Raw genomic sequence first — 72,089 nt, 5'->3', positions numbered from 1 at the left:
GTCATCATCTTTTACAGAAAAGAATGACACAAACAAACGTTTAATACACGTTTTCAAACTGGAGTAAAAATCACGTAGATTTTAATATCCAACAAAACGCCACGAAGGCTTAACTCTCCAAAACGGGAGTACACAAACCACAAAGGTTTTAGTTTGCAGAATAATAAGAATAACACAAGTACAGAAATAAATATTAAATTCCTTAAGATTGTTATTCCCGGTCAATATTGCTGTATTTGTAAATATTGATTCTGCAAAATATAAGTTAACGTAATAAAACAATAATAATAAATTCGAGCCCACTGAATTCACAGTGTTTCCTTAAGGAATTTAATCCCCTCCTAGTACCCAAGGTAATGGATTATTTCCTCCCAGGATAGAACGAATAACACACTGGTGTAGCGGTACTTCAAACCCCAGTGTTTCGGCGAACACAAAGTTCGGTAGCAAATCACACTTACAGTTGCTTTGTTTGAAGTTAAAAACAATGCAGAACGAAGGAGTATATACTCAGAAAAACGTATGGAAGTTCTGAGAGGAAGGAGTGCAATGTATAGCCAATTTGTTGAGCGAATTGTATGTTGAGTTGAGTATATTTCTTCAACATTTGCTGCTCATATATATAGCAGCCAAGAAGGAGTGCAAGACCAAACGTCCACCCTTCATGGTGGAGCAAGCATTACATGTTTGTGGAGCAAGCACTTCATGTTTGTGGAGCAAGCACTTCATGGTGGGAAGACCATTATCCGGCTGCCAAATTATCAATACACGGATTGGAAAATATCCGTTTACAAATACGGATAATCTTACGTTAATATTTACTATTAACAAATAAATTTGATCCAAAAAATTAATCAATCAATCGATCATTTGACCAATCCAAATCCAAATCCAAATCCGAATCCGAATCCGAAGCCGAAGCCGAAGCCGTAGCCGTAGCCGAAGCCGAGCCGAGCGAGCGACGATGACGACGGCGCGAGGCTTGCTTTCTTCTTAACTCTTTAAGAGCTACAAGAAGAGCAATTATATATATACCCACCAAAAATGTCTTCCACTTCCAATATGGGACAATGTCTCATTGTTAAGAGGGAAACTTAAAATTTTACTCAAAATTTCATTTTCCCTCCATTTCCCATTCACCCTCATTTTAAGAATATTACATCTTAAAATCAAACCTCAACAATCCCCCACATGAATGGGGAATGGCTATATCACGGAAGTATGCATGAAAAAACTGTGTGATTTACAAGAAAGGATTAATTGCATCTGGATAAGTAGGTTTCCCTTTGAACTTTCCGTAGTAAACTTATGTCGGATATACTCGGTCAATCGGTAGATTTGATATCTTTGAACCGTCGATCTTTGGTGTATACCTAGACAACCATAAGTCACACAATCAACCCTTAACCGTCTTTGGTTCTCATTGTTGTGTTCGTTTCAGCCATGAACACCGCCTGGTTTCATAAGTGCGTAGAGAACTGGCCTTACAAAGTTCTCCTTGAAGCGGCTCACACTTCACACTTAAATAGGTGATTCCTAAACGTGTCATCCTGTAGATACACTATTTGATATACCCCGTATCAAATTTAGAAATCATTAAAAAGCCTTAATGCTTTATCCTTGGTACTGAACATTGTCTCATCACGAGAATGGACTAAAATTTTATTTGACAATGTTGAACCGTCATTAATGACTTTGTTTGATCTCTTTGAACCTAGATCTTGGGATCTCCAGTCTTCTAGGTAGAGTTACCGCCACAATGACTTGTTCTCGGCCATAGCCCCATTCCCCTTGATGATTTCTCAACTACCTCTCTAGTTAGGCCTTTTGTAAGTGGATCCGACACATTATCACTTGACTTTACATAGTCAATTGTGATAATTCCTCTAGAGAGTAATTGCCTAACGGTTTTATGTCTTCGTCGTATATGACGAGATTTACCGTTATACATGACGCTCCCAGCCCTTCCAATTGCCGCTTGACTATCACAATGTATGCATATTGGTGCCAACGGTTTGGGCCAAAATGGAATGTCTTCCAAGAAATTCCGGAGCCATTCAGCTTCTTCACCGGCTTTATCTAAGGCTATGAATTCAGCCTCCATTGTAGAGCGGGCAATACATGTTTGTTTGGACGACTTCCAAGATACCGCTCCTCCACCAATAGTGAATACATATCCACTCGTGGACTTAGAATCAGTTGAACCGGTGATCCAATTTGCATCATAGTATCCCTCAATCACCGCAGGGAAATTACTGTAGTGCAATTCAAAGTTCTGGGTATGTTCTAAATATCCCAAAACTCGTTTCATTGCCATCCAATGAGATTGGCCTGGATTGCTCGTATATCGACTCAGTTTACTTATAGCACAAGCTATGTCTGGTCGTGTACAATTCATGATATACATTAAGCATCCCAATACACGAGCATAATTCAATTGTGATATGCTTTGGCCTTTGTTCTTTGCTAATGCAAGATTCACGTCAATTGGAGTCTTTGCAACTTTAAAGCCCAAGTGCTTGAATTTTTCAAGTACTGTCTTAATATAATGAGATTGTGACAATGCCAGACCTTGAGGAGTCTTATTGATCTTAATTCCCAGAATTAAATCAGCAACTCCCAAGTCTTTCATATCAAACTTGCTATTGAGCATACGCTTAGTAGCATTTATGTTGGCAATGTCATTACTCATTATCAACATATCATCCACATATAGGCAAACAATGACTATGTGATTTGGAACATTTTTAATGTACACGCATTTATCACATTCATTTATCTTAAAACCATTTGACAACATTGTTTGGTCAAATTTCGCATGCCATTGTTTGGGTGCTTGTTTTAGTCCGTAAAGAGACTTAACAAGTCTACATACCTTCTTTTCTTTACCTGGAACCACAAACCCTTCAGGTTGTTCCATGTAAATTTCTTCCTCCAACTCTCCATTTAAGAAGGCCGTCTTAACATCCATTTGATGAATTTCAAGACCATACACTGCAGCTAATGCTACTAACATCCGTATGGACGTAATTCTTGTAACTGGAGAGTATGTATCAAAGTAGTCTAGACCTTCTCGTTGTCTATACCCTTTGACTACGAGCCTTGCCTTGAATTTATCAATAGTGCCATCATCTTTGATTTTTCTCTTAAAAATCCATTTAGAACCCAAAGGTTTATTTCCAGGAGGAAGATCAACCAATTCCCATGTATGGTTGTTCAATATGGATTCTATTTCACTATTGACTGCCTCTTTCCAAAACAATGATTCCGAAGAAGTCATAGCTTCTTTAAATGTTTGAGGCTCATTCTCCAATAAGAAAGTCACAAAATCTGGTCCAAATGAAGTAGACGTTCTTTGACGTTTACTACGTCTTGGATTCTCCTGATTACATGTACTTTCTTTTGTTTCTTCCCGAGGTCGTTTAGATCCTTCACCAAACGACTCATATTCCTTTTTATACGGATATATATTTTCAAAAAACTCAGCATTATCTGATTCTATAACCGTATTATTATGAATGTCGGGATTTTCTGATTTATGAACCAGAAATCGATATGCTTTACTATTTGTCGCATATCCTATGAAAACACAATCAACGGTTTTCGGTCCTATCTTTACCCTTTTGGGTTTAGGAACTTGCACTTTTGCCAAACACCCCCACACTTTAAAATAATTCAAGTTGGGCTTCCTTCCTTTCCATTGTTCATAAGGAATGGATTGTGTTTTGCTATGGGGCACTCGATTTAATATTCGATTAGCTGTAAGAATGGCTTCCCCCCACAAGTTCTGTGGCAAACCAGAACTTATCAACAACGCATTCATCATCTCCTTTAATGTGCGATTCTTTCTTTCCGCAATCCCATTAGATTGGGGCGTGTAAGGGGCTGTTGTTTGATGAATAATTCCATATTCTAAACATATTTCTTCAAAAGGAGATTCATATTCACCACCCCTATCACTTCTTATCATTTTTACTTTCTTGTTAAGTTGCGTTTCAACTTCATTTTTGTATTGCCTGAATGCGTCTATTGCTTCATCTTTACTATTCAGTAAGTAAACATAGCAATATCGAGTACCATCGTCAATAAAAGTTATGAAATACTTCTTTCCACCGCGAGATGGTATTGACTTCATGTCACAAATATCTGTGTGAATTAAGTCTAAAGGATTTGAATTCCTTTCAACTGACTTATAAGGATGTTTAACATACTTAGATTCCACACATGTTTGACATTTTGATTTTTCGCATTCAAACTTGGGCAGTACTTCCAAGTTAATCATTTTCCGCAAGGTTTTATAATTGACATGACCTAAACGTACATGCCATAAATCATTTGACTCAAGTAAGTAAGAAGAAGCTGAAATATTATTATTATTTTCAACAACCATTACATTTAGGTTGAAAAGGCCCTCGGTGAGGTAACCTTTTCCCACAAATATTTCATTCTTACTAATTACAACCTTGTTGGATACAAAAACGCACTTAAAACCGTGCTTAACAAGAAGTCCAGTAGAGACTAAATTCTTTCTCATTTCGGGAACATGAAGGACATTGTTCAAAGTCATGACCTTGCCAGAAGTCATTTTTAGAAATACCTTCCCATATCCTTCAACTTTTGCTGTTGAAGCATTTCCCATATAAACTGTCTCTCCGGGTTCAGCAAGAGCATAGGTAGCAAAAGCCTCTCTAACTGCACAAACATGGCGAGTGGCTCCTGAATCAAACCACCACAGTTTAGGATTTCCCACCAAGTTACATTCAGAGAGCATGGCACACAAGTTATCAACATCATCATGGTTTACTACCATGTTTGCTTGACCCCTTTTCTTGTCTTTCTTCGGAGCACGACACTCCGTAGATTTGTGTCCGGTTTTTCCACAGTTGTAGCAGTTTCCACTGAACCGCTTCTTACTTGGGTTGTATTTCGGACCAGAAGCCTTCTTCCTCTTTTTGTTAGCTTCAACAATATTTGCTCCCATTATTGTTGAATTTCCACGGCCTCTCCTTTCAGCAGCTTTATTGTCCTCTTCGATTCTCAACCGAACAATGAGATCTTCAAGGGACATTTCCTTTCGTTTGTGTTTCAAATAATTTTTGAAGTCCTTCCACAACGGAGGCAACTTCTCAATCATTGCTGCTACTTGGAATGCTTCGTTGATTACAAGACCTTCAGCAAGTAGATCATGAATAATCACTTGCAATTCCTGGACTTGAGTAATAACAGACTTGCTATCTATCATTTTGTAGTCCAGAAATTTTGCGGCAACGAATTTCTTCATCCCGGCATCTTCAGTCTTATATTTCTTTTCAAGCGCATTCCACAATTCTTTGGATGTCTCCATGCTACTGTATACATTATACAGATTATCATCCAGTCCGCTAAGAATATAATTCTTGCATAAAAAATCAGAATGCTTCCACGCTTCAATCACGAGAAAGCGTTCATTATCTGGAGTTTTATCCGGCAGATCAGGAACATCTTCCTTGATGAACTTCTGTAGACATAACGTAGTTAAGTAGAAGAACATCTTCTGCTGCCAGCGTTTGAAATCAATCCCGAAAAATTTTCCGGGTTTTTCTGCCGGTGCCAACGCCGGTGTTCGGCTTGTCGTTGCGTTGGCAGTCGCCATCGGAACAGCTTGGTTTTCGTTTTCAGTCATCATCTTTTACAGAAAAGAATGACACAAACAAACGTTTAATACACGTTTTCAAACTGGAGTAAAAATCACGTAGATTTTAATATCCAACAAAACGCCACGAAGGCTTAACTCTCCAAAACGGGAGTACACAAAACACAAAGGTTTTAGTTTGCAGAATAATAAGAATAACACAAGTACAGAAATAAATATTAAATTCCTTAAGATTGTTATTCCCGGTCAATATTGCTGTATTTGTAAATATTAATTCTGCAAAATATAAGTTAACGTAATGAAACAATAATAATAAATTCGAGCCCACTGAATTCACAGTGTTTCCTTAAGGAATTTAATCCCCTCCTAGTACCCAAGGTAATGGATTATTTCCTCCCAGGATAGAACGAATAACACACTGGTGTAGCGGTACTTCAAACCCCAGTGTTTCGGCGAACACAAAGTTCGGTAGCAAATCACACTTACAGTTGCTTTGTTTGAAGTTAAAAACAATGCAGAACGAAGGAGTATATACTCAGAAAAACGTATGGAAGTTCTGAGAGGAAGGAGTGCAATGTATAGCCAATTTGTTGAGCGAATTGTATGTTGAGTTGAGTATATTTCTTCAACATTTGCTGCTCATATATATAGCAGCCAAGAAGGAGTGCAAGACCAAACGTCCACCCTTCATGGTGGAGCAAGCATTACATGTTTGTGGAGCAAGCACTTCATGGTGGGAAGACCATTATCCGGCTGCCAAATTATCAATACACGGATTGGAAAATATCCGTTTACAAATACGGATAATCTTACGTTAATATTTACTATTAACAAATAAATTTGGTCCAAAAAATCAATCAATCAATCAATCAATCGATCATTTGACCAAATCCAAATCCAAATCCAAATCCAAATCCCGAATCCCGAATCCCGAATCCCGAATCCGAATCCGAAGCCGAAGCCGAAGCCGAAGCCGAAGCCGTAGCCGTAGCCGTAGCCGTAGCCGAAGCCGAGCCGAGCGAGCGACGACGACGGCGCGAGGCTTGCTTTCTTCTTAACTCTTTAAGAGCTACAAGAAGAGCAATTATATATATACCCACCAAAAATGTCTTCCACTTCCAATATGGGACAATGTCTCATTGTTAAGAGGGAAAACTTAAAATTTTACTCAAAATTTCATTTTTCCTCCATTTCCTATTCACCCTCATTTTAAGAATATTACATCTTAAAATCAAACCTCAACATCAACGCCCAAGTATTGTGGCGGGATGATTGAGATTTTTCCAGCCTTATTAGATGCACTATGTTCGAATTTCGAAATGAAAAAAATTCTTGATAAGAGCGCTTTTTTCAATGCATGGGCACTACCGATGCAAATGTGAATTAGTCCGATCGACAAATTTCGATTACTAAATGAATTTAAAAAAGGGTTTGTGGTTGGATAGGGGTTGGTCGAGGGGCGTACACAAAAAATTTTGTAAGTGGTGTCGAAATTTATAAAAGAACAAGAATAATAAATTTAATTATTATATTTTTAGACAAGAAATAGTTTTAGTATTGGTTTTATTGAGTCTGAAGTAGAAATGATCATGACTTCAATTCTATTTCATTATAATTTTTATCCACAGAGGTTCTCTTAAATATTTGCAAAAAAATGTGCTAGTTGAGGTATGAACCTTTGACCTCTTGGAGCAAAATCAGGTACAAAACCAATGAACCAAGAAACAATTTATGTTAAGTAGTGTCATTTTTTTTCTTCTAATTATCCCTTTCCTTAGAGTATTAATATATATATATATATATATATATATATATATATATATATATATATATATTTTTAGTAAGCGATGTGCGTGACACCATTTCGATAAGCGTGCATCCGCCTCTGGGTTGGTCAACCATCGTTCAACATGTCTGAATGATCTTGCATTTTAAAAAATTACGTATTATATTTGGAGATTAGGGAAGGAAAATGGAAAGAGAAAAAATGTGAAAATTAACTCCACACATTTGTTATGTTAGAAAATACAATCGGTACCACTAAATTATAAGCCTTAGTTAAGAAATCTTACTTGACCGCAAATTTTAAAATCGTTATCCCATGCCTAACATTTTTGTTAGTTTTGAGTTCCACGGTACAATGAGTAATTAGTACGTAGCATAGTTATTTCAATACATTTTTTCTAACATAATCTTTTCTTTAAAAGGCAAAACAGCTTATAAGTAGTACACTAAGTACATTTATACTAATGAGACAGAATACTTTCAAATTTGTCTTGTAGATCATTCAGTCCTTTTGTTTTGATAAAAGGTGAGTACTTAGTTAAAATATTTTCAGTGGGTTGTTTATATCTTTGTGCATATGGACGAAAAAATTATGATATTTGAATGCTCGAAATAGGTTGCAGATCTAGCCAGACTCCACTTGCACTTTTAGCCACAATTTAGAGGGATGTTTACACAAATAGCGATTAAACTCACTATTTACTTTTCCTAGCCGGTATACAAAAATTTTACACATCGAATCGGTCATTTTTTGCCTCCTTTCTTCACTATATATTTTATATATAGCTCGAAGGGATGGTCATTATGTTCTTTTTTGTCTATCTTTATAATACCCGGTCTCGGAGAGGGGCATATTTGAATAATTTGAATACTGGGGGAGGGGGAATAGTATTTTGTATGAATAGTATAACGAATGGTAAAATTGATCCTTTTCTCATAGTAAAAGAGCATATTTAACCCTTTTAGTTTAAGTGGTTAAATGTGCTGCTATTTAAATTAAGTATAAAATGCATAATCCATGAGAAAACGCATTTTAGGCGAGGGCAGAGCTAGGTGGACGGAAGGAGGTTCAGCCGAACTCTCTTTGCCAAAAATTACGCTGTCAATATTTTTTTCATGTACAATATTAGATGTTAAAACCCCTTAGCTTTTTCACGTGCTTATTTTTTATTTTTTGAATCCCCTCGGTGAAAAAATCCTACTTCAGCCAATGATTTTAGAATCAATTTGCTCCCTGCTTACTCAATCATTGTCATCCTGTATACCAAGCAATTCATCTAAGGCATAAAAAATTGAAACAGTGCAAAAACTTCAAGCTGTTTACCACATTATATACAACTGAATGACTGTTGGAATTTTGGATACATAAGGATTCGTTCTTTTTATGTACAAAGAAAGGGAAAAAGGAAAGTTTCAGGTATAGGAAAAGAAAATCTAGAAAATGACTAGGCAAGAAATAGTTGATTGAACATAGAATGTTGTAAGCACGTCGCCTCTCCATTCGAACTGTTCAATATAGACATAGAAAACAATGGTTGGCCACTGGGAAAATTGGCCCTGGAAACTGTTTCAGAAGTCGTAATCTATGTCCGATGCATTCTGAGAATCAGAACGTCGGATTAGATGTCCTTGCTCGTCGTATAGGTCAAGGTTTTCACAAGGGGCAGGGAAGACAGTACCTATAACACGACCTTGAACATAAGCACACTGGAATATGTGCTTCTTCTTGTATGTTATCCCAATCGACATATCTCTGAACGTAACGTTTTTCACTGGAATTTCTGAATTTCCATGGATACGAACAGGCACACGAACTCCCTCACCGTGTATTGACTCGTAGCTTATGTCCTCTAGTACTGGTACAGCTTTGGGATCAAACTCCCCATCAGGATGTTCATTGTAATCTGTTTTGATGACAATCCCCACCCTAACATTTTCAAATGTCAAATTCCTGTATGCTATGTGTCGTACGTATCCTCCTCTACCAGCTGCTGTTTTGATGCGAACAGCACGCCTTGAGTTCCAGACATGGACGTTTTCCACAGTGACATTTGATACCCCACCGGACATCTCACTTCCTATCGATATGCCCGCACTGCCACATATTGTTCAACCGGAGTGAGTGATAACGTAAATGGTGCAATTGTTGTCAGAAACATCCGCACCATGAAAAAAAATATAAGTGCACAAGCCTATATGGAGACCTCACCTGACCATTGAACGAACTACAAGATTTCGGATGACTATATTTTTTGAAGGCCGTCCATACGAAATTCCATACTGATCCCAACCACTCTTTATTGCAATGCCATCATCACCAACACTGATGTAACAGTTCTCAATCAACATATCTTCACATGAATCTGTTCACGCCACACTAAAATATCAAGAGCTTACACTGAGAAAGAGGGGAATAAGTAAACAATAAAGAAGTGCATATAGTGTATCAAAGTCTTTTAGAATAATATCAATTGAAAAAACAGGTTAAACAAAACTAGCTTCAGATATTTTAGCTTGGTTATTATTGATTTGATTAACTAATCAGAAAGTTCCACAAGAAATCAATAAGATTTAGTCTAAAATATAATTATTCACAGCTGACCCCACTTATAACGCTGACTGATCCTTAACCTCAGTTATAGAAGTGGTTACTAGCTCAAGGTTTTCTATTCACCTGGATCTATGCCATCAGTATTTGGAGCATGAAAGATGGGTGCCAGAATTGTGACATTCTTGATTGTTACATTCTTGCAGTCGTATGGATGGAGCGTCCAAAATGGAGAATCGCGTAATGTTATATTAGAGATCACTATGTCACTAGACCACATAATCTGGACCAGCGGCCCTCTGGTGTTGTTAAGAAGCCTTTGCTTGTACTTCTTCCACCATGTTTGACCTTGCCCGTTAATGGTACCATTATGCCCTGTTACCAAGAATACATACACATAATCAGATCAATTTGGTTCGCTTCATACTTCTGAAAACATTTCAGAATAATTCACTCTTCAAAAATCTGTAAGTGCACGCAGTGAGTAAAGTACATGTATCATCATATCTTATTTCACTGCTGGAACCCGTTTCATTCCAATACTCAGCAGTGGACTTAGTCACTAGCAATAATAATGATGACAGTATAACAAATATTAAAATAGAAATACATCACTATGTTCAACAACTTGAAACTATAGGAACTTTGCGTTGCAAGGTGGCTGTTTTGGGTTAAGTTACAGAGTCAGTATGATAGTTACAAACATTCAGAAACAAGTCCCAAACCTGTGATTACAACATCTCTGAGATTTTGGCCATGGATTAAACTTCCATAGCGTGGTCCAATATGCTCCCGCCCATATCCATATGAAGGCAAGGGAGGCATGAGAGGCCAGTACTTCTCATCCTGTTAAGCAACAGAGATACAAAGAGAAATACAGAAATATCATAAGTTCAGCAATTTAAATAAAAATAAAATTAGATATATGAAAAAGTTATCAGGCTATTTTTACTCATCTAATAAATGAAACTAATTGTAAAAGAACAGAAAATGCCACCATGTAGTTGCAATTCATCCATTAGGACTTGAATCCCTTTGTTTAACTTTGCATAGCCATTAATCTGAGAAACTTCTCATGGATTATACTTTCCAAGAAAGCAGATATTACCCAGGTATGGACAAAATAAAAAGCTGGACATGTAATTTGGGATAGAGAAAGTAGGTATATCACTTCTAGAGAGGAAACGAAAGCCAGCAGTCCACACTGAACTAAGCAGGCTTAGCACATTTTTTAACATAGAATTCTCCCTACAAAACATTGTTAAGATTGCACCAATAAATAGATAGGATTAAGTAAAATAGTGGGCCAAACCAATGTGTTTCTAGCACATCTCTTGGTTAGTATGTATACAACAGTGTTGAAGAAACAATATGATCTGTCACCTTAGGTTGCAAGTACCTCATTCAGTTTTCCTACAACAAACTAAGGGTACTGATCCATAAACTCATTCCATAACCGTGTATTGAGTTGACATAAACAGGCCGGATTTACCCAAAGGCATTAGCCATGGCGTTAAAAAGGCAAATAGCTGCCTGCCTTTTAATAGTCTTTAAACTGATGCTATCTTTCCCTCGTAAAATAGATGTATCTAAGGATCTCCGCTGTACTAAAAATAATCAAGGTCGAGATAGACAAACTTATAGGAAGGTCAATGAGGCAGAAAAACAATTTTGCAGGGGCTAAGGCCAATTTGTCTTTAAGATGTTTTGGAATCTTGTGCAGTTGTCTCTGTTTTCTTTTGTGTTTGTTTTTTAAAACAATAATAGAAAAAGATACACTCACAATAATCCCAATATCCAAATAATCGCGAATAAACAAAAAAAGAACAAGAACTAAACAAAAATAAACTGTTAAAGTGATCAGGGAACTTGACTCAATAGTGAGTTTAGTTGGAAAAAGTACATTCTGCTATAACATTGACACATAATGTCAAGCCTAAGGGCACATACTTGAGAAGCTATCTGCCTAACAACCTGATGCATGCCTTACCTCGATGATATATTGATATGAAAAACACCTTTCATCACCAACTACAATTTCCAATTAGTTCAAAAATTAAACCTCCTTCAGAACCCTCCCCTCCTTACCAACAGGAGTTGAATATTTTCAGCAGCAATAACTGGAGGGGCCCGAGGAAATGAATAGAGGCGGCGCGGCACACGCATGCATCAACTAGAAATTGACGTTATCAAATCCTTTTAATTTAGACTTAGCAACGAAAAGACCACACCATATACCACCGATGAGTCAAAATACATACTCACCGTAGGCAAAAGCTGCAACTAAACTCGATTCCTTTGATCGCTTAATCCACTTATTTTGGAAACAGTCACAAGTAGTTAACAAAAGCTTAGCTTGATAGCAAGATCAAGTGATCTAGGACTCGAGCAAGAATGAGGAGAGCATGTACACATAGTCATTGCTATCAATCTCTAACTCGAAGCTTTAGCCGTTACATTAGTTCATCTCTTTAAAAACAACTACAAGATTGAATGTTTCTCCTCATTCTTGCCCTGTCCCATTATATGTCAACCCATTTGATTCGATTAATTTGAGTTGTGCTGAAAATGTTCAAATAATACCCTTTCTATTCTAATTTACATTGTCCTTTCTGTCTGAAGGTGACTCAATATGCTTGACACCATTCAGTGATAATATAATTTTGTACAACTTTCACAAGATGCAAGGATCAAAATCATTTAACTAAACAAATTTAAGCTTTATTGTGATGTTTTCCCTGTTAAATGAACTTTCAACAATTGTGTTTATTTTTTGCCACTACTAACTGTGTAATATACAATCCAAATGATCATCTTAAACTCCAGCATAGTTAAACTTCAGCATAGTCAAGTGGTGTCTCATAAAATGGGACACAGAGAGCAGTTGAAAAGGTAGTAGGTTAGGTAAGAAAACACCATATCATAATTTAAAATTGATTTATCAAATGAATTTAAATACTTGAAAATTCGGAATTTGTATAAAATAATGATATTACTAGTCTAGAGGCAAACAAAATTAGGTGATTTCTTCCTATTTATCTAAACTATAATGGTAGAGTTACATGGTATATGTATTGGTGGGAGGATACAGGTACCCAGTAGAATAGCCTAGGTGTCAAGCTGACTAGGCACCACTAATAATACAAATAAAAAAAAATTAAAATAGAGGATGTATTAAGATTTTCCTATTTAGAGAATAGTTCCTTTTTAAGGAAAGTAACAGGATAGAGAGTACTTCCAAGCGATATTCCCTACTCTTCTTTAAATTTAAACCAATTGTAAGACTTTTCATTAGTCACCTTCTTCCTTTCAAGTATGTAATCGGTTATGGGTAATTTAGAAATACAGGTTTGCTAAGGATTATGGGTTTTTGGACATCTTTTACAATAAATAAAAGAGTCTGCAGCTTTATTTTCCATTTGCATTTTCTTTATGAAAAAAATTAAAATCCATTTGCATTTGGTTTTGATCACTGAACTTCAGATTTGCTGATATTAGCCCCAATCTAGAGTTTAACCTTTGACCCGTCTAAGCTTCAACAGCATCTCAAGTATGTTATCTTCCTTTGTTCTTAAGCTAGTAGTTTTAGTTAGAGACAAAGAAACATGAATTTGTGACTGTAAGAGTTACCTATCAACCACAACAAGGACTGAAAATGAATTGGAAACAGAATAGAATCAAAAGTTGAAGAATATAAATACAAACGTAGGATGTACATAGCAATGAATGTGGAAAGCATACCACAACTAGAAACTCTTTTGGTAACCGAGAAATCACCGAGGGCCAGCTGGCGCCCCCACAATTAGAAACTAGAGTTCCTATCAAGCATCATAAATGTTCTAATTCAATGTAATCAGCAAACAATGTTTTACATGTGTTTGGTTGATGTCGTTAGAGAAGGAGTCCGCACACAAATCCACTAAGAATAGCTTTATCCTAATTTTCCATCTACACCTCAAAACAAAAAAACTGCACTAATCCTCACCATCTTTTGTCAACCGAGAAATCGCAGAGCACCAATGGGCCACGGCCCATGGTTTGGAACTTGGCGGATGATGGGCCCGCCCCTCTACCCTTCTCCACTTAAATATTCTGTCTAAGGCATGATTCAAACCTGTGACGTGCCTAACCCACACATCTTACAAATTATGATACACATTCACTATATATATCATACACAGTTATACAATGTCATCTCTCAGTTCTCAACAACCCCATAATACAAATCATGTGTAGCAAGCTAGTCTATCACTATAAGCAAAACTTCAGAGAGGAAATTATAAACAATCAGCAGCCAAATGAGAGTGAAGTAATAATACAAGAAAAAGTAAATAAAAAAGCTAACTTTTACAGTTCAGTATGCAAAGTTCAAACTTTTTAACATTAACAGATCAAGAATAATACTTACATCAATACCCAATATAACAGCACCTTCAGCAAGGAAGAGAGTCATATGACTGGTTAAATTAAACGGCGCCGTTAACCAATAGCCAGGTGGCACATTAAGCTGCCCACCACCTTTCTTACCAAGTTTAGAAATAGCCAAGACTGCCCTCTCAAACGCTGCCGTATTTAATGTAACGCCGTCACCAACCCCACCAAAGTCCGTTAAGTTAAACGCCACCGGCCGGAGCTTAGGCATCTGCCGTACCGGAAAATCCCGCCGGAAAAACAAGAGTCCGGTAGTAACATCCCTTTGCCAATATAAAACAGAAAATATAAAGGCGATCCAAAGAGCAGTGAAAAGGGTTTTTTGGTTGGAGAATAGTGGAGGGATCAATCGACGTGGGTGGTGGAATTGAGTCCACCGCCATGAAGACGACGGCGTTAGCGTTAGAGTCTCCACCATTATTGAATATTTAAGTTAGAAATGGGAGTAATGTTGTGTGCATGAAAATATAGTAGTACACACAATAATGCTAACTGAAATATCAGAAAAAAAGGAAAGGATTTGGAAGGTGAAGTGCAGTGGTCAGAATCAGTGAGATGGTTAGGTAGATTGTGATGAAGTGGATTCAAAGGAAGAACAATGTTTTAAGATACAAAGAAGGCGGCTTTTAATTTCATTTCATTTAGTTTGATGAAACAGTTGGTGTCATGTTCATTTTGGTGCTCCTTGCCTTATCTACTGCCATGTGGCTTTACACTTGCCCTAGTATTATAATTTAAATAACTTGTGTGTTCCAAATTATAGTTCTTTTAAGTTACTAAGTTATCAATTAAGGAAGATCTCCAATATAGGACTAAAGAGAAAGCCAACAAAGGATCTTTTATGTATAATCATGCATAATCTCGAATGATATCATTTGTCTTTGGACTCAAAGGCCAATCTCTGTTCGCCCGAGGAAACCGTTGCACGCCTTCGTTACCTTTTGGAGGCCTACATCCCATAGAAACAATCTCCTAAGACTGTTCCTTGGCCCGTAAATCTTGACATAACGTTAGAATTCTAGCCCCTCCAGAATGGTATCTCACTAATGGCTCAGACCCCCCTCCCCCCCCAAGAAGGATGCCTTCTTCGCCTTCCATATAAACTGCACAAGAAAGCTCATAATTTGTATATATTCAGTAGATTTTTTAAGAAAAGAATAGAGTTTGAACAAAAAATTATTGGGTTCGATGAAACCTTAGCCGGCTCCGGCCTTAGTTAAAAAAGAATTTCACATTAGTAAATTTAAATTGTTTAATACGTCAACTGTCTTATTTTAAGATTACTAATTTCATTTATTATGGATAATTTTATATAATTACTTTTTAAGTGACATGATAGTGTGTATAGATGTTAAATTCATAATCATGTCTGTTGGAGTAAATCTTTATATTTATTTATTATTAGACTGTAATAAGTATTTCATTGTTCTTATGGAGTAAATTATGAATCCATGGTAAATATGTGTCAACTAGCATGTGGAACTACACAATGGAACTAGGGATGACAAAAGTGACGGGGCGGGGCGGTTGCGGGGACAAACACGCATAAATCCGCAAAAATTTCAACTCGTCCCGCCCCACGTAGCATAATTTGTTGTTTCCATTATGGAACATAATCTATTTAATGACATTAGACATGTTATGTTCAAATTAATATTAATTAACTCAAAGATGTGTTCTAACTAACAACCGATCTAACATAAATAAATACAGAACGAATATTTTTCTTTATTATTCCTTTTCATTTTGTTTTCCAAAGGGGAAGTTTCTAACTTTAATGTTGGTTTCTCATTTGACTTAAATATATAGAACTAAATGAGCCAAGGCTATTGTAACGTGTAAGGAAGCTTTATATATTAGTAGAAAAGCATGGTTAATCTACCAACAAATTAAGGTTGTCTAAAACTGAATTTAATATCCAGTATTAAGTATGGATCTCAAATTATAAATTAAGCTGTCGATTTCGTAACAGGATGCATCTTAGCGTGAATAAAACTTAAATTTCGGTAAGCAATAATGAATAATAAGAATTAAAATAGTTGAACTAGTCAATTGACATGTACTTGCAATATAATACAAGGTTGTTGAACAAGTTTATTTATGGCGTTGTTAGAATCAAGTTAGTAGTTAATTAGTGCCGATCGCAGTGGCGAAGCCACGTGGTCACAAGGGTGGTCAATTGACCATCTTTAGTCAAAAATTTACATTGTATATATAGGTAAAATATTACGTTTTAGAGGTATATAATATATATTGAATACCCTTTAATTTGTCGGAAAATTTTTTTACTTCTTTCAAATTTGAACACTCTTGACAAAATTCCTAATTTCGTCACTGGCTGATCGCGACTTATTTTGTTAATCGGGAGTGTTTGCATTCTAAATCCAGAAGAATTAACCTAAATAGCCGTCCACCCAACCACTTAAACTTAAAATAGCCGATGAATGTATAATATAGAAATAATTCATGAATAATATGTATATAACTATGTATAATCCATGTACATTGGATAGGAAAAATAAATAGTAATATAGTTGGCTATTCGTGTAAAAATCGCTTGTTTATAGATGTTAATTGGGGTTTTGGCATGGTATGATAAAGTACTCACATAATTAACCGAAAAAAGCCCCACTTATAAATCTTGGCACAAAGTAGCCAATAAATGTATATCAAAATAAAAATGTGTATATCAAAATGTATATTAAAATTTTATTTTCATTCTTTGTTTATCTAAAATATAAAATTATAAATATAGTTATTTAAAATTTATTGTTGTCTCTATATCAATGTATATATATCACATAAAAATAATTATATTATTTATATGTCGCGGTGTATAACACATCAATATGTGTATACCAAAATGGATATCACAAGTTTGTTTTCATTCCTTGTGTATATCAAGAATTTATTTTCCTTCTTTGTATATCAAAATTGGCACGACCCAAACTTATGGGCCGCGACGGGCACCCGATACCTTACTCAACCGAGTACCAATATAGCATATCATTCTTATCGTACTTTCATTGGCAAATGGGCCAAACGTGCCATCATGGGCTAATCCGAATGAACATGGGGGAGTACTCCATATAAGACGACCCAACCTGATATAAAAACTTACACATGTGACATACGGGCCTATAAGGCCAATATGATCATTTGTAAACTCAAAACATAGGCCGACAAGGTCATACAAGTATCTGTATACATCACATCTGTCTACAAGCCTCTAAGAGTACATAAGTATCATAAAGGTCGGGACTGAGACCCGCCATACCAATCAATACATGTCCTAATTATACTGACCAAATAAGCAACTCTGGAGCAAATGGAGCGCACCAACATCTTCCGCTGAGCTGATAGCCTACTTGGAGGACTCTCGACCTATCTATCGGGACCTGCGGGCATGAAACGCAGCGTCCCCAGGCAAAGGGACGTCAGTACAAATAATGTACCGAGTATGTAAGGAATGAAAATCAGTAAACAATAAACATTAGAGAAACATGGAGTAAAAGACTCAACGTGTATATCTGAATATCCCTGTGAATCATTTAAAATTATAATGTCATGCATATGCGTATAAATGTCATACCATGCATGGGTATATACGTTCATAATATCATCAAGCCTCTGAGGGCATCCCATCATATCATCTCGGCCACTATGGGCAAATCATCAACGTATACCAGCTGATCAGGTGGTGGTGCGTATATAACGCCGTAACCTTTTCCTATACCCCATATACATATATATACATATATACGCGTATATAACGCCATCTGGTCATGGGTCAATGTAAATGAATGCAATGCATGAGAATTACGTCAATAAAATCTTTCGGAGTGTCATTAGACCATTATGCCTTTGATTAATATCATAAAATAAACTTTATCAACTTACGTATTTTCTAAGGCCCATGAACAGATGATAGAATAATATTACACATGGAGAATCAAGAACATAAGCATCTCTAGTATTTCTATAAATAGAGTCATTTATGAAATTGTGCATTTGCTCGTTTCGTTTCTGTCGTATAGATCATGCCAAAAGAAAGAAGGGACAACCTTAACATACCTAAGCCGATTCTCTTGACGATCCCTCTAACACACGTCTTTTGTGATAAAACACTTAACGACGGATCGAAGTAGGGAAAAATTTGTATGATATTCTTGAGAACGATTGCACCGTACTCCTTAAAATTGCAAAATCCCATGCTATATAATATAAAATGGTCTTCGTATGAAATGTTTTGAAATACTCACATTGCCATTGCAATTCATGGACCTTGCTGAAGCTTGTTCTTAAGAGATAAGCAATTCAATTGTGAATTAGAAAGGTTATTTAACCTTTAGGTGGGCCCCACATGATAAGATGACTAATCCATATAATTCTCTAAAGGTGCCACATTACTTTATGACTTAAGAGTCATATTTAACCAAGTTTCTTGGCTGCCACGTTGGGGCCCTTAAACTTTATCCAAAGACTTTAATTTCTTAGTTAATTATCCCATCAAAATCATTAAGTAACCTAATTATCCACATAATTAAAAATTATCTCAAATTATTTAAAATACTATTTACTTTTAGCACACCTTATATGTCACGACCCAATTTCACATATAGGTCATGATGGCGCCTAACACTACAGCTAGGCAAGCCAACTAATAAGTCAAACATACATTGGTTAAACTTTTATTCCAAGAAGATAATAAAATACTAATTTCTACCAATGTGTGTGCCAAGACCCGATGTCACAAGTGCATGAGCATCTAGTAGATTATACAAAACTCCAAATACTGTCTGAAATGAAATAGACAGAATATAAATATCAAAAGAGACACTGGTAGCTGCAGAACGGCGCAGAAAGGCAGCTCACCACTATGCCTCAGGATGATGTGGGTATGTGATGATAGATCCTCCACCAGTACCTGTCTCAGATCCTGCACAAAAAGTGCAGCAAGTGTAGTATGAGTACGTAAACAACGTGTACCCAGTAAGTATCAAGCCTAATCTCGAAGTGGTAGAGACGAGATGGCCGACCTTGACACTCACTATAAGTCAATAATAATTAAAATAAAAGTAGGATATTTAAATCAGCATGATTTACAGAATTTACAATAATTTATTTAATCAGCGAAAATAATCAAATTCCTTCAAATGTATCAATTCTCAATATATTAAGTAAATTCCTTCAATTCAAATAAATTTCAATTTATCAATTAAATCTCATTTACAGGAGTAACAATTAATTCCTTAACAAGCAAGAATAATAATTTATTAAATTCCAAAGATTTTCCAATTTACTAATTAGCTTCACAAGCTGAAATAAATTATTAAAGCATCGTGTAATTATTATTATTAAGCACGATTTATGTCGAGGACATACGACCCGATCCAGAGTGTCGTGTACACTGCCGAGGGACGTGCGGCACGATCCATAGATGCATCTATCCTGCCGAGGCGTTCGGCCCGCTCCACAAGAAAGGAGGACATTTTTCTTATGTGCCTCCGGAAGGAGAGTATATTCATTATAAGATGAATTTGGGAGGAGTACAATTTCTTTTAACAATTAATAGATTTAAACAGACAATCAAGCCTATGAGATTTCCATCATTTAATATCTTTATCTAACAATTCACAATATATTCATATAGATATCAATTAATATAAATAATTCAAAGAATACAATTTACACAAGTAAGGCATGCTTTGAGTCCTAAACTACCCGAACTTTAGCATTAATATTAGCTACGCACGGACTCTCGCCACTTCGTGCCTACGTAGCCCCCCCCACAATTAGCAATAATTATTTAATTTTAATCACCTATGAGGTAATTTCCCCCTCACAAGATTAGACAAGAGACTTACCTCGTCTTGCTCTAATTTAATCCACAATTTTGCCTTTTCCACGATTATCCAACTCTGTCTGGCTCGAATCTAGCCAAAATAATTCGATACAATCACTAAAAATTATAGGAAATAAAATCTATAAGAAAATACTACATTTTTAATAAAAATCCCGAAATTAATTAAACATTCGCCAGCGGGGCCCACATCTCGGAATACGGCGAAAGTTATGAAATCTGACAACCCATTCAATTACGAGTCCAACCATACCAGTTTTACTCAATTCCGAATCGATACCGAAATCTCAAAATTTCGTTTCTCCCTAATTAAATTGTGAAAAACAATGATACACTTGTATATGTAGACCAAATCCGAGTTAGAATCACTTAACCCAATGTTTTTCCCTTGAAAATCTGCCAAAAGTCGTCTCTGCTCAAGCTTAAGTTCGTCAAAAATGGCAAATGGGACGAATGCCCTCTTTTTATAAAACTGCCCAGCAGCCTTCGGAACTGGTCCTCGAACTGGGCCTCGATCGCGGCATCGAGCATATGCCTTCCATCAGGGCATCGAGCTTGGGTCTCGATCCTAGCCCTCGAGCCATACCTTCGATCATGCCCTCGAGCCTTGTCTTCGATCGCGACTTCGATCACAAGCTTGAGCCTGGACCTCGGTCATGGCCTCGATCAGGGTATCGAGGTTGGGCCTTCGATCATAGCCTCAATCATGGCATCAAGCTTGAGCCTTCGATTGTGACCCTCGATCTTGGGTCTCGATCCTGGCCCTCGAGCCTTGCCTTCGATCATGGCCCTCGAGTTGGACCTTCGATCATGGCTTCAATACACTAGCTCGAGCCTGTACCTCTTCAACCCTGGGCTCGATATCTGGCTCAATATCTGGGCTCGATATCTGGGCTCGATCACAGCCCAGAATGTCCAACAGAAGAGGAAAAATTGCAGCAGCTTTTTAACTCAAATTTTTGATCCGTTAACCATCTGAAACTCACCCAAGGCCCTCGGGACCTCAACCAAATATACCAACAAGTCCTAAAACATCATACGAACTTAGTCGAACCTCTAAATCACATCAAACAACGCTAAAACCATGAATCATACCCCAATTCAAGCTTAATGAAATTTAGAATTTTCAACTTCTACATTCAATGTCGGAACCCATCAAATCAATTCCGATTGACCTCAAATTTTACACACAAGTCATAAATTACATAATGGAACTATAAAAATTTTTGGAACTGGATTCCGACTCCGGTATCAAAAAGTCAACTCCCCGGTCAAACTTTCAAACTTTAAATTCCTATTTTAGCCATTTCAAGCCTAATTTCACTATGGACTTCCAAATAAAATTCCGATCACGCTCCTAAGTTCAAAATCACCATACGGAGCTGTTGGAATCATCAAAATTTTATTCCGAGGTCGTTTTCTCAAAATGTTGACCGAAGTCAAACTTAGCACTTTAAGGCCAACTTAAGGAACCAAGTGTTCCGGTTTCACCTCAAACACTTTCAAATCCCGAACCAACCATCCCCGCAAGTCATAAATCATTACAAGTACCTACGGAAAGTTTTATTTTAGGGAATGGGATTCTAAAAGTTAAAATGACCGGTTGGGTCATTATATTCTCCACCTCTTAAATAAATGTTCGTCCTCGAACGGGTTTAGAATTATACCTGAAGTGCTGAATAAGTCTGGATATCTGCTCCGCATGTTTTTCTCGGTCTCCCAAGTCGCTTCTTCGACTGGTTGGCCTCTCCACTGGACTTTTACTGCAGAAATCCTCTTGGATCTCAACTGGCGAACCTGTTTATCAACAATGGCAATTGGCTCCTCTTCATAACCCAAGCTATTATCTAACTGAACTGTGCTGAAGTCTAACACATGTGATAGGTCGGCATGATACTTCCGGAGCATAGATACGTGAAAAATCGGATGAACTCCTGATAGGCTGGGAGGCAAGGCAAGCTCATAAGCAACCTCCCCAACCCGTTTCAACACCTCAAATGGGCCTATAAATCTTGGGCTCAACTTGCCCTTCTTCCCGAATCTCATAACTCCCTTCATTGGCGAAACCTTCAAGAGAACTTTTTCACCTACCATAAATGATATATCACACGCTTTCTGATCCGCGTAACTCTTTTCTCTAGACTGTGCAGTACGAAGTCGCTCCTGAATCAACTTTACCTTTTCCAAGGCATCCATTACCAAATCAATACCATATAACTTAGCCTCACCTGGATCAATCCATCCGATAGGTGAACGACATCGCCGACCATATAAAGCCTCAAATGGAGCCATCTCGATGCTGGATTGGTAATTGTTATTATAAGCAAACTCGGCCAAAGGCAGGAAATGATCCCACTGATCTCCAAAGTCAATCACACATGCCCTGAGCATATCCTCCAAAATCTGAATTGTCCTCTCTGACTGTCCATCGGTCTGCGGATGAAAGGCTGTGCTGAGCTTTACATGGGTCCCCAACTCACTCTGTACTGCTCTCCAGAAATGTGAAGTAAACTGAGGGCCTCTATCTGATATGATGGAAATTGGCACACCGTGCAACCGAACTATCTCCTGAATATAAATCTGGGCCAACCTCTCTGAAGTATACGTAGTCACAACAGGAATAAAATGTGCCGACTTGGTCAACCTGTCAACAATCACCCAAACTGCATCAAACTTCCTCAAGGTCCGCGGCAACCCAACTACAAAATCCATAGTAATTCGTTCCCATTTCCACTCTGGTATGGTCATCTGCTGGAGTAGGCCACCTGGCCTCTGGTGCTCATATTTAACTTGCTGGCAATTTAGACACCGAGCTACATACTCAACTATGTCCTTTTTCATTCGTCGCCACCAATAATATTGCCTCAAGTCACGATACATCTTAGTAGCACCTGGATGAATAGAATATCGAGAACTGTGTGCCTCTTCCAGGATCTTTTTCCTCAGCCCATCCACATTAGGAATACATAGACGATCCTGGAGTCGCAGAACATCATCCGCTTTAATAGTAACTTCCTTGGTATCACATCGTAGTACCATTTCACGAAGAACCATTAGGTGTGGGTCATTACACTAGCGAGCCTTGATCTGCTCCAATAGTGAAGATTGGGCCACAACACATGCAAGAACTCGGCTGGGCTCTGAAATGTCCAGCCTCACAAGTCTGTTAGCCAAGGACTGAATATCTGAGGCTAATGGCCTTTCCTCTGCTGAAATGAAAGCCAAACTACCCATACTCTCCGCCTTTCTGCTCAAGGCACCTGCAACCACATTTGCTTTGCCCGGATGATACAAGATAGTAATATCATAATCTTTTAGTAACTCCAGCCATCTGCGCTGTCTCAAATTTAGGTCCCTCTGCTTGAACAAATGCTGCAAACTGCGATGATCAGTGTAAACTTCACAAGACACCCCATAAAGATAATGCCTCCAAATCTTAAGAGCGTGAACAATCGCAGCTAACTCCAAATCATGTACCGGATAATTCTTTTCGTGGGGCTTCAGCTGACGTGAAGCATATGCAATAACTTGCCCTTCCTGCATCAATACACAACCCAAGCCAACGCGCGAAGCGTCATAATACACTGTATACATCCCCGAACCGGAAGGCAACACTAACACTGGTGCTGTAGTCAATGATGTCTTGAGCTTCTGAAAGCTTACCTCACAATCATCGGACCATCGGAATGGAGCACCCTTCTGGGTTAATTTGGTCAAAAGTGCTGCAATAGATGAAAAAAACCTTCCATGAACCGACGATAATAACCTGCCAAACCCAGAAAACTCCTGATCTCAGTCGCCGAAGTGGGACGATGCCAATTCTGAACTGCCTCAATCTTTTTGGGATCAACTTTAATACCTTCGCCCGATACAATATGTCCCAAAAATGCTACAGACTCAAGCCAGAACTCACATTTAGAGAACTTAGCATATAGCTTTTGTTCCCGCAATGTCTGAAGCACTAATCTCATATGTTGCTCATGTTCCTCCTTACTGCGCGAATAGATTAATATGTCATCAATAAAGACAATGACAAACAAATCAATATATGGCATGAATACCCTGTTCATCAGATCCATAAACGCTGCCGGGCATTAGTTAAACCAAAAGACATTACCAGAAACTCATAATGACCATATCTAGTACGGAAAGCAGTCTTCGGAACATCCGAATCCCGAATCTTCAACTGATGGTACCACGACCTCAAGTCGATCTTAGAGAATACCCTAGCACCCTGCAACTGGTCAAATAGATCATCAATACGCGGAAACGGGTACTTGTTCTTAATAGTGACTTTGTTCAATTCGCGATAATCAATACACATCCGCATTGTTCCATCCTTCTTTTTCACAAATAATATTGGTGCACCCCAAGGTGATACATTCGGTCTGACAAAACCCTTGGCTAGTAAATCTTCAAGCTGTTCTTTCAATTCTTTCAATTCTTTCGGAGCCATGCGATATGGTGGGATAGATATAGGCTGGGTATCTGAAGCCAAGTCAATACAGAAATCAATATCACGATCAGGTGGCATACCTGGAAGATCTGACGAGAATACATCGGGGAACTCCCGAACTACAGGCACTGAATCAATAGCAGGAGTCTCTGCAGTAGTATCCCGAACATAGGCTAGATAAGCCAAACAACCCTTCTCAACCATGTGTTGAGCCTTTATAAAAGAAATAACTCGATTAAATGAATTAACAGGCGAACCCTTCCACTCTAGCTTAGGCAATGCTGGAATAGCCAAGGTAACAATCTTGGCATGACAATCTAGAATAACATGATATGGAGATAACCAGTCCATACCCAGAATAATTTCAAAATCGGTCATCTCAAGCAATAGGAGATCTGCTCTACTTTCATAACCACAGAATGTAATAATACATGACTGGTAGATCCGGTTCACGACAACAGAATCACCCACAGGAGTGGACACATAAACAGGAGTACTCAAGGACTTACGAGAAACACCCAGGAATGGAGCAAATAGAGATGACACATATGAATACGTAGATCCTGGATCGAATAATACTGAGGTATCTTTGCCACAAACAGGAATAATACCTGTAATCACGGCATCTGAGGCCTCTACATCTGGTCTAGCCGGAAAAGCATAGAACCGAGCTGGAGCGCCAACTGTCTGGCCTCCGCCTGGCTGACCTCCACCTCTAGGACGGCCCCTACCCACCTGTCCTCCGCCTCTGGGTGGTCGGACTACTGGTGGAGCAACTGGTCCGGTAAGTATAGGCTGCTGACCCTGTTGTACTGGTCTACCTCGAAGCCTGGGGCAAAACCTCCGCATGTGACTGGGATCCCCGCACTCGTAACAACTCTTCGGTGCGATGGGCTGCTGACTAAGTGTTTGGCCCTAGAGACCTGAATACCCACTGGGAGGACCCTGAATAACTGGTGGGCGGTAAGAACTCTCTGGGATAACACTGAGATAAGGTCGCACTGGAGCACCTCGAGGAGGTGGTGGTGCTGGATATGGGGGTCTGCTGGACTGTCCTCTCACGAACTGACCTCTGCCCCCGGACGGAGCACCTCTGAACTCTCCAGAGTACCTGAACCGCTTATCTCTCATAATCTGCTCTCGGCTCCGCTGACGTACACCCTCAATCCTCCGGGCTATCTCCACAACTCGCTCATAAGAAGTACCCATCTCAACCTCTCGAGCCATAGTAGCCTGAATACCAGTATGTAAACCGGCTACAAACCTTCGCACTCTCTCCGCCTCAGTAGGGAGTACATTAGTGCATGGCGAGATAATTCAAAAAACCTCGCCTCATAATCGGTCACTGACATCTGACCCTGCTGGAGCTGCTCAAACTGAAACCGCAACTCTTCCCTCTGGGAGGGTGGAATATACCTGTCCAAGAAGATACAGGTGAACCTGTCCCAAGTCATGGGAGGAGAATCTGCTGGTCTGCCAAGAGCATAAGACTTCCACCATCTATGGGCTCTACCCTCTAGCTGAAAAGTAGCGAAATCAACCCCATGGGATTCCAATATCCTTATGCTGTACAGTCTATCCTTGCAACGATCAATAAAATCCTGTGGATGCTCATGTCGCTCACCCTCGAAGACAGGAGGATGTAGTCTAGTCCATCTGTCCAATAGTTTCTGAGGATCGGCGGCTACAGCTGGCCTGGGCTCAGGTGTAGCTGCTGCCACTGGCTGGACTCCACCCACGAGTAGTGCACCCTGGGTCTGATATACAGCAGCTGTCTGTCCATGAGCCTGCGCGGTAGGGGTCTGTGCTCCCCCGCCCGCCTGAGATGTAGCTGGGTCTGCCGGAAATAAACCGGCCTGAGTCATATTGTCCATGGATCGCAGCATACGACCCATGACATCCTAAAATCCAGGTGCAGATGTGAAGTCCACCAGAGCTGGCTCTGCCACAGGCACCTCACCCTGCTCCTCAATAATGGGATTCTCTGCTGGATCCACTGGAGGCATAACCGGAATAGTCCTGGGACGTCCTCGCCCTCTACTACGGGCTGGAGCCCTCTCTCGGCCTCTGCCTCGGCCTCTAGCAACTGGGGGAGTAGCTCTTCCCTGGTCTGGAATCTCATTAGAGCGTGTTCTCACCATATGTGAGAGAATAAGAGAAGGATATTTAGTACTATATCAATTGCACGATGGAATACGAAGAAAGGTAGTATCCTAACACCATATAGCCTCTCGAAGATAAGTACAGACGTCTCCGTACCGATCCGCAAGACTCTATTAGGTCTACTCATAACTTGTGAGACCTACGTGAACCTATGGCTCTGATACCATGTTATCACGACCCAATTTTACCTATAGGTCGTGATGGCGCCCAACACTACAGCTAGGCAAGCCAACTAATAAGTCAAACATATATTGGTTAAACTTTTACTCCAAGAAGATAATAAAATACCAATTTCTACCAATGTGTGTGCCAAGACCCGGTGTCACAAGTGCATGAGCATCTAGTAGATTATACAAAACTCCAAATACTGTCTGAAATGAAATAGACAGAATATAAATATCAGAAGAGACACTGGTAGCTGCAGAACGGCGCAGAAAGGCAGCTCACCACTATGCCTCGAGATGACGTGGGTATGTGATAATATGTCCTCCACCAGTACCTGTCTCAGATCCTGCACAAAAAGTGCAGCAAGTGTAGTATGAGTACGTAAACAACGTGTACCCAGTAAGTATCAAGCCTAATCTCGAAGTGGTAGAGACGAGATGGCCGACCTTGACACTCACTATAAGTCAATAATAATTAAAATAAAACTAGGATATTTAAATCAGCATGATTTATAGAATTTACAATAATTTATTTAATCAGCAAAAATAATCAAATTCCTTCAAATGTATCAATTCTCAATATATTAAGTAAATTCCTTCAATTCAAATAAATTTCAATTTATCAATTAAATCTCATTTACAGGAGTAACAATTAATTCCTTAACAAGCAAGAATAATAATTCATTAAATTCCAAAGATTTTTCCAATTTACTAATTAGCTTCACAAGCTGAAATAAATTATTAAAGCATCGTGTAATTATTATTATTATTAAGCACGATTTATGTCGAGGACATACGACCCGATCCAGAGTGTCGTGTACACTGCCGAGGGACGTGCGGCACGATCCATAGATGCATCTATCCTGCCGAGGCGTTCGGCCCGCTCCACAAGAAAGGAGGACATTTTTCTTATGTGCCTCCGGAAGGAGAGTATATTCATTATAAGATGAATTTGGGAGGAGTACAATTTCTTTTAACAATTAATAGATTTAAACAGACAATCAAGCCTATGAGATTTCCATCATTTAATATCTTTATCTAACAATTCACAATATATTCATATAGATATCAATTAATATAAATAATTCAAAGAATACAATTTACACAAGTAAGGCATGCTTTGAGTCCTAAACTACCCGAACTTTAGCATTAATATTAGCTACGCACGGACTCTCGCCACTTCGTGCCTACGTAGCCCCCCCCACAATTAGCAACAATTATTTAATTTTAATCACCTATGAGGTAATCTCCCCCTCACAAGATTAGACAAGAGAGTTACCTCGTCTTGCTCCAATTTAATCCACAATTTTGCCTTTTCCACGATTATCCAACTCTGTCTGGCTCGAATCTAGCCAAAATAATTTGATACAATCACTAAAAATTATAGGAAATAAATTCTATAAGAAAATACTATATTTTTAATAAAAATCCCGAAATTAATTAAAATTTCGCCCGCGGGACCCACATCTCGGAATACGGCGAAAGTTATGAAATCCGACAACCCATTCAATTACGAGTCCAACCATACCAGTTTCACTCAATTCCGAATCGATACCGAAATCTCAAAATTTCGTTTCTATGAGATTTCTAAACTTTTCCAAATCTCAAATCTTAAAACACTAATTAAATTGTGAAAAACAATGATACACTTGTATATGTAGACCAAATCCGAGCTAGAATCACTTACCCCAATGTTTTTCCCTTGAAAATCTGCCAAAAGTCGTCTCTGCTCAAGCTTAAGTTCGTAAAAAATGGCAAATGGGACGAATGCCCTCTTTTTATAAAACTGCCCAGCAGCCTTCGGAACTGGTCCTCGAACTGGGCCTCGATCGCGGCATCGAACATGTGCCTTTGATCAGGGCATCGAGGTTGTGCCTTCGATCAGGGCATCGAGCTTGGGTCTCGATCCTAGCCCTCGAGCCATACCTTCGATCATGCCCTCGAGCCTTGCCTTCGATCGTGACTTCGATTACAAGCTCGAGCCTGGACCTCGGTCATGGATTCGATCAGGGTATCGAGGTTGGGCCTTCGATCATAGCCTCAATCATGGCATCGAGCTTGAGCCTTCGATTGTGACCCTCGATCTTGGGTCTCGATCCTGGCCCTCGAACCTTGCCTTTGATCATGGCCCTCGAGTTGGACCTTCGATCATGGCTTCGATATACTAGCTCAAGCCTGTACCTCGTCAACCCTGGGCTCGATATCTGGCTCAATATCTGGGCTCGATCACAGCCCAGAATATCCAACAGAAGAGGAAAAATTGCAGCAGCTTTTTAACTCAAATTTTTGATCCGTTAACCATCCGAAACTCAACCAAGGCCCTCGGGACCTCAACCAAATATACCAACAAGTCCTAAAATATCATACGAACTTAGTCGAACCTCTAAATCACATCAAACAACGCTAAAACCATGAATCATACCCCAATTCAAGCTTAATGAAACTTAGAATTTTTAACTTCTACATTCGATGCCGGAACCCATCAAATCAACTCCGATTGACCTCAAATTTTACACACAAGTCATAAATTACATAATGGAGCTATGAAAATATTTTCGGAACTGGATTCCGACTCCGGTATCAAAAAGTCAACTCCCCGGTCAAACTTTCAAACTTTAAATTCCTATTTTAGCCATTTCAAGCCTAATTTCACTATGGACTTCCAAATAAAATTTCGATCATGCTCCTAAGTCCAAAATCACCATACGGAGCTGTTGGAATCATCAAAATTCTATTCCGGGGTCGTTTTCTCAAAATGTTGACCGAAGTCAAACTTAGCACTTTAAGGCCAACTTAAGGAACCAAGTGTTCCGGTTTTACCTCAAACACTTCCAAATCCCGAACCAACCATTCCCGCAAGTCATAAATCATTACAAGCACCTACGGAAAGTTTTATTTTAGGGAACGGGGTTCTAAAAGTTAAAATAACCGGTTGGGTCATTACATTATACACCTTACTATCATTGTCATGTGGTACCTTGTAGGGCACAAGTCCATAAATATCGGATATTATAGCTTGGACCGTATTTTATCCAAAAACGTCAAACTTCGACGAAACTTATTTTCTTCGATTTGCTTACCTTTTCACCTTCACGATTTTACTTACCACTTGTTCGAAATAGCATAATACTTATAACCTCAAAATAATTTCATTCCCGAGCTTACGTCGATTAACTTACGACGAAACTTTTAACGTACAAAATTGGGGGATGTGACATCTCATTTCCGAGCTTTCATCAATTTATTTATGGCGTACTCTCACGTACAAAAATATGGAGTGTAACTTCATTCCCCTCTTTGTAACATTCGTCCTCGAATGTTGACTGATGCACTTATCAATTTCGTAACTTATGTCTTTTGAATACTTTAGTACTCTCCTTGCCATCTAGGCAACTGTTCTGTGAATAAATCCTAAGGCCAGGGCATTTCCCCTTTAGGCCTCTTTCTCACACCATGACTTGTGGTCGGAATCTTTTCAATCTTGTAACTGTTGCTACCTTTTATCATGCAGCATGTACGACTCTGACTTTATAAGTGCGTCTATGCGACTTTTCTCTCCTTTTTCCTCCAATTTTTAGCCAATCTCTAGCCCTCACTTTGTAAATATATACAGAGCTTGATAAGATGTCCCTCTGGGCATCTATAGGTATACTGAAGTTCTTCGCTCGGTACTTTGTTGAATTTACGAATATTTCTATATCTTATTTCATAGACTCGGTGTGATGACCCAAAAGGTCATCTTATATTTTGGAACTCGAATCTGTGCTCTTAAGCCTTAAAAATCTCATTTTTACCCTCTTCGATTTGCGTGCGCAGTCCGGGCAGGTTTTCGAAAAGTTTTTATGTTGAAAATTGATGAAAATAAGAATTTATGCCTTAAAAAGTTGATTTTTTTTAATTTGGTCAACATTTTTGGTAAACGGTCCCGGTGGGTCCGTATCAAATTATGGGACCTGGCATATGCCCGAAATCGAATTCGGAGGTCCCTAGCTTGAGTTATGAATTTCTGATGAAAATTAAAAGTCTGGAAATTATTTATTTTTAAGAATTGATTGATGTTTGGCATTGTTAGTACCGGATCCATATTTTGGTTCTGGAGCCCAGTACAGGTTCGTTATGATATTTAAGACTTGTCTGTGAAATTTGGTGAGAAACGGAGTTGATTTAACGTGATTCAGACGTCCAGATGAGAAGATAAGAATTTTAAAAGTGTTCTTGAGAATTTCATTTGATTTGGTGCTAAATTCATAGTTCTAGGTGTTATTTTGGCGATTTGATCGCGCGAAAAAGTTCGTATGATATTTTTAGACTTGTGTGCATGTTTAGTTGGAGCCCCGATGGCTCGGGTGAGTTTCGGGTAGGCCACAGGATGTTTTGGATTTTGAAAATCTGGTATTTTGCTGCAGCAGGTGTTCTGGCAGGTCCTTCTTCGCGTTCGCGAAGGTACTCTCGCGAACGCGAAGAGTAAACTGGGCAGCTGAAGTTTTCTTCTTCGCGAACGCGAAGTCTTCGCGAACGCTTAGTGTTAGGCACACCTGGGGGAGGGTTGGACGTTCCTTCATCGCGAACGCGAGCAATGTCTCGCGAACGCGAAGGCCAGGTGGGAGTAACCACTGCGAACACGAGCAGGGTCTCGCGAACGTGAAGGCTTGGCAGCCAGTACCCTTCGCGAAAGCGACAGTGGCCTCGCAAACGCACACTGTTGCCCAGTGCATAAAACAGAATCAAACATGGGTTTAAGCCATTTTTTCAATATTTTTCAAGAACCAAACGGGTAGAGGCAATTTTGAAGAGTCATTTTCTTCCCCAAAGTGTTGGTAAGTGATTCTAAATCATTTTCTTTCAATTACCCTTTATATTTCTTGAATTATCAACCTAAAATCTAGAGTTTTCATGGTAGAATTAGGGGTTATGGTAGAAACTAGGAATTTCGAAAATTTGGGGATTTAGACTCAATTTATGGTCGGATTTCAAAACTAATTATATATTCGGGCTCGGGGGTGAATGGTTAAATGGATTTTGGTCCGAACCTCGGGTTTTGACCAAGCAGGCCCGGGGTCGATTTTTCGAATTTTTGGAGGAAAATTTGAGAAATTTAATTTATGCAATATAATTGATTTCTTTAGCAATATTTGATATTATTGAGTCATTTTTGAATAGATACGAGTGGTTTGGAGGTGAATTCCAAAGGAAAAGCTGTGATTGAGAATTAAGTGGCCTTCAGAGCAAGGTAAGTATTGTGTCTAACCCTGACTTGAGGGAACTAGGAACCTTAGATTATTTGCTAAGTGAAATTCATGAGAGCGGCGTATATGTGAGGTAACGAGTACTTATGCGCCGCCAATTTACCTGTATTCCATGTTTCTTCCATTTTCTTATATTATCTCTTTCCTATGCCTAATTGCTACATGTTTATACTAGTGTTGTTAAATTGATCGTCATTATCATGGTTACAGATTTTCTGTTGGTAGTATTCATTTAAAAGTTGAGATTTATATTGTGGAGCCAAATGTTGAAGTAAGGTTTGTACTTGTTATTCTATCTCCCTGCTATTATTTATGCATTGTATTATGGTAAGGGAGAGTGTTAATGCACGAATGGTGATGTAGTGCCATATTGTGAGTGTTAATGCACGAAGGGTGATATCGTACCATATTGTGAGTGTTAATCCATGAAGGGTGATGCCATGCCATATTGTGAGTGTTAATGCACGAAGGGTGATGCCGTGCCATATTGTAAGTGTAAAAGCACGAAGGGTGATACTGTGATATGAGAGTTAATGCACGAAGGGTGATGCCGTGCTGTTTCTCTTAATTTTATGGTGAGATTGAGAGTAAAAGCACAAAGGATGATGCCGTGCATTTTTCCTTTACTGTATTCACTATTTCTGTTGATTCATGGTATATTGACTGCTCCGGTGATCATTCTGTTGTAGTTCTTTATCTTGTATTCCCCTCAATATGTTCCCCTCCCGACATTCCTGTTTAGTTCTTCATTTCTGTTGTTTGTATATACACTGTTAAATTGTACCGGTTGATTTGTAGGTGCCTTGCCTTAGCCTCGTCACTACTTCGTCGAGGTTAGGCTTGACACTTACCAGTACATGGGGTCGGTTGTACTGATACTGCACTCTGCACTTTCTGTGCAGATTTTGATACCGTCTCGGGTTGATCGAGATTTTGCTATTGGTCCGTTGTCTGGAGACTCAAGGTAGATCTGTCGGCGTTCACAGACCTTGAAGTCCCCGTTTATCTTTTTTGTTCTACTGTTTCTTTCATTCAGACAGTTGTATTTCTTTCAGACTATTACTTGTAGTAAATTTTAGAATGCTCGTGAATTGTGACTCCAGATCCGGGTGGTAGTAATTAATACCGTTTTATGATATTTCGCACTTATTATATTTCATCTTAGTTAATTATTGATAATTACTGAATGGGAATAAGGAATTATATTAATGATTCTTTAACATTGGCTTGCCTAGCAAGTGAAATGTTAGACACCATCACGGTCCCGTCGGTAGGAAATTTTGAGTCGTGACACCCGGTTATCCATCCGTATGACTTTACTGCATCTAGGTAGGTCATACTATACCATAACTCTTACTTCGATTTATCGTTGTTGAGGTCTGTTACCAAATTCCAAATTACTCTTGTTGCTTATCCCATATGTATAAATCTAGGTCTTTTAATGCTTACTCATTACTGTTCATCTTAAGAATGTCGACCTAATTCTCATCTCATACTTTGTGACTTTTGTCCATCCATTTTTGATTCACCTCAATATTGATCTACAATATACCAGCCTTATAAGAAGTCAGTATGAAGCTCTCACCGGATTGTGTATACACCAGAGGTGCAAGTATTATAATAGAGCTTCTAGTCGTGGATGTGAACGATACCTATGTGGAAGGGGAGTCATGAAAGAAATAGAAGATACAATGCAAGAGTTTAAGGTAGTAAGGTAAAGGTGAACAACACACAAGATACTCAAATGCAAAAGATTGTGGATAGTCCATACTTCGGATAGAAGGCTAAAAGTACTGATATTCAGTATTCAGGAATGATAGTGGCATCGTCAACGGCATGTCTTCCAACCTATGGTTTCTAGGTATCGAAAAGCCTAATTAAGAGAGTAACGAAAGGTTAGAGACGATGTGATGTCTCGCTTGATGTCCCAGAATGACACAAGGAAATCTATGATGCAAGCAAGTTGAAGGAAGGTTACGAGTAGTATAAATAGATATGTGTAGGTCGCAAGCTAAAGTATGGTAAAACGACAAGGTTTTAGGAAGACATGAGTAAGGAATAGAAAGGGCGAGTGAGAAGGTGACGAGAATGGATAAGTCCTCGGGATTAAGCCTATGAAACAAGAGAGCTGATGGTTTTTATAAGTTATAGAAAGCTTAGTATAGCCTGAATGAACTCAAATGAGTCTAAGACCAGTAGCATTTATAAGAGATGGAATGCTGCCCTAGCGTACAATGAGGATGTAATTGTAATAGATAAAGAATGACGTTTGGGCCTTCGATTGAGTAATGATTTGAAGAGAATTTCATAAATTATACGGGACTAAAATACCCACGCAAATGAATCACATTGGGATGCTATAAAATACGCTTATTGAAGTATAATATAGCCACTAAGTGGATCAGGAAAATCACTTCAAATATTCCTCGATGCAACGTAAGCCCTAGTGGCAAGGTATTACGTAAGAAGTTTCAAGTCACCACGCTTCCGCTGAGCTGATAACCTACTTTGAGGATTCTTGCCCTGTCTATCGGGACATGCGGACAAAAAATACAGCATCCCCAGGTAAAAGGGACGTCAGTACAAATAATGTACCGAATATATAAGGAATGAAAATCAGTAAACAATAGACATTAGAGAAACATGGAGTAAAAGACTCAACATGTATATCTGAATATCCTTGTGAATCATTTAATATTATAATGTCATGCATATGCGTATAAATGTCATACCATGCATGGGTATATGCGTTCATAACATCATCAAGCCTCTGAAGGCATCCCATCATATCATCTCGGCCACTGTGGGCAAATTATCAACGTATACCAGCTGATCAGGTGGTGGTGCGTATATAACGTCGTAACTTTTCACATACCCCATATATATATATATATATATATATATATATATATAACCTTTTCCTATACCCCATATACATATATATACATATATACGCGTATATAACGCCATCTGGTCATGGGTCAATGTAAATGAATGCAATGCATGAGAATTACGTCAATAAAATCTTTCGGAGTGTCATTAGACCATTATGCCTTTGATTAATATCATGAAATAAACTTTGTCAACTTACTTATTTTCTGAGACCCATAAAGATGATAGAATAATATTACACATGGGAAATCAAGAACATAAGCATCTCTAGTATTTCTATGAATAGAGTCATTTATGAAAATTGTGCATTTGCTCGTTTCATTTCTGTCGTATAAATCATGCCAAAAGAAAGAAGTGATAGACTTAACATACCTGAGCCGATTCTCTTGACGATCCCTCTAACACACGCCTTTTGTGATAAAACACGTAACGACGGATCGAAGTAGGGAAAAATCCGTATGATATTCTTGAGAACGATTGCACCGTACTCCTTAAAATTATAAAATCCCATGCTATATAGTATAAAATGGTCTTCGTATGAAATGTTTTTAAATACTCACATTGCCATTGCAATCCATGGACCTTGCTGAAGCTTGGTTTTAAGAGATGAGCAATTCAATTGTGAATTAGAAAGGTTATTTAACCTTTAGGTGGGCCCCACGTGATAAGATGACTAATCCATATAATTCTCTAAAGGTGTCACATTACTTTATGACTTAAGAGTCATATTTAACCAAGTTTCTTGGCTGCCACATTGGGGCCCTTAAACTTTATCCAAAGACTTTAATTTCTTAGTTAATTATCCCATCAAAATCATTAAGTAACCTAATTATCCACATAATTAAGAATTATCTCAAATTACTTAAAATACTACTTACTTTTAACATACCTTATACACCTTACTATCATTATCATGTGGTACCTTGTAAGGCACAAGTCCATAAATACCGGGTATTATAGCTTGGACCGTATTTTACCCCGAAACGTCAAACTTCGACGAAACTTATTTTCTTCGATTCGCTTACCCTTTCACCTTCATGAATTTACTTTACCACTTGTTCGAAAATAGCATAATACTTATAACCTCAAAATAATATCATTCCCGAGCTTACGTCGATTAACTTACGACGAAACTTTTAACGTACAAAAATGCAGGATGTGACATATCATTTCCCAACTTTCATCAATTTATTTATGGCGTACTCTCACGTACGAAAATATGAGGTATAACAAAAATGTATATAAAAAAATTATTTACTCTCACAACTTGCTCTAAACATGTTATATCAAAAATTTATTTTCCTTTTTTGATCAAGAACAAAACTGAAGTAAGTTTATTCAGAGTGAATTTCGCCCTCTTAAAATCAAATTGGACGATTTAACCTTATAGTACAAATTCTAATAATGTATATCATGATATATAATATAATATACACATAGATGTACACTATCTCAAATACACATATATTTTTCCCACAATTAAAAAAAGAGGAAAAAAAAAATTAGAATCTGCCTCTTGAAAAAAGAAAGAGAATAAGAAGGAATGTATTGGAGTAGAGCCTATTTTTATCTGTAATTCACGTCATAATATCATTATTAAGGTCATTGACTGAAAAGCTCCAATGAAGTAGTCTTGTTGTATTTTTTGAACTTGAGGCTAAAGAAATTCTCTTCCCTGGTTATATGTATTTCATCGTTTAAGGATCTGATGGTGTATTCAACAAGTATTTCAATGGAATGTATTTTAGTAATTTGAATTGCTGAGTGAATTGTTTGAAAGAGATGAGTTGGTTGATGAGGTTATACAACTTTAAGAAGATTACGGGGAGAAAAAAGAAGAAGAAATTGAAGAAAAAATACGGGAAAAGTGAAGAAGAGATACAAGGAGAGAACAGAAGAAAATATTGAAGAAGAAATATGGGGAAAGTGAAGAAGAGATACATGGAGAGTGAATAAATAAGGAACTATGTTTTTTTGGGATTTGGTTATGTAATACTAATTTTTTGGGGCTACCTTTGCCAAACATAAAAGAAGGCTAAAAAATTGCCAATTCTCTTTATGAGTTGTTATACAATGCCATTTTTTCATGTTTAAAATTTCCCTTCTTCTATAGAGAGAACAATGTTGGGCTGGGCTTTTATGGTCAGGTGAGTAAAGTTCAGCCCATTGCAGATAAGCTTGGGTTTGTGCAAAACCCGAATCATAGTTTGCATAAATAGAAGGGATCTTCTATAAACAACTCTAAAGAGCAATTGGCAGCCATTTAGCCAATAATTGGTATTTGCACCTATAGCCTAAAAATATTGGCAACATCTAAATAGAACTTTGTCTCTCTTTCTTTACATTTTTTTTCAAAAACTCAATCTTTTCTCGAACAACCCCTCAATAACCCATAAAACTTGGAGAAAAAGGCACATTTTTTGACACATTTTTCGATAATATATATCATATATTCTTTTTGTATTGTACATATTATACTTGATAAATAATTTTCTTACTAACCATAAAAAGAAGAGGAGAAATTTGTCTAATTTCCGAAACAATTATTTTTGATAAACCAAACAAAGAAACATTTTTCTAAAACAATATTTGGGCGAAAACATCCATCAAATGTTTGATATATTACAATTTGACCCCTCAAGTTCTTATTTATTTTTAGGCTTTGCCCAACTTAAAATCCAGTGGCTTCTACATTTGACAAGTAGCAGCACTTCACAACATTTACGTGGAACCTTTCCCTGATATTCATGCTCACACTATTCACACTTCAATCTTTTGTCTCTATTGAGCTCCAAAATAGTAGCAGAGAAAATCGTTAACAATGTGTCGATCGGCGGCGAAGCGGTTACTGCCGGCAGTTTACCGCCGGATTTACAGTCGGCCGGAACTTGCAATATCGTCTAGTGGAACCCTAACAGTAAACAATTCCACTCGATTTATGACTTCAGCTGCCACCGGAAACTTAACGGATCAGAACCCTACTCCGGCTAACCCTATTCCAGTTGACTCTATTCCGGTTAACTATACGGCGTCGTCATCGTTCAAGGAAGAAGGAAGGACACATCATCATGAAAAATCGAGCTCGAGAACAAAACGACCTAAAGCTCATTACAAGGACGAAGAGGCGCGTGTGCTCAGTGCCTCTCTCCCTCACGTGGTTCGTTATATTTAATATCTCTCTGTTTCGTGGATTGGATATGAATTGTTGAATTATATTTGTGTATATTTATGTGACTGATTACTTTGTTGTTGTCTGATGTGTTTTTGATTGAATTCGTTTTTGGGGATAATGTTGTTGATTTGGTGGAATTGGCTGAATAAATTGTTGTATTTGACCTTGGAATTTGTTGACATGCTTTGTAATTCTACTGCAGAACTTCTTTAGTGTAGAAGTAGTTTCTGTAAGCATATTCAGTAATACCATTGGAAAAGAAAAATAGGTGGAAAATGAACCTCATTAAAAAGTTAATGGAGCTTCCGTGATATAAGGAAGGTGATGCCTGTAATAGAAGGTTCACCTAAGTTCTAATATACATACAAAAAAAAGAACAAAGAAACCGGATATTTGGATGTTCAAATGCGTTGGTATGGAGGAATATGTTTTCTTGAGAATTATTTTATGGGGAAGATGTTTTACTTTGAGAAATCATATTTTGGGATTGTTTTCCTATATTTGATTAGGTATAAAGGTCGGTGATATATGATTAACCCTACAAAGTGTATGGTAAGATATGATGGATAATGATTTAGTGGTAATTCTGAATATTAAAGGTTGGCAACAAAGTCTGAGTGTTGATTAAAGTAAGTGATGTGGAGTAAGAATTGATATATTTGTCAAGGAAGTTGACTCTCCCAGAAGAGAAGGAAGTCATTTTCTCCCTTTTGGTGGAAATATTTCCATTGGGGAGACATTATTTTCTTACAATTTAGGGTAACCAAACACTGAAATGATCTCGTCAAGGAAAGTTCTTTTGAAAAATATTTTCCGTCATACAAACACACATCCCCCGTTCCATTTTGAATATATTGGACTTGAAATTGGTGCTTGGTGACTTGTTTGCAGCTTCGGCTAGGGTGGACTGAAACAGCCCTGATTTCAGGTGCAAGGGATGTTGGGGTGTCGCCTTCCATTGTTGGATCATTTCCTCGGAAAGAAGCTGCGCTAGTGGAGGTAAATGATGGTTCGCCTACATTTACTCATAGTTCTAGATTCTTTAATGTGATTGGTCTTTTGCGGGCATTATAGAGCTCTAACATCTTTGGCTTTATGTTGTTGTGTTGTAACATCTTTGGCTTTGCTAAAAATGTTGAAATAAGCTTGTCTGCCTTTCAGTTGTTAATCTTTTCTTCTGGTTTTCCCCTTATTCTATCTGCACTTGTTTTGCCTGGTAATAAGTGTAAGTCAGAGAACTCCTTTGAGATAAATTATGCAAAGTAAAAAAAGTAATGATCGTGTTTCCATGATAAAAGGGTTATTAATGATATATTCCTGCCAGCTTATTTTATGTAACTATATATGCCATACGTGCTTTTTATGATGAACATACCAAAGAATGAGCTAAATCCTAAGATATTGCTAATTTGCATAGTGTTTGCGAGAAGGGCTTAAAAGCTTACACGTTGCAGCCGCAAACCTCTAATGGTTTCCCTGACTTTGTTTTTAACACAAATTACCATTGGCAAGGTGCTTAGTGCTCTGTCATTCAGCAATCAATCTTCGGCTTTTCTTGAATCAATATCATGTTGTAACTTACACTGATTTTTTTACCTGTATTAACAATTGCTTAGCTGATCTAGTGAGTATTTTTATTTTCTCTTTTTGTGGGAACCAATAAGTTAATCCTCTATTAACTTTTTATATTGAACTTCTTTTTCTCAGTATTTTATGGATGAGTGTCTCGAAAGACTCATCGATATCATTGAATCAGCGGAGGATCTGAAAAACTTGATACCTAGTGAGCGGGTGGCAAAGCTTGTCAAAATTCGCTTGGAAACACAGGCCCCGTACATATCAAAATGGGCCCAAGCTCTCAGTATACAGGTACTTCCTTAAAGTTTACATCTTTTCAGGCCCCTTTCCTTTTTGGTTTGTAGAAATTCAGACAACTTCTGATTGTAGGCTCAACCCTTGAATGTTCCTACAAGCTTCAAGCAGCGCGCAATGCTGGTTGATGAGATCTGGCATGCCGTTGATGATGATGCCAGTGAAATTGATTGGTATGTGAAGCGCACTATCCTAGGTGGAATATACTCCACGACAGAACTATACATGCTGACAGATAGCTCTCCAGGTGTGTCATTTTAACTGTTATGTATTTTGTCTGATGCTCATTCTTCTCCTGTTATCCTTCTAATATTATGGTTTAAGTCTTACTAAAATTTTATGATCAATTAAAATTGAGCCCCATTATAATCCTAACATGCCCCACCGTCAACAGTTCTTCCTGCTTCGCACTGTTTTATTGACATGGGACTATTTCATAGAGTTGGCTGGAAGCCTCTTAGGTTGTTAGTAACTATTCATACTTCGCTAAATCACTCTCTAAATATATGGAAAAAAAGCATTTTTTGATGTAACAGAATTATCTCTTGGGATGGCAAGGCAAGAGGCATGGCAACAGAATTATCTCTTGGGATAATAATCCAGCAAAAGATGTACTCTTGCTGGAGCCTTGGTTCATCAAACTGAAGTTGCCAATGTCACTTTTCCAACTCTCCTAACATTGTTACGTGAAAAAACAGGACACTTGCTCCATATTCGGTACAAGGTCCTCTTTTGATGTGTTTATGTAACAACTTTGCTCTCACTTAGCAATGTATCTGTAGTTGCATGTTTTTCGCTAGAAATTACTTTAGAGCGTGATTCCTATGCCAGACATTATTTGTTGGATTAGGAATCTTTTGGTGAAAGGATATAAATATGAATGACTTTAGAATAGAAAGGGAGGTGGCACCTCATACCAGATATCCTAGGGAAATGGATTTCATATGGTTTTGGTGCTTTTTAAGAATCTAAGCTTCATGAAGCTCTTGACGCAACCATGCCTGCCATTATTTCCAAATTGCTTTGCAGTCTTATAATTCATCTTCCCTCTGCTCTCCTTTCTTGTACCTCTCCTCTACCACTTCTAATCCTGAAGTATAATCCAATGGGCAATCTGCTTTGCCTACTTTTTGGTTTTAGAGGCACAGTTGAAGCTTAACTGCCTCCAACCCCTCTGATAATTAGTTGGGCAGCTAATATAGCAAACAAAACTTCCCTTGCGAGCAGCCTCTATTGGAATATTCTTCCACTTTCACCAATAATTTCCATGTATTCAGAAAGGTCTCTTCTCTGCTCTCTCTAGAAGGTGTTGTTCGTTTTGTTTACTTTGCATCTGTCTTATATTTCTCGGCTTTATTGTTTATCTGTTGACAGATTTTCGTGATACATGGGCATTCTTGGATGCACGAATCAAAGATGCATTTGATCTGAAAAAGACTGCTCAAGAGGTATTTTGCTGCTAATGTGATTATTTTGTTTCAACTATCCCTAAAAAGAGGCGACTGGGATTCTATCTTGCACTTCAAAGTTTTGGTTCTGAGAACAAACCTGCAATTTTGCAGGCACAACGTTTGGCTGAAGCAGTTGGTGCAGGAATGGGAGGCTCTTTGCAAGGTTTTATGCAGAGGGTCTTCACGCGTTGAATACAGTTTGCACAGTGGCTAATACTATTTTATGGGCCTGGTGGTTTGCAAAATAAAAATCATAATTTGTGTCTATCAGCAGAGCTGCTAATTTGAATTAGCGGAATACCATGCAGTCGACTTGCCATTTTGGCCACAGCATGTGCTTATACACGTTGATACTGCTTATTTCTGGCAAAATGAGAATATTGTTACAAGTAGAAAGCTGTTTCATTTGTTTATTTGCTGTCCGAACGGCATGCATAGAGAAAACATTTAATCTTTTCATCAGTAACTTTAAACATAAGGTTTGACTTGCTTCACTTGGTTTCAGTTTAGCTTGTAATTGTGTTAGGTAATGGACGATAGAGAGAGATCAATTATAGAGGACTAATGACAAATGTGTATTTGCAGTTTTACTTGGATGAAATGTCTAATGCTGCTGGGGATGTATGATTATTTCAGTCTCTCTCAATATAAAGTTGAGTCTTCTATGCTAAGGTGGGGTTATCGTATGGTCTAAATTCTAATAGCTGTTACCTAGAGGATATAGTGACCTCTATTTTTAATATTGAAATTACCCACTTGCAAATACAAGTCTGTAGTAGCAGAAGTCTAACGATAATAAAAACGCTTCGGACCAACATAAACTACATTGGGTTAAAATGAAATTCAGCGAAATAAATGAACTAAATCAGCACTAACATAGAGCTAATTAATGGTCCAGTCTATCTTCATTAGAATCTCGCTTAATTGGAATGGGAATAATTGACATCAGGTAGCAGTGGCAAAGCCACATGGTCATAAGGGTTTGCCACATGGTCATAAGGGTCGTCGAAAAATTGCATTGTGTACATGGGTAAAATATTACGTTTTAGAGGTATATAACACACTGAAAATCCTTTGTCGGAATTTTTTTTCACTTCTTTTAAATTTGAACACCCATGGAAAAATTCCTAATTTTACCACTGTCAGGTAGGTTGGAATGCCATCTAAAACAGACTTAATCAGAGTAATCTTCTACCAAAGGATAAATACTACTACTTCCGAGGGGATAAAAGATAAGAAATGCAATATTTGCTCTCATTTTTTTTTATAAGTAGCATATTTAATAACATTAACTAGTCAAAACTCATAATGTGTTCTTTAAGGCACCAAAACTAAGTCCTTGTTCACATTAAAATAACTACACGGACATTGCACGATAAACATTTTTAAATCCCTAGCACCAAAAGGAAATTGAAAAAGAGAAAAACACTAATTCAGATGAAATTTTGAAGTTTGAATGTAGACAGCAACAACAAACCAAGTATAATTCCGCAAGTGGAGTTTGGGAAGTGTACTGTGTACGCAGACCTTACCCCTACATGGGGAAGATAGGAAGATTGAATGTGGACAACAACAACAAAAAGAAACCCAGTATAATCCTTCAAGTGGAGTTTGGGGAGGGTAGTGAAGACCTTACCCCTACCTGGTGAAGGTAGGAAGTTTGAATGTGGACATCCACAATAATTTTCTCCAGGAGAGAAGGAAACTTGCATCACACTGATAATGATGCAGAGATTACATACATGCACACAGTTTCTTGGCTTGGTGGTGGAACTAATTTGGCTATCATGGGTAGAATAAGCAAGTCATCAGGAAAGATCATATGACAAAATTTGTAATGATCTCCAATGCCAACAGCAAGGTATATCCATATGATTATTCTCATAACAACAAAGAAGAATCAGTAAAAATAAATGAATTACATACAAAAGTATGGTTTCACATGTAGGTTACAACTGAATCACCAGTAGTCGCCACAAGAACAAGTGCCATCCTTGAATCGATGAAATCTGCTGGCATCCCTAACAACAATTTCTCGTTTAGTAATCATGGCTATCAACTTAATTGCATTGTGGCAATCGTTGCAGATCCTATGGCTCTGAACAAGTTGCAGTGAGGTTGAACTGGATGTGCTTATGAGCCCAAAAGATATTGCCAACTTCTCACTGTGATAATGAGGCAATTTTTGTTCTCGTTCATCTACATCGGGAAGTAAGGTTTTTCCCTCTGTAATATAGCCATGCTTGGAAATCTCCAGCATAAGCTCATCCAATTTTTGATATATCTCCTTGGTTTGCACATGGCACTTATCTCCGGACAGGAAAACATGTGGCTGCTTCTTTATATCTATCCATGTGCATGCCGGCTTTATTCTCAGACCTTTTCTCTTCAATGTTTGAACAACTGCAGCAGCTTCATCTTGCTTCCCGGAGCTGTTGTATATATTCAAAAGCATCACATAATTGCTAAGTTTTTCTGGTTCCATACCGTAAAGTTTCTCAGCTGCAAATTTTCCTAGCTCAAAATTCTTATGGACTCTACAAGCTGTCAGTACCGCCGCCCACATATTAATAGTAGGCCTAAATGGAGCATCTCTGATTAATGCAAAAGCTTCATCTAAAAGTCCTTCTCTACCCAACAATTCAATCATACATGCATAGTGCATTGCTCGAGGCTTCACACTGTAATCTCTACTCATTGATTCAAATATTTCCCACCCATGATCTGATAAACCTGAATAGCGACATGCAGATAAAACAGCCAAAAAAGTAACATGATTGGGCATCATTCCTTCACGAACCATTCGCTCAAATAGCTCAACAGCCTCAATCCCTTGGCCATGATTACCATATCCACCGATTAAGGCGTTCCAGGAAATAACATTCTTTTTGGGCATCCTCTCAAAAACATTCCGAGCATCTTCTATCCTTCCCCATTTGATATAGAAATCAACTAGTGCTGTGTTGGCAACTACATCTAATCCAAATCCATGTCGAACTAGCCCAGCATGAGCTTGTTTAGCATGCTCTAGTGAAGCTAATCTCGTGCAAACTCTGATTATGATTGAAAATGTGAAGTGATCCATTTTGACACCAGCATCTCGCATCTCATAGTACATACGTAAAGCCTCCTCACTATAGCCATGGAGCGCGTAACCAGCAATAATCGTATTCCACCCTACTGTGGTCTTCACCGGCATCTGATCAAAAACAAACTGAGCATCCTCTATGCTACCGCACTTGCTGTACATATCAATTAAAGCACAAGACATGAAAACATTATCGTCTTCCCCCATTTTCAAAGCACAACAATGCAACTGCTGTCCCAAAGAAATAACCTCTAAACCAGAAGATGCTCTAATCATCGTGGCATATATCCGAGAATCAGCACCAGAGTACTCCTCCTCCTCCTCCTCCAGCATCACAAAAAACAACCTAAACGCCTCTACATAATCCCCTAAATCCACTAGCCCTCCAACCATCGTATTCCAAGAAATCAAGTTCCTCTCAGGCATATCATCGAATATCATACGTGCATCTAACATCATTTTACATTTTACATGCATAGACAACACCCTATTCCATAAATACTGGTCTAATACTAATCCAGAACTAACCATGTGATTATGCACCCTTTTAACACCTCTAATCGACCTTAACCCAATACAAGCAGTAATCAAAGCATCATAAGTACTACTACCTAACTGACAATCACCTTCACATTCTAACAGCTCGAAAAAATCAAGCGCCTCGTGATACCTTTTATGAAAAACTAACTTCTCTATTTGAGCACTAATCCCTGAACTTGAAGAATCCTCAATTTGGGTTACTTTTTCTTCAATCAAAATTTCCTCCTTTTTTGAAGGTTTAAACATGGGTCTTGGCTTTATAAACCCATGTTCAGAAAGTGAGCCTTTGATCTTAAAAAACGCATTTTTATACCTTTTCTTACTGAATAAAGAGCAATGACCCGAAAGACAAAGTCTTTCCTTTAAAACTTGTGGGTCTGTCAAGAAAGCTGCATACTTGCAGCTGCTCTTTAGCTGATTCAGTGGCAATGATATGTCCATTTTCAGGATTATAGCAACAGAAAGATAAAGGGTGTTTTAAGAAATTAGTTAAAGTTACAGTTTACCTCCAATTTTTGAATCAGATTTGGAGAAATTGCATCAATTGGGCATCAATCAACCCAGTTCAGTGTGGGTACAAACGATAATGGGGAAATGAGTGAATTTTCTGATCTCCACAACGAACTCCGCAATTGTAATATTGATATTTGCAGCTTCGAAAAATCCGCCACTTATTTTATTTTATTTTATTTTTTTCCTTTTTTGGCTTCGGCCGTTGGGTAGTTGATAGTTGGTAACCAATGAAGAGAAGATCTTTCCTCTTTCAAGGGAAATATCATGACCTCCGTGGTTTTTCAAACTTTGGGCTCAGTGAGAGATAAATCGATTGGGCTTATATGAGAAGATTGCATAATTAGCCTATTTCAAGAAGAGAAGTGCATAAATAGCCGCTTAAAGGCAGGAAATTACGCCTTGAAAATGAATGGTCTTGATTTTTTAACCCCCGGTTGTCTCGTGATCAAACCTTTAAGGTTAAAAGTTAAAGTGTTGCTAATGGGACAAGCGAGGAGCAATAATTGTTAAACTTGAAGTTCTGTGCTGATAGGGCAAGCGAGATCAAAAAATCAAGAATGACAGCCGAAATGTGCAAATCACCAGCTTGAAGGATCGCTATTTTGAGACATAGGCGGATTTTACAAAATATCTAAATTTTAGTCACCTTTCAGTATGAAACTGGGAACTAGCTAAGCCTAGCTTCAGATGACGAATTGATGCAATTTCTCCAAATCTGATTCAAAAATTGGAGGTAATATATATTTTTATATTATATTTGAACTGCTTTCCTATTTAAATAATATTTTTTATTATTAATTTTTCGTGTAATAGTAAAAAATATACCCAATTATTAAAGAACAACTAAGAAATTTTTTAAGAATATAAATGTGTTAGAAAGAGAAAGTTGGTAAGAGGTAATACCACTAATGATTCTGCAAACATAAAGATCTAAAAGTGGAATGTCATATCGATCTTTTTACTCTTTAAAAATAAAATTTATCTTAAATAAAATTATAATTATGATTAAATATTCAAAACAAGAGATGAACTAATATTAAGAATTTGAATCAACAGAAAATAAATTATTTTTTATGTTAAGACCAAATAATCAAATCTTTCAATTAATTATTTAGCAATAAAATCCTATTCAATTATTTTTTAAATTCATCATACGAGTAAAATTACTTAAATCTTAAGGTACATAAATTTATTTCATAAAAGATAAATTTATCTCAAGTTAAAAAAATCTTAAGGTACATAAATTTATTTCATAAAAAGAGCGTTAGAGATTAAAAAAAATAGATCACAAAGGAAAAAAATTAGTATAGTATTAAGAAGGACATACAAGTGTCTGAGGAAGTACAATCAAAGATACATCCTAAACAAGAACAAACTTTCAAGACTATATTATAAAGAGTCGCCTCTGGTACAGTGGGATTAGCCTTTGCAGATGCATCTGGCGGAATCGAAATAATATTTCTATATCATGCATTACTTACAAATGTGAGATCAAGATGCATAATACCATTAACAATAATAATGGTGGGGTACCAACAATAATTTTATTATGAGATCGTACAACTCATTTTAGATTTGATATACCTTTTCAAACAACGAAAATAACCATCACAAATATATCAAAGTAGAGCAATAGTGCTAAATTTATAAGGAAAGTAATATTTGATAATATGGTATAAAGCGCTTATGGCTAAGCGTCAAACGATCAAAACAATTGCCCAAGGTTTAAGAGAATATATTGGATATCAATGAACCGTTTGGTGGAAAAGTAATAGTTTGAGAGGTAATTTCTGTCAAGTACTATCAATAGTTCCAAAATCGACAAAAGCAGAGACTATAAGAGCTAGCTTGCCAAAATTATACTTATGGCCTCAAATTGAAAAAGATTCAAATGACAAGAAATATAAAAGTAAGAACAGATCCAACATTCAGTGACTTCTTGTTTCGTGTCGGAAATGAAGAAGAGCATCCAATAAAAGATGATTTAGTTCTTCCAAAATACTTGGTTATCAACCCCACTTATAATAGTGGTGCAATAAGGAAAATATTTCCGTCATTAGATTAAAATACAATTTGTGCAAATTACGTGATAAAAATTAAAGAGGTATCTTAGTTACAAAAATGAATATATTGATCAACTAAATAAAAAGTTGATTGCTAAGTTTTATGATATAAATAAAATATTTTTCAATTTTGACTCAGCAGAAGATGATATCAACAATTACTACCAAGAAGAATACTTTAATACTTCAATACCAAATGACCTTATACCATAAAAGTTTGTTGTCAAATTCATTATCTCTTACGTATGTTAGTGTCACAGTATATATAATAAACTAAGTTAAAATTAATCTTACATTGCATATAGATTAATTTTGAAGAAAATATGCTTGTCATACTACTGAAAAACTTAGATCCCCCGAATAGGTTATGTAATAGTACACATATGGTATATAGAAGTTTTTAATACATGTAAAAATTATAATACCAGTCAATGTGCTTCTAAGTATGTGTTTATCTCTGAATTCAACTTTCGTCTTTAGAAACTAAAGAAAATCCTTTTAAATTTGTGTGAAAATAATTTTCAGTATGTTTATGCTTTATAATTATAATAATTAAAGCACAAGGACAAACATCCTAAATAGTGGACTATATTTACAATAATATATTTTCTTACATGAACTATATGTTATACTTTTAAGAGGGATATCAATATCGACAACAAGAGTTCTGTTTATGGCAGAGTATCCAAAGCATTAGAAGGAAACATACACAAAGAAAACATCATCTACAAAGAAGTGTTCGGTAAGATACCATTATATTAAATGCCTTTAAACTATAATACATAATTATCTAACTAACATGACTAAATTAATTATTTGTGTAAGTTTTGATGGTGCCCTTTCATTTCGAATTCATGTATTATGCTAATGTAATAATATTTTTCGGTATTTAGATAATTGTTGTATTGTTATATATTAAAAAAATTTATTAATTAAATTTTGTTGTTTCTTCATATAAATAAATATTTAAACCATCATGTCCCATTATCAACGTGCAACGCACATTCATAGATACTAGTGTGTGTGTGTGTGTGTGTGTGTGTGTGTGTGTGTGTGTGTGTGTGTGTGTGTGTATTGTGTGTAGAATCGTATATATTCAATGTATAATTTATGTATACCGGCTAAAAAAGTACTTTTTGTATAAAGATCTCAAATTTGAACTTCAAACCCGAAAGTGTGAAGCTAGGCTTAGCTGAATCTTAATGTAGACGCAAAATATAGTTGTCACGACCCTAAACTCAAACCTGTCGTGATAGCGTCTATCGATGGTACTAGACCAGCCGACTCCCACAATATTACAACAATTCATTCACAGATATGCCAAAAGGTGTCTTGTATAGCAGAACTTCATAAAAGAAACAAGGGTTGAACTCAAAAATAGAAATGCGGAATGAAAAGCCCCAATCATCGGGGTGTCACTGAGTCATGAGCAACTACTAAAAACTGGTCCGATAATAATAAGACTAACAAAGTCTGGGAAAAGTCCAAAATACAACTAAGAGGGAGATAAAGAAGGAGAAAATAGGGCTGCGATCACCAGGCAGCTACCTTGCTAACTTCAATGATCAGCTACAGGAATATCAGCAGTCGCTACAGTCACAAAAAATGTCTGGATCTGCACGCAAGGTGCAGGGAGTAACGTGAGTATACCAACTCAGTAAGTAACAGAAATAAATAAATAACTGAAGATAGTGACGAGCTACACAATTATAGTTCATTTTCAGTAATTCCAGCAAAGAATAGACATGCTTTCCAATCCAGCAGTTTAAGTCAAACCAATTTTATACAATTCCAGTTCATGTAATCCGGATATAAACTCCTTCAGAAAAATTTTACAACAATAACAGATAGCAACTAAGTGCAACCACAAATGAAAAGCAAGTACAGCCTCTCAGGGCAACGGTCACTCAACTCGTCATAACAGCTCAACCACTCAGTTCTCAGCCCTCAACACTCACACTCAATGGGTACCCGCGCTCACTGGGGGTGTTCAGACTCCGGAGGGGCTCCTACAGCCCAAGCGCTATAAGCACGGACAACTCACGTGCTGCACGGACAACTCACGTGCCATAGTATAATATCTAGATCCACACGGACAACTCATGTGTTGCACGGACAACTCACGTGCTATAATAATATCTGGATCCGCACGGACAACTCACGTGCTATAATAATATCTCAATATCAGACCCTCGGTCTTGCTCAGTCATAAATCTCTCCAGTCTCTCGGGCTCTCAATAATCATGAAATCAGCCCAAACAACAATGATATGATGCATCAATAATAAACAATAGAGACTGGGATAAAATAATCAAGTAAACTGTGACTGAATACAAAACAACAATTAAGCAGATAGTTCAACATGTACACGACCTCTGTGGTTCCCAACAGTACCAACATATAGCCTAAACATAGTTTCTAACATGACTTATAGTCAAATTTCCACAACACATAGAGAGCACATAGTTATCAACAAGTTATTCAACTTTACATTTTTCACGGGACGGACCAAGTCACAATCCCCTCGGTGCACGCCCACACACCCGTCACCTAGCATGTGTGTCACCTTCAAAATAATCACATGACACAAAAATCCAGGGTTTCATACCCTCAGAACTAGATTTACAACCGTTACTTACCTTAATCCGAGCAAATCTCTACTCCGCAATGTCCTTGCCTCTCGAATCGGCCTCCGAGCGTCCCGAATCTAGCCACAAGCAGTACAATACCATTAATATATGCTAAAGGAATCAATTCCACAAGAAAACTACTAAATTAGACTCAAAACCCAAAATCGACTCAAATCCGAACCCCGAGCCCACGTCTCGAAATCTGACAAATGTCACAAAACCCGAAAGCCTATTCACTCACGAATCTAACCATATGAAATTCATCAAAATCCGACATCATTTGGTCCTTCAAATCCTCAAATTACTCTCTCCAAAATCCCAAGCCCTACCCTCTTATTTCACTTCAAAAATCCTACTAATTAGGTGAGAAATCAACGGGAAAACACCATAGCTAATGATAATAGAGCTCAAGCAACTTACCTCAGTGAATAACCTTGAATGCCCTTCAAAAATCCCCTCAAAAGCTCCAAAGTTCGAGTTAAAAATGGTGGAAATAAGCAAAAATCACGAAGTCCTCAATTTATACATTGTGCCCAGCGAAGCCGCATCTGCGGTCCTTTTTCTGCTTCTGCGACATCGCACCTGCGGAATTTTCATCACAGGTACGGAACTCACTTAAGATTCCAGGTTTCGCATCTGCAGCCAATTTCTCGCGTCTGCGCTTGCACACCTGCGCATAACTCTCCGCATTTGTGAAGCCAGTCATTTTTCTCCCTTCCGCATCTGCGCCCTAGGTCTCGCACCTACGGGCTCGCAGATGCGACAACCTTCTCGCACCTGCGCCTTCTGCCCACCTCCTCCAATCTCGCATCTGCGATCATCCGCTCGCTTCTGTGGGCTCGCACCTGCGATGAGACATCTGCAGGTGCGATTATGACAGCTGAGTTCAACTTCAGCAATTCCTCCAATTTCCAAACTTGTTCCGTTAATCACCCGGAATCAAATTGAGGCCCTCAGGACTTCAACCAAAGATACCAACATATCCCACAACATCATACGAACTTAGACAAATCATAAAATCACTCAAAACAACATCAAAATACCAAATTACACTTGGATTCAAACCTAAGGACTTCTAAACTTCCGAATTCCACAAACGATGCCGAATCCTACCAAACCACGTCCGAATAACCTCAAATTTTACAAACAAGTAAAAAATAACGCCACGAACCTATTCCAACTTCCAGAATTCCATTCCAACCCTGATATCAAAATTTTCACTACCGACCAAAATCGCCAAAATTTTAACTTTCGCCAATTTAAGCCTAATTCTACCACGGGCCTCCAAATCTCATTCCGAACGTGCTCCCAAGTCCAAAATCACCTAACGGAGCTAACAGAACCATCAAAATTAAATTCCGAGATCGTTTACACATAAGTCAACGTTCGGTTAACGTTTTCTAACATAAACTTCTACTTTAGAGACTAAGTGTCTCAATCGGTCAATCCACTCTGAAACCACTCCGGTGCCGAACCAGCTAACCCGGTATAACACAACATAGCTGAAGGACTCAAAAAGAAGCAGAAATGGGAGAAACGGGGCTATAACTCTCGAAACGACCGACCGGGTCGTTACATCCTCCCCCACTTAAACATATGTTCGTCCTCGAACGTGCCAGGAGTTGTTTTCAGGCCATCAAATCACTATTCTATCTTACCATGCATGTACCCGGGGGTGATCTCATGTCACCCTATTCTATATAGGTCTGACCACACAACATAACTGAAAATCATTAATTTAACCTTAGCCCAAAAATCTTGTAGCCAAATTTCTAACATCCAGAATTCTTTTCAACACCCGAATCTCACATCCACACACTGTATAAGACTGAACGAGCTGCATCGAGCCATAACTATAACCACAGATATAATCAACTAATATTTTACACAACTCGCATGCTCGTAGAACCATTCCCGATCACAATAACTACTCCAAAACCAACCAAGTACTAGTATTAGACCCCATATCGAACCAAACATTACCCCAAAACTTCGTACACTGACGATAATAAAAGAAACAAGCAGAATCTCGTAATCTCTTATCAGATCAGCACGTCATGGAGCTCTCTCGTCCCACCCAGAACCATAATACCTTTCTTAGCCGACTTTCAATGCCACCTTCCCAAATATACCGTAATCAAACCTGACAGTACCCATTCTGGGTCCAATGGCCTTATATTATTAAACACAACTATCCCACAGACATGCCATACCAGTATAGCTCAGAACCACAAACCGTGCCATCCGTGCGTCAACACGCAACAATTCAAATGTATTCAGTCATGGAAAATGACTCGAATGAGAGAACTGCCCCGCCAAATTAACAAGTACCGCCACAAAGAAATGCTGAAAATCCATCACACACCGAAGAACCATCACACGATTCTAACACAAGGTTCATACCTTAACATAACTCTGTTGCAATGCGTGCCCCCATCCAAATGCTTGTCCATATTATCTACCTCGAGCCACCCTGCTCAAAATTAATAACGACGGAGAGGCAAATGACAAAAATGCCACACAAAACCTGAAAGAACATAACCAATACGCAATCGAGCATGCAATACTCAAATACTCATCTCGCTCAAATTCTGCCATAAGGCCCCCAATAGATCTGCACCATGTGTGCATATAACCAATGAAACACAACTTCTCGTAGCATAGAAGAGTAACTCACAGATCATTTTAGATCACGAATAAGTTCAACATCAACCGAATGACACATCACTCAACAATAGCAGTAGGGAGCCAACCAGTCAGACTCAGTGTAGAATACACATTCTAATTGGGCCTACCAATGGACCCCAAATCAACTCTGGTCACCCACAAATAGATAAATAATCCTCTGAAAGCCAACAATGACTGAATCATAACACATACTATCATCTGGCTAGCTTCGACCATGACTTCACAGTCGACAACCATGAAACAATCTGCTCTTGAGGACTCCCAGTCTCCAAATTCATAGAATACACGAATCACCATATCTGATCCCAGCTCCACTGCCGAATGTCTAACACATCTTTCATACACGATCATCCCACGAGAAATGCTTCTATAATTCCCCCGTGCCATATAGTAAAATTTGAATATCAGCAGTCAATCAACCAAGAGAGTGTCGCAATACCACTGAAGTATCGATGAATCAAAACACACTGCCCCTTCTGAAATGTATACTCTCATCAGGCCATACCGATTAATAATATCATTTACCTAGTCATCTGAAACCGCCCATGCTGCCTACGAATTTATGTCCTTTCCTTCAAAACTGAACCGTGACCTTGCACCTGCAAATCTCAATCCCACATAATACACCGCGTCTACCATGCCATCATGTGAAGAGTACAAGAATCTCATAATCACTCTGAGTCACAAGCAGAACACATACCCGATCAATCAGAAACCTTCCATTTGATCTCCTCCCGGAGAAAATCCCAATACGCAACATATTCCTCACGCCAGCAGGAAATATACTCCTCGAGTCGTGGTAAAAACCATTGAGAACTCTTCGAGACCCATTTGCATACAACCAAGCTATTAGAACCGAATCTCTCTAACTCAACCCAGCCACGCAGGTCGCCAAATCAAAGAGTATTGCCACAAAACACCTGTAGAAAACCCCCACATCATAAGCACCCAAAAGAACCGATCATGTCTATTACCATGTTGTCCTATTTCTCCGAGTCCCTTCCGAATTTGTCTTCAGATTGATACTTCTCCTTGCTAAATCGCCACGATCTTTAGCCACAACTCACCCCACAAACCTTAGTATAGAACCACAACGCCCTACGGTCCTTAAGCAGTTGTATTCTTCTTAAGCATCTTCATAAATACTCCAACTGTAACACTCACTCTGAAAATACCTTATGTGAATTTAAAATTGTTCTTCTTACCTTCCTTATACTAAAGTGTAGAATCCATAGTCATACAGAATTTCCGTAAGCCCAGGCACCATCAAAGGCAAATCTTAAATTTTATCCATGCACAAGCCCGGAGAAATTCTCAATTGCTATATATAAATCTTAAACCCATTAGAACCTTCTAGAGAGTCCTTCACTCTGCTCAAATCTAAATTGCACCGCCCGAACGGGCCGAAAGACACGTGCTCCCTTAGCTTGACCACACTTAAAGAAGTAACCATGCCTTAATGTCACCAATCAAATTCATACTTCGTACGTATTACATCCAACAATAACAACTCGATCATCCCACGATTTTCATATACTCACAAAGTGCAATCACTACAAGAAAAATGCCATCTAGGGACCAAAATAATAGTTCCTACAAGCCTAATTCTGGTCCTAGATTATATATAGCAACCAGTTAAAATTGATCGTCATTGGTCGCTAGTTCCTCTGTCGTTAAAGGCTATTAGCGATGGGTTTGACATCTAGTCCCTAAATATGTTTGGCGACCAGACTAATACCGGTCCTTAAAAGGTATTAACGACTAGTTGTAATCTGGTCCTTAAATAATTTCAGGAACCAGAAATATGGTCTTTACGGCAAATCAATGTCGTATAATATTTAGTGCCTTTAAACATTTAGCGTCGAGTTTACCTATCCTAAAATACTTTTAGGACAAAAAGATCCGGTCATTAATCTTATTAAGGACCAAGCATGGGTGGTCCTAAATTCTAATTTTTCATAAATTTTCAAATCAGATATATATATTCATTCTACAAATAGAAAAATTACTCACAAAAAGATAATATAATGATAGATATAGTTTCATATATAATAATTAAGGATAAAAAGTGAATAGTATATGTTAGTGGCACTGTACAACCATGGTAGAATATATTTTGGAACCCTTTAGCAAAAGATCTAGTTAACACCCCTAAACTTAATATAATATTTTATCCAACATTTCTAGCAAAGTAAAAGTCAACTTGTATGTCTTCAAAGCCCGCTTCTTGATTTGTAAACTTTAGCCTCCAAAACCTGTAAAAATATTCAAAAAAATTTCCTTTAATAAGATTGTAATATCACTAGAAAATTATATTAAATAATAAAGTTTTTCAATTTTACTCTAATAATAATTTGACCTCTTACCCGAAAAAGTGTCCAAATTCACTAAGTGTAATATATATCCACTTCAAAAATAAAACAGCAATATAAACGAGGCTGCATGAATATAAACAAAAACGAATTAGAAAAACTAGGCACATCTGAAACATCAAAATGGGTTCTTGCCTTTTAAATAGGAATGTAAAGTCCAAATTCAAAAAAGATCATATTCTATACAACAGAGCAACCAGCAAAGAGCATACATAATCAAAGCCAGAACCGGAACTAAGGGAGTCAATACCTTTAATTATCTTTTAGTATTTGAAACTATACGAATGAAATGGATCCTCAATCAAGAAGTGAGCACAGAGCCGGATTCAAAAGTAATGCACCAAGAAGGTTAGCAGAAAGAAAATATTTGCAGTTCTTGGTAGAGAATTACAAATGTAAATGTTGTACAAATTGCTCTAATCTATAACCAATAACTATACACATGCAAGAAAAAAAAAACCATAAATCATACATAGGAAAAGAAGAGTGTTTTCAACTGCATACTCGGATGTTAGTACAAAAAACGAGCACATTCAATTTCCTATATTGAGTGTAGTCATGTCCTTTAGTAATGTGACCAAATATTCATCAAGTTGATTATCAACAAGTTGCATCCACTGCTTACTAGGTGCCATAACCTTGGAGGTTCCATAAAAATCAAATTAGAAAAAAGATATAGTATAATGAAAGTACTCTAAGGTGCACATAACCTTTTAGGAAAAATGATATAACTGAAAAGAGGTTTCTATAAGAAACAAAGTGTCTTGAGCCATAAGAAGTTGTAGCTAATTATCCAGAAATGATGATACATTTAAGAAGCTAAAACTAATAATATATCACTAGAATGAGATAAGCTACAAATTAAAAAGTCAAAATAAACATAAAACGCAATTTCTTTGTTCAACACTCATCAACTAGTGTACTTGTTACTCATCAACAATTTCTCTGGTCCATTGGAGTACATTCCTTTCGGAACAATGAGCTAGAATTAACAATTACTAACTAATGACAATAAGAACAAGAACAAACCCAATAATTTTTCACAAGTGGAGTTTGGGGAGGGTAAGATGTACACAGCCTTACCCCTACCCTGGAAGGACAGAGAGACTGTTTCCGACAGACCCTCGGCTGGAGAACGAATGAAAAAAGTAATAGCAACAAGTAGGAATAACAACAAGATAAAAATAAAACCGAAGCCAAGAAAGCAATGAAACTCTAGGTGGTAATATCAATCTATGACTAAAAGGATATCATATTAACACTAATGCTAACGAACTAAGTAAAGAGGAAGAAGCCCGAATTCTAAATTTTGTATCATATAAGCAATATTATCATGACTCGACTAGAAATATAACAAAAGGACTTGATTACTATTTCTCTGCTATCATGACTCATTGCCTACTAACAAATGCACCAAGAAATTAAGACCATAACAGTTGTACAGAAGTAACATGGTACTGTTGAGGTTTTATTTTAAGATGTAATATTCTTAAAATGAGGGTGAATGGGAAATGGAGGGAAAATGAAATTTTGAGTAAAATTTTAAGTTTCCCCTCTTAACAATGAGACATTGTCCCATATTGGAAGTAGAAGACATTTTTGGTGGGTATATATATAATTGCTCTTCTTGTAGCTCTTAAAGAGTTAAGAAGAAAGCAAGCCTCGCGCCGTCGTCGTCGCTCGCTCGGCTCGGCTTCGGCTACGGCTACGGCTTCGGCTTCGGCTTCGGCTTCGGCTTCGGCTTCGGATTCGGATTCGGATTCGGATTTGGTCAAATGATCGATTGATTGATTAATTTTTTGGACCAAATTTATTTGTTAATAGTAAATATTAACGTAAGATTATCCGTATTTGTAAACGGATATTTTCCAATCCGTGTATTGATAATTTGGCAGCCGGATAATGGTCTTCCCACCATGAAGTGCTTGCTCCACAAACATGAAGTGCTTGCTCCACAAACATGTAATGCTTGCTCCACCATGAAGGGTGGACGTTTGGTCTTGCACTCCTTCTTGGCTGCTATATATATGAGCAGCAAATGTTGAAGAAAGATACTCAACTCAACATACAATTCGCTCAACAAATTGGCTATACATTGCATTCCTTCCTCTCAGAACTTCCATACGTTTTTCTGAGTATATACTCCTTCGGCATTGTTTTTAACTTCAAACAAAGCAACTGTAAGTGTGATTTGCTACCGAACTTTGTGTTCGCCGAAACACTAGGGTTTGAAGTACCGCTACACCAGTGTGTTATTCGTTCTATCCTGGGAGGAAATAATTCATTACCTTGGGTACTAGGAGGGGATTAAATTCCTTAAGGAAACACTGTGAATTCAGTGGGCTCGAATTTATTATTATTGTTTCATTACGTTAACTTATATTTTGCAGAATTAATATTTACAAATACAGGAATATTGACCGGGAATAACAATCTTAAGGAATTTAATATTTATTTCTGTACTTGTGTTATTCTTATTATTCTGCAAACTAAAACCTTTGTGGTTTGTGTACTCCCGTTTTGGAGAGTTAAGCCTTCGTGGCATTTTGTTGGATATTAAAATCTACGTGATTTTTACTCCAGTTTGAAAACGTGTATTAAACGTTTGTTTGTGTCATTCTTTTCTGTAAAAGATGATGACTGAAAACGAAAACCAAGCTGTTCCGATGGCGACTGCCAACGCAACGACAAGCCGAACACCGGCGTTGGCACCGGCAGAAAAACCCGGAAAATTTTCCGGGATTGATTTCAAACGCTGGCAGCAGAAGATGTTCTTCTACTTAACTACGTTATGTCTACAGAAGTTCATCAAGGAAGATGTTCCTGATCTGCCGGATAAAACTCCAGATAATGAACGCTTTTCTCGTGATTGAAGCGTGGAAGCATTCTGATTTTTTATGCAAGAATTATATTCTTAGCGGACTGGATGATAATCTGTATAATATATACAGTAGCATGGAGACATCCAAAGAATTGTGGAATGCGCTTGAAAAGAAATATAAGACTGAAGATGCCGGGATGAAGAAATTCGTTGCCGCAAAATTTCTGGACTACAAAATGATAGATAGCAAGTCTGTTATTACTCAAGTCCAGGAATTGCAAGTGATTATTCATGATCTACTTGCTGAAGGTCTTGTAATCAACGAAGCATTCCAAGTAGCAGCAATGATTGAGAAGTTGCCTCCGTTGTGGAAGGACTTCAAAAATTATTTGAAACACAAACGAAAGAAAATGTCCCTTGAAGATCTCATTGTTCGGTTGAGAATCGAAGAGGGCAATAAAGCTGCTGAAAGGAGAGGCCGTGGAAATTCAACAATAATGGGAGCAAATATTGTTGAAGCTAACAAAAAGAGGAAGAAGGCTTCTGGTCCGAAATACAACCCAAGCAAGAAGCGGTTCAGTGGAAACTGCTACAACTGTGGGAAAACCGGACACAAATCTACGGAGTGTCGTGCTCCGAAGAAAGACAAGAAAAGGGGTCAAGCAAACATGGTAGTAAACCATGATGATGTTGATAACTTGTGTGCCATGCTCTCTGAATGTAACTTGGTGGGAAATCCTAAACTGTGGTGGTTTGATTCAGGAGCCACTCGCCATGTTTGTGCAGTTAGAGAGGCTTTTGCTACCTATGCTCTTGCTGAACCCGGAGAGACAGTTTATATGGGAAATGCTTCAACAGCAAAAGTTGAAGGATATGGGAAGGTATTTCTAAAAATGACTTCTGGCAAGGTCATGACTTTGAACAATGTCCTTCATGTTCCCGAAATGAGAAAGAATTTAGTCTCTACTGGACTTCTTGTTAAGCACGGTTTTAAGTGCGTTTTTGTATCCAACAAGGTTGTAATTAGTAAGAATGAAATATTTGTGGGAAAAGGTTACCTCACCGAGGGCCTTTTCAACCTAAATGTAATGGTTGTTGAAAATAATAATAATATTTCAGCTTCTTCTTACTTACTTGAGTCAAATGATTTATGGCATGTACGTTTGGGTCATGTCAATTATAAAACCTTGCGGAAAATGATTAACTTGGAAGTACTGCCCAAGTTTGAATGCGAAAAATCAAAATGTCAAACATGTGTGGAATCTAAGTATGTTAAACATCCTTATAAGTCAGTTGAAAGGAATTCAAATCCTTTAGACTTAATTCACACAGATATTTGTGACATGAAGTCAATACCATCTCGCGGTGGAAAGAAGTATTTCATAACTTTTATTGACGATGGTACTCGATATTGCTATGTTTACTTACTGAATAGTAAAGATGAAGCAATAGACGCATTCAGGCAATACAAAAATGAAGTTGAAACGCAACTTAACAAGAAAGTAAAAATGATAAGAAGTGATAGGGGTGGTGAATATGAATCTCCTTTTGAAGAAATATGTTTAGAATATGGAATTATTCATCAAACAACAGCCCCTTACACGCCCCAATCTAATGGGATTGCGGAAAGAAAGAATCGCACATTAAAGGAGATGATGAATGCGTTGTTGATAAGTTCTGGTTTGCCACAGAACTTGTGGGGGGAAGCCATTCTTACGGCTAATCGAATATTAAATCGAGTGCCCCATAGCAAAACACAATCCATTCCTTATGAACAATGGAAAGGAAGGAAGCCCAACTTGAATTATTTTAAAGTGTGGGGGTGTTTGGCAAAAGTGCAAGTTCCTAAACCCAAAAGGGTAAAGATAGGACCGAAAACCGTTGATTGTGTTTTCATAGGATATGCGACAAATAGTAAAGCATATCGATTTCTGGTTCATAAATCAGAAAATCCCGACATTCATAATAATACGGTTATAGAATCAGATAATGCTGAGTTTTTTGAAAATATATATCCGTATAAAAAGGAATGTGAGTCGTTTGGTGAAGGATCTAAACGACCTCGGGAAGAAACAAAAGAAAGTACATATAATCAGGAGAATCCAAGACGTAATAAACGTCAAAGAACGTCTACTTCATTTGGACCAGATTTTGTGACTTTCTTATTGGAGAATGAGCCTCAAACATTTAAAGAAGCTATGACTTCTTCGGAATCATTGTTTTGGAAAGAGACAGTCAATAGTGAAATAGAATCCATATTGAACAACCATACATGGGAATTGGTTGATCTTCCTCCTGGAAATAAACCTTTGGGTTCTAAATGAATTTTTAAGAGAAAAATCAAAGATGATGGCACTATTGATAAATTCAAGGCAAGGCTCGTAGTCAAAGGGTATAGACAACGAGAAGGTCTAGACTACTTTGATACATACTCTCCAGTTACAAGAATTACGTCCATACGGATGTTAGTAGCATTAGCTGCAGTGTATGGTCTTGAAATTCATCAAATGGATGTTAAGACGGCCTTCTTAAATGGAGAGTTGGAGGAAGAAATTTACATGGAACAACCTGAAGGGTTTGTGGTTCCAGGTAAAGAAAAGAAGGTATGTAGACTTGTTAAGTCTCTTTACGGACTAAAACAAGCACCCAAACAATGGCATGCGAAATTTGACCAAACAATGTTGTCAAATGGTTTTAAGATAAATGAATGTGATAAATGCGTGTACATTAAAAATGTTCCAAATCACATAGTCATTGTTTGCCTATATGTGGATGATATGTTGATAATGAGTAATGACATTGCCAACATAAATGCTACTAAGCGTATGCTCAATAGCAAGTTTGATATGAAAGACTTGGGAGTTGCTGATTTAATTCTGGGAATTAAGATCAATAAGACTCCTCAAGGTCTGGCATTGTCACAATCTCATTATATTAAGACAGTACTTGAAAAATTCAAGCACTTGGGCTTTAAAGTTGCAAAGACTCCAATTGACGTGAATCTTGCATTAGCAAAGAACAAAGGCCAAAGCATATCACAATTGGATTATGCTCGTGTATTGGGATGCTTAATGTATATCATGAATTGTACACGACCAGACATAGCTTGTGCTATAAGTAAACTGAGTCGATATACGAGCAATCCAGGCCAATCTCATTGGATGGCAATGAAACGAGTTTTGGGATATTTAGAACATACCCAGAACTTTGAATTGCACTACAGTAATTTCCCTGCGGTGATTGAGGGATACTGTGATGCAAATTGGATCACCGGTTCAACTGATTCTAAGTCCACGAGTGGATATGTATTCACTATTGGTGGAGGAGCGGTATCTTGGAAGTCATCCAAACAAACATGTATTGCCCGCTCTACAATGGAGGCTGAATTCATAGCCTTAGATAAAGCCGGTGAAGAAGCTGAATGGCTCTGGAATTTCTTGGAAGACATTCCATTTTGGCCCAAACCGTTGGCACCAATATGCATACATTGTGATAGTCAAGCGGCAATTGGAAGGGCTGGGAACGTCATGTATAACGGTAAATCTCGTCATATACGACGAAGACATAAAACCGTTAGGCAATTACTCTCTAGAGGAATTATCACAATTGACTATGTAAAGTCATGTGATAATGTGTCGGATCCACTTACAAAAGGCCTAACTAGAGAGGTAGTTGAGAAATCATCAAGGGGAATGGGGCTATGGCCGAGAACAAGTCATTGTGGCGGTAACTCTACCTAGAAGACTGGAGATCCCAAGATCTAGGTTCAAAGAGATCAAACAAAGTCATTAATGACGGTTCAACATTGTCAAATAAAATTTTAGTCCATTCTCGTGATGAGACAATGTTCAGTACCAAGGATAAAGCATTAAGGCTTTTTAATGATTTCTAAATTTGATACGGGGTATATCAAATAGTGTATCTACAGGATGACACGTTTAGGAATCACCTATTTAAGTGTGAAGTGTGAGCCGCTTCAAGGAGAACTTTGTAAGGCCAGTTCTCTACGCACTTATGAAACCAGGCGGTGTTCATGGCTGAAACGAACACAACAATGAGAACCAAAGACGGTTAAGGGTTGATTGTGTGACTTATGGTTGTCTAGGTATACACCAAAGATCGACGGTTCAAAGATATCAAATCTACCGATTGACCGAGTATATCCGACATAAGTTTACCACGGAAAGTTCAAAGGGAAACCTACTTATCCAGATGCAATTAATCCTTGCTTGTAAATCACACAGTTTTTTCATGCATACTTCCGTGATATAGCCATTCCCCATTCATGTGGGGGATTGTTGAGGTTTTATTTTAAGATGTAATATTCTTAAAATGAGGGTGAATGGGAAATGGAGGGAAAATGAAATTTTGAGTAAAATTTTAAGTTTCCCCCTCTTAACAATGAGACATTGTCCCATATTGGAAGTGGAAGACATTTTTGGTGGGTATATATATAATTGCTCTTCTTGTAGCTCTTAAAGAGTTAAGAAGAAAGCAAGCCTCGCGCCGTCGTCGTCGTCGCTCGCTCGGCTCGGCTTCGGCTACGGCTACGGCTTCGGCTTCGGCTTCGGCTTCGGCTTCGGCTTCGGCTTCGGCTTCGGATTCGGATTCGGATTCGGATTCGGATTCGGATTCGGATTCGGATTCGGATTCGGATTTGGATTTGGATTTGGTCAAATGATCGATTGATTGATTAATTTTTTGGACCAAATTTATTTGTTAATAGTAAATATTAACGTAAGATTATCCGTATTTGTAAACGGATATTTTTCAATCCGTGTATTGATAATTTGGCAGCCGGATAATGGTCTTCCCACCATGAAGTGCTTGCTCCACAAACATGAAGTGCTTGCTCCACAAACATGTAATGCTTGCTCCACCATGAAGGGTGGACGTTTGGTCTTGCACTCCTTCTTGGCTGCTATATATATGAGCAGCAAATGTTGAAGAGATACAAAACTCAACATACAATTGGCTATACATTGCATTCCTTCCTCTCAGAACTTCCATATGTTTTCCTGAGTATATACTCCTTCGTTCTGCATTGTTTTTAACTTCAAACAAAGCAACTGTAAGTGTGATTTGCTACCGAACTTTGTGTTCGCCGAAACACTGGGGTTTGAAGTACCGCTACACCAGTGTGTTATTCGTTCTATCCTGGGAGGAAATAATCCATTACCTTGGGTACTAGGAGGGGATTAAATTCCTTAAGGAAACACTGTGAATTCAGTGGGCTCGAATTTATTATTATTGTTTCATTACGTTAACTTATATTTTGCAGAATTAATATTTACAAATACAGCAATATTGACCGGGAATAACAATCTTAAGGAATTTAATATTTATTTCTGTACTTGTGTTATTCTTATTATTCTGCAAACTAAAACCTTTGTGGTTTGTGTACTCCCGTTTTGGAGAGTTAAGTGCAATGAGATGCAATATTAATATCCAAATACACATATTTTCTTCTTCTCTGCTTAACATAAAGAAGAAAGTTTCCAGAATTAAGATAAGAACACCGAGAAACCAAAAGGAACCAAGAATAATCTAAATGCTACAACAACAAGGCTCCAATGAAAATTCACTCATAGATAATCTAAACAAATTGAAGTAAAGATGTTATTTCTTATAAGAAATAAACAATTGCAGACAAATCCTTCCTCCAACTTCAATTAAACGAAAAATTCTTCTTAGGGTAAGATTCAAAAATAAAAACAGAGAACAACAAATTTGAAGAACAAACACCAAACAAAGCATAGGCTTTTACAAGAAATTCAAAAAGGGACACCCAAGCAAATGTAATCTGGAAAAGAACTGATTGTAAAAACAATTGTTGAGTCGTAGCAACCAATAACTATCAAAAAAATTAAAAAATCAAGATTTCACAAACCTGAAAAAATGGGTTGTTGAGAAATATTAAACAAAGGTTAACTCAAAAGATATATAGAGAAAGAAAGTGTGCTTACTTGTGATAGATGAGTAGTAGATTTTCAGTTTGATATTCTCCCCAAATCTGCAAAAAATGAGTTTAGATAACCTATCTTAAGAGAGATAAAAGAAAAATGTTGATTTAGTTTCAGTACACATACCTTCCTTTATGGAGTTTTAGGAGATTTAGGGTTTATACTTCTTTGAGGAGTGAGGGAGATAAGCCTTGAGAGAAATCGGGAGACATAGGGTTTCTTAAAAGTTAGAGTAAATTATTTTTTAAGTTTTATTCCAATTTGGTGTGGCGCCACTTTCTCGCGCGTCAAATATGCATAATTGAGGACCATATATCAGAATTAATTTTGTTTCTCTTTAATAATTTAATGAAAAAATAGAGATTTAAGTACTAGCGTATATTCTCATCCTTACTAGTGTACTTCTAGGGACCAAATTTGTACCTTGTCGCTAAATGTTGGTCCCTAAAAAGCCTTTTTCTTGTAGTGAATGTAACCTGCATTCAGAAATTTACTTACCCGAATCATCCTCAATCTCCACCTCTGTAAGTTATAATTAAACCACAAGTATGCCTCAGACCAAAACTAAAAATTAACACATAACCATGAAATTAAATTGTCAATAGCAGGCTCCTCCACTTAGCCTTAAGCTGCCATTATATAAAAATCAGAACCCGCAAGGATTTTCCTTTCTCAATTACCAAGATCTCGCACCGTTAACCCGCCAGACTTTTCGAAGTCCTTTGTTAAGTTTTTCATGGACATTCTGAATCACCAGCCACAGTCACACACTCGACCTCTTACCGGGTATCAAGTAATATTCGTCGCAAGAGCTTCATCAACATCACGCCACCGCTAACTGCTCACATGAGGTAACCCACATGTGGAATTCCTTACCGACATCTTCCGACGACGCTGTTGTCACAACCCAAACCGATGGGCCGCGACGGGCACCCGGTACCTTACTCAACCGAGTACCAACGTAACGTATCTTTCTTATTACATCATCATATACACGTGACATATGGGCCTAATAGGCCGACATGATCATTTATAAACTCAAAACATAGGCTGACAAGGCCATACAATCTTTCACATACACGACATATGTCTACAAGCCTCTAAGAGTATATAAATGTCATAAAGGTCGGGACAGGGCCCCGCTATACTAATTAGTACATGTCCTAATCATACTGACCACATAAGCAACTCCGGAGCAAATGGAGCGCACCAACACCTTCCGCTGAGCTGATAGCCTACTTGGAGGATTCTCGACCTGTCTATCAGGACCTGCGGGCATGAAACGCAGCGTTCCCAGGCAAAATGGACGTCAGTACAAATAATGTACCGAGTATGTAAGGCACATAAATAAGTACATAACAAACATGGAAGAATTATAGAGTAAATAACTCAACCTGTAAGTCTGGATAACTCTGTAAATCATGAAATAATTATAGTGTCATGCATATGTGTATGAATGTCATGTCGTGTATAGGTACATGTTTCATAACATCATCAGACCTCTGAGGGCATCCCATCATATCATCTCGGCCATTGTGGGTAAAATCATCAACGTATACCAGCTGATCATGTGGTGGTGCGTATATAACGCCGTAACCTTTTCCCATATCCCAAATATATACGCGTATATAACGCCATCTGGTCATGGGTCAATATACATGTATAAATGCATGAAATGCATAAGAAATACGTTAATAAGATTTCTCAGAATGTCATAAAAATAATATGCCTGTCAGATAAACTTTATCAAATACGTATTTTTCTGAGACCCATGAACAAAAGATATAATAATAATTAAGAGATAACAATATTTTTTTCATATGGGAAAACCATTGTGTTAGTGTTGTTAAACCTTGCTGCTCAAATATTTCAATGATATGAGAATCAATAACAGAATATAAGCGAAGCAAGACGATACATGATGGTACATTCAACCTTTTCTCTACAGCTCTAAAGGCTTTTACAATCATGTACACTTGCATACAGTTTAGCTTACTGGACTCTTTCCATTTCAGTGATAGATTGCTCAATTATGGCTTATATTTATATTTTATCTCTCTTTGCTCCTTGTGTTGTGACTAATTACTAATTCACATGGGAAATCAAGAATATAGACACCCCTAGTATTTCTATAAATAGAGTCATTTATGAAAGTTGTGTATTTGTTCATTTCGCTTGTGTCGTATAGATCATGTCAAAAAGAAAGAAGGAATAGCTTTAACATACCCGGAGTATGTAAAAATCTGTATGATATTCTTAAAAAAGGTTACACCATGCACCGTACTCCCTTAGAATCATAAAATTTCATGTTGCTACTGTGCTAAGAAATCTTATTGGTTGAAGAAATCACGTCGTAGCGTTAAAAGTGAAGAAATCATGTCTGGTTGTAGTGATTTTTGTAGGAATTTGTAGGAAATTAATAAGAAATCATGTTGGCTAAGGTGCAAAGGTTCACATCTGTTTGTGTTGTAGTGAAAGTCTTAAGTGTTGTGTTGAAAGTCTTAGATTTGAAGATGTTAGAGATGATTAATCAACAATGACTAAGAGTAAGGTATTTTGTATTTGTTTGCCACCTAATCAATCAATGACTAAGAGTCATTTGATTAAGAGTGGCTTGCTGCTACATTTTTTAATACAGTCTTTATCCAAAACTCTAATTACTCCACCACTTAATTATTAATTAACTAGGTAATGTCTCATTTTCCAATAATTAACCAATTACCCACATAATAAAGAATTATTTCTATTTACTTAAAATATTACTCACTTTTTACATACCTTATACACCTTACTATCATGGTCACGTGGTACCTTGTATGGCACTAGTCCATAAATATCGAGTATTTTATCTCGGGCCGTATTTTATCCCAACATGCCAAACTTGGACGAAAATTCACTTTCTTTGACTTGCTTCCCCTCTCACCTTCACGAATTTACTCATCACTTGTTTGAAATTACATAATGCTTATAATCTTAAAATAATCCCATTCCCGAACTTTCGTCGATTAACTTACGACGAAACTTTAACATACGAAAATACGGGATGTAACATCATTCCCCCATTTGGAACATTCGTCCTCGAATGTTGACTGGTGCACTTATCATTTTCATAGCTTATGCCTTCTGAATACTTCATTACTCTCATTGCCATCTAGGCAACTATTATGTGATTAAATTCAAAGGCCAGGGCATTCCCTCTTTTAGGCCTCTTTCCCACACCATGGCTTGTGATCAAAATCCTTCTAATCTCGTAACTGTGGTTACCTTCTATCATGCAGTTGGTACGATTTTGACCTTGTAAGTGCGCTTATGCGTCTCTTCTTTCCTTTTTCCTCCAATTTTTTTGTAGCTATTACTGAAGTTCTTCGCTCGGTATTTTGTCGAACTTACGAATATTGCTATATCTTATTTTCATAGACCCGGTTATCCATTCGTATGACTTTACTGCATCTATGTAGGTCATACTATGCCATAACTCTTACTTCGATTTATCGTTACTGAGGTCTGCAACCAACTCCAGGTTACTTTCGTTGCTTATCTTTAAGACTGATGGTCTAATCTCATCTCATACTGTTGAACTTTTATCCATCCATTGTTAATTCGCCTCAATATTAATCTACAATATACCACTGATAACTTAAAACTTCTTACGTCATACCTTGCCACTAGAGCTTACGTTGCATCGGGGAATATTTGAAGTAATTTTCCTGATCCACTTAGGGGTGATACTGTACTTCAATGATCGTATTTTATAGCATCCCAATGTGATTCATTTACGTGGGTATTTTAATCTCGTACACACCATGGAATCCTTTTCAAATAATTACTCAATCGAAGGCCTAAACGTCATTATTTATCCATCACAATTACACCCTCATTGTACTATCAGGGCAGTATTCCATCTCTTCTAAATGCTACTGGTCTTAGACTCCTTTGAGTTCATTCAGGCTATATTGAACTTTCTATAACTCAGAGAAACCATCAGCTCTTCATGTTTTCATGGGTTTAATCCTGAGGACTTATATATTCTCGTCACCTTCTCACTCGCCCTTTCTTATCCTTACTCCTGTCTTCCTACAACCTTGTCGCTCTACCATACTTTTATCTTGCGACCCATACATATCTATTTATACTACTCGCAGCCTTCCTTCAACTTCTTTGCACCATAAACTTCCTTGTTTTATTCTGGAATATCAAGCGAGGCATCACCTCGTCTCTAACTCTTCTTTATTCTCTTAAATAGACCTCTCAGTACCTAGAAACCATAAGCTAGAAGATATGCCACTAACGACGCTGCTATCATTCCTGGATACTGAATCCCAGCGCTTCTAGTCTTTTACCTAAAGTATAGACCACTCACATCCTTCTACACTTGAGTATTTCGTACATTGTTCACCTTTACCTTACTACCTTAAAATCTTGCATCGTATCTTCTATCTCTTTCATGACCTCCCTTCCACATAGGTATAATTTACCTCCACAGCCTGAAGCTCTATTATAATACTTGCACCTATGGTGCATACACAATTCGGTGGGAGCTCTATATTGAATTCTTATGAGGCTGGTATTTTTCTAACTGGCTTTATCGTAGAGCCGTTATAGAATATGGTCGTTGTACTATCTCTCTTACACCTCTGATATTAAGAGTGATCCTGCTATGTTCTCGATCATGATTCCTATAACTTCTGGGTCCAATAATCGGATTCCTGATTTACTTCGTCGATGTAACTCTTTAGTTTCCTCCTTCTTCTGATCGGCCTTTATGTAGGCTTAAGTTGTCTCCCGATCTGAGGTTCATGGTATTAGTTATTCTGTTTAGCCTTTCATGGGTGCTGAGGAATATTCATGATACAATCCTTTAACAATTCAATCCTCCGTCTATGACCTGGGCTCAATTCTTTCTTTTAACGTATACCAGAATCTTCTATGACTGTATATGATGTATGTATAAAACTCCAAATTCTTAAGTGCGTCCATAACGTAAGTAACCCTGGATCATTAATTGAATAATTCTTTTTGTTCCATCTCAGCTTTCTTCAAACGTAAGCAATTACTTTTCCTGGTCCTTCTGCCCCATTTTTGCGTGCATACTTAACTTATCTTAGTGCCCACGCATATTGGAATTCCATACAACTCATATGACCTTGAATATCACTGCTGATTTTACTTTTCGTTCATTAGCTGCGGTAGGTGCCATTTTCTTATGGAGTGCATATAATATTGTTGTGAGATTTTTTTTTTTTTACATGACCATTTCTTCTTCAAGTTACTATGCTTAGGTTGGAGTCTTCTGCCTTATTTCCTCAACTGGTCTTCCATTGTAGTACTTAGGGAGGACCACCTGATTCTTGCAAGGCTGCGAGCTTATTACCTTGTTTACCCGACGGAATTTTTGATGTCCTTCCTCGCTTATAATTATCCGTAGTTACTTACCTCCACGCCCTTGTGCTTGTAGGTTTGCTTCTAAACTTGATATTTTTACTGTCTTCCCAGTGGCATTATCTTTTATTTCTTTAATACTCATACGGTACCTTTTTAACTCCCCCCATATGAATAAAATATATCTCAAGTATTATAATGTCATAACTGCGAGGCTGAATCCCCCCTTTAGGGAAGTACTAAGATTTAGCGCTACGATGATCTACGTATAGATATTTTACCTCATTGGCATCTTTTCACATTATCGACGACTCTTACCCGCCTTGCGGTAATCCTTCTGCACTAAGGATAACAAAATTCCTTACTCACGAGGGTGACACTTAATGTAACTGGCACACTTGGTCCTTTAAGCTTAACTTTACTCACATTACTTCCTTTTAGAAAAGCATCTTCCTGAATGACCTTTCTCTAAATTTCTCATGAATATTCTTCTGTTGTCCATTCTTTTATCGCCGGAACAAAATATGAAATTCTCATGATGTCGGCTATTATCAAATCACTCAGTCCCTAATTCATGTTTAGTTTATCTTGTTCACCAATCCATACTAGTTTCTATTACTCTGGGGTCTAACTTTTCCTTCTGTTAATCACATTAGAGTCGCGAACTTATTTCTCGAAATGAGGATGTGACTGTATGGCCTATACTCTCTTGTTGTCTTAAGGCCCATCACCTCCCCTCTCTTTTTTTCATTTGACTATAGATTCTGTAACACTCTACTATTGCCATCCATGTATCACATCTCACTCATAATGCTTCATTATCCCTCTTTGTACTTCCCTGCTAATATTTTTATTTATCACTTTATCCTAAAAACTTTAACAAGATATTCTTTTGCTTTTTTACCTTCCCTTGCTCCATCTACTGGCTCTTCGGGCTACCTAACATTCTCCCTCTACTAGGTACGGGAGCCATACTAAGATAATATTTATTCATTCAAGGTTTCCAGTTCCTATCTTTGTAGTACTCATATCTAGCTGTACTATTTTAGTGTGCACCCTCTGGGTGTCTCACAAGGAGATCTATTAGCACATTTGCAATATCCTTCGGAAATGTCAACTAACGCAAACAATTTATCCACCATTTTGGCTCACTCTAACCCCAGCCAGATCGTGATATTATGTCCTTATCTTAAACCATATTTGTTAGCTCCCATAGAGCATAACTCAGATTGGTGTAGCCAATTATACATACCTCTGTTACTGTTGAAGGTAAATCAAAATGCTTATATATCTCTTCCTGAGTGGTAAATAAGGATAATCTTTATTAACTGGGTACCTCGTACCCTTCTTCGCCTTGCTTCTTTTACTTGCTGCAACTCGTGTCTAACTTTCGATTCTGTTATTCCTTTTTACCATAAGAGTGGATAAGTATTCTTTCCTAAAAGCTCCTTATCAAGAACCGTACACCTTTTAGTACACGCATGATCTGCTGAAGACCTCTCATTTACTCATCATAAGCAAGATGCAAAATCGAGTTTCCTCTAACTCAACACTTCCACAGCTATATCTCATATCGATAGTCTTTCTGAATGTAGGCATCGTCTTATTACGAATAGAAGTTCAGGATTTGAATTCTTATAAGTGATCTCTACCACATGATCTAGAGTAAGAAGAAAGAGTGACAGTCCTAAATGTCCTGTAGCCTCTTGCTTATAAGTGTGGTACACATCACACCCATAAACAAGACTCTACTAGACACGACTTATAAACTTTCTAGGACAGAACTGCTCTGATACCACTTTTGTCACAACCCAAACCGATGGGCCGCGACGGGCACCCGGTACCTTACTCAACCGAGTACCAATGTAACGTATATTTCTTATTACATCATCATATACACGTGACATACGGGGCTAATAGGCCAACATGATCATTTATAAACTCAAAACATAGGCCGACAAGGCCGTACAATATTTCATGTACACGACATATATCTACAAGCCTCTAAGAGTATATAAATGTCATAAAGGTCGGGATAGGGCCCCGTCATACTAATCAGTACATGTCCTAATTATACTGATCACATAAGCAACTCTGAAGCAAATGGAGCGCACCAACACCTTCCGCTGAGCTGATAGCCTACTTGGAGGACTCTCGACCTATCTATCAGGACCTGCGGGCATGAAATGCAGCATCCCCAGGCAAAAGGGACGTCAGTACGAATAATGTACCGAGTATATAAGGCACATAAATAAGTACATAACAGACATAGAAGAATTATAGAGTAAATGACTCAACCTGTAAGTCTGGATAACTCTATAAATCATGAAATAATTATAGTGTCATGCATATGCATA

At 37.7% G+C, this 72,089-nt stretch overlaps 3 protein-coding genes and 1 long non-coding RNA gene across 4 annotated transcripts; 1 reads left to right on the top strand and 3 right to left on the bottom strand.

The window, feature by feature from the left end:
- Positions 1-8,709: 8,709 nt before the first annotated feature.
- LOC104093252 (probable polygalacturonase) lies at positions 8,710-15,044 on the bottom strand. Its single transcript, XM_009598980.4, has 5 exons — positions 14,374-15,044; positions 10,691-10,811; positions 10,092-10,340; positions 9,627-9,780; positions 8,710-9,512 (listed from the first exon to the last, which is right to left on the bottom strand). The coding sequence occupies exons 1-5, from the start codon at positions 14,812-14,814 to the stop codon at positions 8,987-8,989; spliced, it is 1,491 nt and encodes a 496-aa protein (XP_009597275.1). The 5' UTR covers positions 14,815-15,044; the 3' UTR covers positions 8,710-8,986.
- Positions 15,045-37,882: 22,838 nt separating this feature from the next.
- On the top strand, positions 37,883-42,305 carry LOC104093242 (uncharacterized). The gene is made up of 6 exons (XM_009598971.3): positions 37,883-38,337; positions 39,244-39,351; positions 40,060-40,221; positions 40,300-40,471; positions 41,599-41,672; positions 41,787-42,305. Exons 1-6 carry the CDS (start codon positions 38,002-38,004, stop codon positions 41,865-41,867), a joined length of 933 nt encoding a protein of 310 aa, XP_009597266.1. The 5' UTR covers positions 37,883-38,001; the 3' UTR covers positions 41,868-42,305.
- A 1,178-nt stretch (positions 42,306-43,483) lies between these two features.
- On the bottom strand, positions 43,484-46,061 carry LOC104093233 (pentatricopeptide repeat-containing protein At5g50390, chloroplastic). Its single transcript, XM_009598963.4, has one exon. It carries the CDS (start codon positions 45,742-45,744, stop codon positions 43,636-43,638), a length of 2,109 nt encoding a protein of 702 aa, XP_009597258.1. The 5' UTR covers positions 45,745-46,061; the 3' UTR covers positions 43,484-43,635.
- A 9,156-nt stretch (positions 46,062-55,217) lies between these two features.
- On the bottom strand, positions 55,218-64,639 carry LOC104093226 (uncharacterized). Its single transcript, XR_685600.4, has 4 exons — positions 64,480-64,639; positions 64,357-64,403; positions 55,564-55,635; positions 55,218-55,452 (listed from the first exon to the last, which is right to left on the bottom strand). It is a non-coding gene; the product is annotated as an uncharacterized lncRNA (long non-coding RNA).
- Positions 64,640-72,089: the final 7,450 nt, after the last annotated feature.

Source organism: Nicotiana tomentosiformis, chromosome 7, assembly GCF_000390325.3.
Source record: "Nicotiana tomentosiformis chromosome 7, ASM39032v3, whole genome shotgun sequence".
Lineage (NCBI taxonomy): Eukaryota > Viridiplantae > Streptophyta > Magnoliopsida > Solanales > Solanaceae > Nicotiana > Nicotiana tomentosiformis.
This window is presented reverse-complemented; position numbering and strand designations above follow the sequence as displayed.

Coding starts and splice junctions, on each gene's coding strand:
- LOC104093233 (XM_009598963.4), bottom strand. CDS start 45,744: ATGGACATATCATTGCCACTGAATCAGCTAAAGAGCAGCTGCAAGTAT.
- LOC104093242 (XM_009598971.3), top strand. CDS start 38,002: ATGTGTCGATCGGCGGCGAAGCGGTTACTGCCGGCAGTTTACCGCCGG. Junction 39,352..40,059: donor AAGAAGCTGCGCTAGTGGAG/GTAAATGATGGT, acceptor TCTTTTTCTCAG/TATTTTATGGATGAGTGTCT. Junction 41,673..41,786: donor TGAAAAAGACTGCTCAAGAG/GTATTTTGCTGC, acceptor GCAATTTTGCAG/GCACAACGTTTGGCTGAAGC.
- LOC104093252 (XM_009598980.4), bottom strand. CDS start 14,814: ATGGTGGAGACTCTAACGCTAACGCCGTCGTCTTCATGGCGGTGGACT. Junction 9,781..10,091: donor TACTGATGGCATAGATCCAG/GTGAATAGAAAA, acceptor TGGCGTGAACAG/ATTCATGTGAAGATATGTTG. Junction 9,513..9,626: donor GTAGTTCGTTCAATGGTCAG/GTGAGGTCTCCA, acceptor AATATGTGGCAG/TGCGGGCATATCGATAGGAA.